The sequence below is a fragment of the Zingiber officinale genome, chromosome 7B (genome assembly GCF_018446385.1).
Source record: "Zingiber officinale cultivar Zhangliang chromosome 7B, Zo_v1.1, whole genome shotgun sequence".
Taxonomy (NCBI): Eukaryota; Viridiplantae; Streptophyta; class Magnoliopsida; order Zingiberales; family Zingiberaceae; genus Zingiber; species Zingiber officinale.
The window spans coordinates 40,341,122-40,413,210 of NC_055999.1; the positions used below are offsets into that span (position 1 = coordinate 40,341,122).

Here is a 72,089-nt window from a genome sequence, read left to right on the forward strand (position 1 = left end):
ATGTTATGTTTAGTCTAACTCAATTGATAATTCCTAATGTTATAGCGCAGTCCCCGGCAATGGCGCCAAAAACTTGTTACGCTCCGCAAGTGTACGGAAATGTCGCAAGTAATATAAAAGATTATCGTATCCACAGGGACTGGAATAAGCACTAGAAATGTCTCAATGCGAATTAGCTAAACAACTATCCAATCGTTTCAAAAGCAAAGTAAAGGTAAACAAATCTAATATTAGAGATCAACAAACAAGAGTTTAGTGTTTTGGGTTATGATAAAGGAAGATTCTAGGAGTTTCGGTTTCTTTGTAAGATTTCTTGAGTGTAAATGGTTCACCAATTCTTATTCCTCAATTGCCAAACATGTAGAAAGTTGTCGGTTCCCTCTTGCAATAGACAACCGGCTAAGGACTGAGAAATGTATCTAAATAGGATTAATGAGACATGAACCTACGTTGTCCTTACACAGAAGAGCACCTATTACTATGCCTTCCTCGGATATCAACATAGAAGCCCACAACTTATTAATCTATAAAGATACAAGAAGCTAATCATAGAATCCATCCTACTCTCTTGAATATTCCTATTTCCTCTTCAAGATTATCTCTCAAACGTCCTTACACGGGCTTGCACCTGTCACGTGGATCCCTCGGATGATCGAGTGAGAGTTTATCCTTACCAAGTCCATAAGAAATCCAAACAATCAATCAAGAATGAGAATTAAGCACAAACCACCATCAATCATTCAAGATCTAATTGATACAAGCAAGATAATGTCATTGAAACAAGAAAATGGCAAATCCATAAGAGATTACATCAATCCATCATACAAATACTCCCTTAATCCTAGAATACAAGATCTACTCCATGAATCGAGGAAGAAAATCTGAAGAAATAGAGATTACAAGCATTCCTTGAATCCCCAATCCAAGAAAACAAGAAGAGGGGGAAAGAGAAAACTTATCTACGAAGAAGCCTTGTCTTCGGATCCAATCCTCGCTCCGGAGTCGAAATCGTCGAGATCTCCCTTAGAATCGCCCAGAAATCCTCCCAAGAATGGGAGGAAACCACCAAATCTTGCTTTCTCCCAAAGGGGGAGAGATCTCCCTTAGAATCATGAAGGAGGGTTTAAATAGAGGAGGGATTCGGGCGCCACACGGCCCCGTGACACGGCCGTGTGAGATTCACACGGCCATGTCCAGTTCCCTCTCTGCCAAACCTGCACGGCCGTGTGACTCCACACGGCCAGAACCCTTCTGCTCTCTGGAAATGATACACGGCCGTGTGGTGCACACGGCCACAGCCTGCTTGGTCTCACACGGCCGTGTAGATCCACACGGCCATGTAAGGCTTCTGCTCTGGTTGGCTTCAAATCTTGGCACGGCCGTGTGAGGTTCACACGGCCATGTCATCTTCCTCTTCTGTTGGTGCCAAACTGCACACGGCCCGAGCTCCATCCCAGTGCATGGCCGTGTGAGGTACACGGCCCGGTGCTTTCTCCCTTCATTTCTTCCAATGCATGCCCAAAGATGTAGATTCTTCACCAAATCGACTCCTGTGTACAGAAAATGCACAAAAAGCAGATCTCCGAACCAAAAGAGTAAATATGTTAAAAGGAAAGCTGGAAGTATAAAAATGCATAGATCAAGCATGCTCAAAGTATGTAAATGTGCGTAAAAACATGCATAAAAGAGTATATAATCTACGCACATCAGGCCCATGGCTTGGTAACCAAGCCAAAGGGGCCGGCCAATCTCCTTCACAAAGGGGCCGGGCCTTTGCTTGGTGTCAAAGCAAAGAGGGGCCGGCCATAATATGTCAAATTAGGAGGGGTGTTTTCAATTTTTAAAATCTTCTCTTTGTAGAAAACTACAAGTTTTAAAAGAGAGTTTTTAAAATATAAAACTTTCCTTATTTCAATTAGGCCACATGGTTTAAAAGAAAATTCAAAAGTTTTAAAACTTTCCTTTTTTAACCGTCCTCATGGTTTTTAGAAAAAAGGAAGAGAAGTTTTAAAATTGAAATTTTCTAAATTTGTAACCATGTTAAAAAAGGAAATTTTAGAAGAGAAGTTTTAAATTTTAAAATTTGGTTTTAATTTTTAAAACTTTCCTTTTTTAACATTCACAGTAGGTAAGAGAGCTTGTAAAATTTTATGAGAGGATTTCTTATTTTATAAAATTTTATAAAAAATTATTTCCTTCCTTTTTAAGGGGCCGGCCAAATTAAATCATCATCCAATCTATGATTGATGATTGATTCAATCAAGAGGAAAGAAAAGGAAAAATAAAAGGAGAAAAGGAAAAACAAGAGGAAGATTTTAATTTTTTGTAAAATGTCTTTCCTTATTTGCCTTGGGTAAGTAATATTAAAGAAGGGGAGGAGAGACCTCATGACATATCAATTCTTATTCTCTTGTTGGTGATCCTCTTGTGGCCGGCCCTCTCTCCCTCTCTTTTCCTTTTGCTCTCTTTTGTTCCTTGGTGGTGGTGGTGGCAGAAACTTAGAGAAGGAGGAGAAGTTCTTTGGGTGGTGTTCATCTTGGAGGATCGTTGCCTACATAATGTCCAAGGCGAGGCGAGGAATACGACAGAAGATCTCGTGGTTATTAGCATACAAAGAGAAGGTATAACTAGTAATTTTCTTCCGCATCATGCTAGTTATTTTTCGTTGTATGAATTCCAATCACAAGAGGCATTAGATTCTAGTTTTTCGGATTTGTTTCGAAGTTGTGTTTTTTTGTTTTTCGAATTTGTGATCCGATTGTTCCTTTTGGTTAAACCAAGAGTTATATTAGGAAATTAAATATTAAAAGGCTTTGTCTATGCGGTGGTGGATGCTCCCATGCCCAAGAAGGTCATGTGCCTCGCCATGCAGTCCTGGAAGTCAATTTTGGAAATTAATATTTAATTGAATTTATAACATAGGTTGATTTGGATCAATAGTGTTAAGTTCTGCTTGCAATTCAAATCTAAACTATTAAGAATAGATAAGTTAAATTTGGAATCAATAATGTTAAGTTCCATTTACAATTCCTAATTTAACTTCTAAAGAACACAATAGGTTGTTTAGGAAAGGTTCGACACTTGTACAAAATTTTTGTACAGTGGAACCGGTACGATCTTCTTAGGACCAACCAACAATTGGTATTAGAGCTAGGGTTTGCCTCTGTGTGTTTTGGTTTTCAAATAGATTATGCACATGTCATACATAATTTAGGCAGGATAATAGTAGGATGTGCTAACTTTGTGGTTGCAGTCTCCAACTATTATGTCATATAGATATTGTCTGTGATTGGACCCTTGGACATGTCAAGGGCATTATTTTGTGTGTGCATGATTGTATGTATTAAATACAGCAGGAGTTGTATTAGTTTTAGAATTTTACTTTTTTGTTCGATCTAGAATACATGTACATTCCTTTGTGGAATATAGAATCGATATATATAAAATTCTATTTTTGTCGCGGATTGTATCCTTGTGAGGCGTGGTGCTATTAGAGAACCAGAGGCGCAGTGGAATAAGAAGCAAGATAGATGCAACGACTGAACCCGATGGCGGTGGCTAAAGAGGGCAGCAACTAGGGTTGGAGCACACGGAGGACAGTGATGGAAAAGGCAATAATAGTTGGAAAATTAATTTTCAAATTTATTACTTTTATTTACTGTGATGTCTGTGTGTGCATATGATGTATGCTTGCATAGGTTAAAATTCCTCACCTTAAATAACTAAGTGGGAGAGGGATTTTTTTAAATAAATTCCACAGTCTCCATTACTGGTTTGTAAGTGATGCAAACAAACTTGCGCGTTGGCTCTGAGTGCCTTCCTCCATATCAGATGAGTTTGTTTGCGGATCACTAGATCAAACTTCCATTTTGGATGACTATAGAAAATTAATTAAGAGCGTGTGATCTTCCCCATCGGAAGGGGCACAATCTTATTAATGGACTAAGTGTCAAGTAATGGTATACACTTAGGCACGTCTAATAGTATCCTCCCCATCGGAGTCACTGCTATTATTTGTGTGACCGAAGAAAAATCAACTATTAATTTTATTTGTCATAAAGTTAGGTTGACAAGAATAAAATTAATGGGTAAAACCTCCTCTTACAAATGTTTGATTTTGTATACGTCCACACTATCGTGGCATGCAAAATTCACGGTGATTTGAGGTGTTGATTAATTTAAAATAATATTGTTTGAGAAATCAATATTATTCTAAATTTAGAGTCTTGACCAAAGTTTATTTTGTGATTCTTAGGATGACTTTCAACCAACTAGCCATTATTCTGAAAGAGAATAGACTTACTGGTCCCAACTATATAGATTGGAAAAGAAACTTGGATATTGTCTTAACTGCTAAAAGTTATAAGTTTGTACTGTCAGAGGTATGTCCAGATACACCTAATGGTGATTCTACCCCAGAGGAGATTGAGTGTCATAAGAAATGGGTAAAAGCATATGAGATGGCGCGGTATTACATTTTGGCTTCAATGTCAAATGTATTGCAACATCAGTATCAAGATTTACCAACTGCTTATGATATAATGAACAATCTCAAAGAACTCTTTGGGCACCAGAGTCGGACTACTAGGCAAGAGGTAATGAGAAAGTTAATGACAGCCACCATGTCAGAGGGGACACCCGTAAGGGATCATATCCTCAAAATGATGGCTTATCTGAACGAAATATAAGTCCTTGGAGGTGAAATCGATGGGGAAACCTAGGTCAATATAATTCTCCAAACGCTACCTAGAAGTTTTGAGCAGTTTCGCCTGAACTATAACATGAATAAAAGGGAGTATACGTTGGCGAAACTTCTGACAGAACTATAGGCAGCAGAAGGTATATTTCATCACAGTTCTCAGATTCACTATGTTGAAAATAGTTCTACTTCTAAGTCGAAAGGAAAAAGAAGAAGAAACAGGTCTTTTCAGTAAAGAAGGTATATAAACCTCAGGGTACAGGACAAAAAGCTGGAATGAAGAAGCGGAAGGGCAAGTGCTTCATCTGTAAGCAGTCAGGACATTGGAAGGCGGGTTGTCCTCGTAGGAATCAGAACAATAAAGGTATATCTCATTCTCTAGTAGTTGAAACATGCTTAGCGGTGTTATCTACTAGCACCTGGTGTGTAGATACGGGAACCACTGATCATGTCTGCAACTCTTTGTAGGGGTTCCAGGAAACCCGACGACTATTTGAAGGAGAGATAACCGTCTACATAGGCAATGCTACTAAGGTGACAGCTGTTGTAGTGAGAGACGTCTACTTATCTTTTGATAGGAATAGAAGTTTGGTTTTAAGAAATTGTCTTTATGTACCCAATTTTAGAATGAATTTAATTTCAGTTTCTAAACTGTATTTGGATGTATATTCTATTTCTTTCAGTAACAATGTAGTTATAAAGAGAAATAGAGTTATTATCTATTCTGGTGCATTGGTTGGCAATTTATATACATTAAATCCAATTTCTCCCATAAAGCAACAAATGGAAATTAATAACACATCTTCTAACTCTAATAAGAGAAAAGAACTTTCGGAAATGAATCAAACATATCTTTGACATCTAAGGCTTGGTCATATTAACTTAAGTAGGATTCAAAGGCTTCTAGCCGATGGACTCTTGGGTACATTAGAATTGGAAAACTTTCCAACTTGTGAATCTTACTTGGAAGGAAAAATGACCAAGAGACCTTTTAAGGCCAAGGGGTATAGAGCCAAAGATGTGTTAGAACGGGTTCATTCTTATTTGTGTGGTCCTATGTCTATCCAGGTAAGAGGTGATTTTAAATACTTTGTCTGTTTTATAGACGATTATTCGAGATACGGATACATTTGCTTGATGCATCCCAAGTCTGAGTGCTTTGATAAGTTAAAAGAGTATAAGGTTGATGTGGAGAAATGTCTTGGTAAAAGTATCAAAACACTACGGTCTGATCGTGGTGGCAAATACCTCTTGGGAGAGTTTAGGAATTACTTATCAGAGGTAAGGATTCAATCCCAGTTGTCTGCACCTGGTACACTCCAACAGAATGGTGTGGCAGAATGAAGGAATAGGACTCTTATGGAGATGGTTAGATCAATGGTGAGTTATTCAGAATTACCAAGTTCATTTTGGGGATACGCTTTGGAAACAGCAACGCACATTCTGAACTTAGTACCTTCTAAATCAGTACCTTCTACTCCCACAGAATTGTGGAATGGGCAAAAGTACAGTCTAAGACATATTTGGATTGGGGTAGTCCAGCACATGTGCTGAAAGTAGATACTGATAAGTTAGAATCTCGTATAGAAGTTCGCGTGTTTGTGGGTTATCCTAAAGAAACGAAAGGTGGTTTATTTTATAGTCCTAAAGAACAGAAGGTCATTGTTAGCACCAATGCCCAGTTTTTAGAAGAAGACTATATAATGGACCACAAGCCAAAATGTAAAATTGTTCGAGAATAAATAAGAGAGCTGGACACATCTACTTCAGTACCAACAGTACAAGATGAAGTACCACAAGAGACTACAACACGTGTCACACATGATACACAACCACAGACAGTGTTTCGTCGTAGTGGGAGGGTTGTGAGGCAACCTGAGAGACTCATGTTTTTGGGAGAGTCTTCGGACTTGATCCCGGGTAAACATGAACCTGATCCCTGAACATATGACGAAGCACTCCAAGATATAGATGCAGTATCTTGGCAAAAGGTAATGAATTCGGAAATAAAGTCTATGTATTCTAATAAGGTCTGGGAGCTTGTAGAACCACTAGATGGTGTAAAAGTCATTTGATGCAAGTGGATCTACAAAAGGAAAAGATGGATAGATGGGAAGGTAGAAACCTTCAAGGCAAGGCTTGTTGCGAAAGGGTATACTCAGAAAGAGAGAATCGATTATGAGGAGACTTTTTCACTGGTAGCTATGCTAAAGTCTATCTGGATACTCTTATCCATTGCTCATATGGATTATGAGATTTGGCAAATGGATGTCTAGACAGCTTTCCTTAATGGAAGTATTGAAGAAAACATCCATATGAAGCAACCAGAGGGGTTCATTGAAAAAGGCAAAGAGCATCTAGTGTGCAAGCTGAATCGATCCATTTATGGACTGAAGCAAGCTTCAAGATCTTGGAACATCCGGTTTAACGAAGTAATCCAGTCATATGGATTTATTAAGTGTCCGGATGAGTCTTGTGTATACAAGAAGTGTAACGGAAATGTGGTGGTATTTCTTGTACTATACGTAGATGATATTTTATTAATTGGCAACAATGTCAAAGTGTTATCGGACATAAGGGTATGGTTATCCAAACAATTTGATATGATGGACTTAGGAGAATGTGCACACATTTTTAGGATCAAAGTCATATGGGATCGCAAGAAAAGGATGTTGTGCCTATCTTAAGCTTCATATATAGATACAATCCTTGCACATTTTAGCATGCAGAACTCCAAGAAATGTTTCTTACCTTTTAGGCATGGAGTAGCTTTATCTAAAGAGATGTCTCCAAAGACATCAAAAGAGATAGAGGACATGAAGGCAGTTCTTTATGCTTCGGTTGTGGGAAGCCTAATGTATGCAATGTTGTGTACGAGACCTGATATCTATTTTACCGTGGGCATGGTTAGCAGATATCAGAGTAACCCTGGACAAGGACATTGGACTACTGTAAAACATATATTGAAGTATCTAAGAAGGACTAGAGATTATATGCTAGTTTACCAAGCAGACGATTTGCTCCCTGTGGGTTACACGGATTCAGATTTCCAATCAGATAGGGACAATAGTAAGTCTACATTAGGCTATGTGTTTACTTTAGGAGGTTGAGCCATTGCATGGAGGAGTGTCAAGCAGAAATACGTTTCAGACTCAACTATGGAAGCTGAGTATATGGCAGCCTCTGAGGCAGCCAAAGAAGCTGTATGGCTCAGGAACTTCCTAATGGACTTGGATATGATTCCTGGTTTGCCCAAAATCATCATAATTTATTGTGATAATAGCAGTGCAGTTGCAAACTCGAAGGAACCACGAGCTCATAAGGCGAGTAAACATATAGAGCGCAAGTACCACCTGATACGAGACATCGTCAAGCGAGGAGAAGTTGTCGCCGCCAAGATTGCATAAGCAGATAACCTAGCAGATCCTTTCACTAAGGCCCTTCCGGCGAAAGCTTTTGATCGGCATGTGGAGGGGATGAGAATCAGATGTATGGCAGCAGATATGGTAGCTTAGTCTTTTAGTATAAGTGGGAGATTATTAGAGTGTATACTAAAAGCCTAGCTTTTGTAAATATTTATTTTTGAAATAAAAGAATCACATTGGTCAAATGTCTATATTTATTTGTTAAGTGTAGTTGTTCAATTAATTTATATTATAGATAACATGGTGTGTGGTGTCACACACAAAAGATCATGTTATCAGTTCTTTAAAAATTATAAACAGTTGCTCACGACTAAGGTGGAAAGGAACAAACCATTGGAATAGTTGTAGTGTAATTAGGTATTAGTTTATCTTGACTAATAAATTACACTAGTACACTCTAAGTGTATTGAGTAGGACCATTTTAGATAAGTTCTTTTTATACTGACTTAATAAAATAACTAGACCTTAGTTATTATGGAAGTGTGTACTCTTAATCCTAATATAATAACAAGCACATATATTTGGTATTTATTTCTTTAACTTATCAAAGGGTGAAATTTAGTTCGATAAATCAATAGGCCCGATAAGTTGGGAAACGATATTACTTATAGTGTGTGTTGTTGATTATAGAAGGAATCTGTGTCTTAGTTATCTAGGTTGAGAATGTCCCCAAGAGGAGCTCATAAGGATTGTCATGTTAAACTCTGCAGGTGGACTTAGTCCAACATGACAATGAAGTTGAGTGGTACTACCCTTGGAGCTAGATATTAATTAAGTGAGTTACCAGTAACTTACTTAATTAGTGGGCATTCGTTATCATAAACACATGGAGACTAACACACTCATATATGAAGGAGCCCATAATGTAATTTGGGATTGGTGCGGTAGTGCAATAATAACTCTCTAGTGGAATGAGTTATTATTGATGAACTTGAGTTGTGTGTTCAGGGCGAACACGGGATACTCAAGTTCATCGGAAGGACAAAACCAATTTCTCCTCTAGGTCCCTGTCGTAGCCTCATTAAAGCCTCAAGTCCACCCATATAAAGCCCTTCTTGGTGTCCAAGAAGAGGTCGGCCAATGGCTTGGTGACCAAGCCAAAGGGGTCGGCCAATCTCCTTCACAAAGGGGTCGGCCCTTTTCTTGGTGTCCAAGCAAAGAGGGGCCGACCATAATATGTCAAATTAGGAGAGGTGTTTTGAATTATTAAAATCTTCTCTTTGTAGAAAACTACAAGTTTTAAAAGAGAGTTCTTAAAATATAAAACTTTCCTTATTTGAATTAGGCCACATGGTTTAAAAGAAAATTTAAAAGTTTTAAAACTTTCTTTTTTTAACCGTCCTCATGGTTTTTAGAAAAAAGGAAGAAAAGTTTTAAAATTAAAATTTTCTAAATTTGTAACCATGTTAAAAAAAGGAAATTTTAGAAGAGAAGTTTTAAATTTTAAAACTTGGTTTTAATTTTTAAAACTTTCCTTTTTTAAGAGAGCTTGTAAAATTTTATGAGAGGATTTCTTCTTTTAAAAAATTTTATAAAAATTATTTCCTTCCTTTTTAAGGGGTCGGCCACCCTTGCTTGGTGCCCAAGCAAGGGGCCGACCAAATTAAATCATCATCCAATCTATGATTGATGATTGATTCAATCAAGAGGAAAGAAAAGGAAAAATAAAAGGGGAAAAGGAAAAACAAGAGGAAGATTTTAATTTTTTGTAAAAAGTCTTTCCTTATTTGCCTTGGGCAAGTAATATAAAAGAAGGGGAGGAGAGGCCTCATGACATATCAATTCTTATTCTCTTGTTAGTGATCCTCTTGTGGCCGGCCCTCTCTCCCTCTCTTTTCCCTTTGCTCTCTTTTGCTCCTTGGTGGTGGTGGTGGCCGAAACTTAGAGAAGGAGGAGAAGTTCTTTAGGTGGTGTTCATCTTGGAGGATTGTTGCCCACACAACGTCCAATGCGAGGCGAGGAATATGGCAGAAGATCTCGAGGTTATTAGTATACAAAGAGAAGGTACAACTAGTAATTTTCTTCCGCATCATGATAGTTATTTTTCTTTGTATAAATTCCAAACACAAGAGGCATTAGATTCTAGTTTTTTGGATTTGTTTCGAAGTTGTGTTTTTTTTATTTTTCGAATTTGTGATTTGATTGTTTCTTTTGGTTAAACCTAGAGTTATATAAGGAAATTAAATATTAGCTTTCCTTAAAAGGCTTTGTCTAGGCGGTGGTGGATGCTCTCATACCCAAGAAGGTCATGTGCCTCGCCATGCAGTCCTGGAAGCCAATTTTGGAAATTAATATTTAATTAAATTTATAACATAGGTTGATTTGGATCAATAGTGTTAAGTTCCGCTTGCGATCCAAATCTAAACCATTAAGAACAGATAAGTTAAATTTGGAATCAATAATGTTAAGTTCCATTTACGATTCCTAATTTAACTTCTAAAGAACACAATAGGTTGTTTAGGAAAGGTTCAATACTTATACAAAATTTTTATACAATGGAACCGGTACGATCTTCCTAGGACTAACCAACAGGAGGAGATTGGGTAGAAGAATTTTAAAGTATTCTCTGGACCTATCGTACAATGCCTCTGGAGAGCACAGGCCTCACTCCATTTCATCTAGTTTACGACAATGAAGTGGTGGTGCCTATAGAGATCGGGGTGCCTTCCACTAGAAGGATGTTGTACAAAGAAGAGAATGTCGAACGGAGACTTACAGAGCTAGATCTCATTAGTGAAATCCATGAGCGGACGGCGGCCAGGCTAGAAGCCTATCGACAATGGATGAAGCAGAGTTATGATAGGAGGGCGGTTCCTGGTTTCTTCGGAGAAGGGGACCTGGTCTGGAAGCGAGTGAAACCTGTGGGGGGCGTGGCCAAGTTGGCACCCCAATGGGATGAACCCTATAAAGTTATTAAAAAGTTGGCATCAGGTGCGTACTACCTACAGGACGACCGAGGTAGGAATCTAGACCGGCCCTGGAGCGCTAATTATCTTCGCCCTTACCGCACATAGATAACTTTATTTTCTGAAAAGCTTGGGCTCGATAAGTGTAGGTCTGTGGAAGGTAGGATAAGCCAGGTCGGGAGTACTTACCCGACCGGCCAGTAAGAATGTTTGCCTGGTCAAGATTGTTGCGTCCTTTGTAAATCATCAAACCCATTTTTGGACTCATACACAGAAAGCAAGAAGTAAGATAGAACATTAAGTAGGAAGTAGTTAGGTTTATACAGTGTACAAATACAAATTACTTAAAGGCAAAAAAGACTTCGTCGGGTATTTCATCCAAAATACGGTGATGATCTAGGAAGTCTTCAAGAGGAGCAGACCTAAAATATCCTTGTTCATATAGTTGTCGCATGGGCCCTACTGCACCATAAGCTATGGAGGTCACGAGGCGGTCCCCAACCTGGACCCCAAATTCCCGAGAATGGAGGTAGGCTTCCCAACTCAACCTGCAGCGTTCACTTTCGCCCCCCTATATATTTCCAAAGCTGTGGTGACTCCAGAAGCAGTAGAGCGGGCTTGATCTAGTTTAGTCTGTGCAGCACGCAATTCGGCTGCTTGAGATTCCAGAGTTTTGCCCTGCTCTTGTAATAGGGCCTCCTTGGATTGCAACTCCTTATTCAATTGATCCACGGTCTGTTTTTGGAGACTCACGGCCTGGCTTTTCTCCTCACGAAGGCCCTGGAGCTCTTGGTTAATTGCCCACATAGATTGTTGATGTTGAGCGTTGGCCCTCTTCAAGGCCACTATTTCAGCCCTTTGTGTGTGGTCAGCCACTGCAGGATCATTTAGTTGCAATTCCAGCTCAGCTACTTTATCTGATAACACCTTATTACGGTGGCAATAGAGATGAAGCGTTTGATTCATCACCATAGATTCAGCATGAGCCTGAGCCAAAAAAGTAAAGTGTTTGAGAATAGCGGAAGGGGTTTTGTTGCACGAATGGGTTAAGCTCACCTGGACATATAACTCAAAGAACCTATCCATCAGAGCAGGTACAGACAGACTCTCCATTTGCTGAATGCTTTCCTCCCAACAGGTAGCTAGCTGACCCCTTAGTATAAGGTGGCTAGTGGGAGCATCCTGTTGGTGCCTTAGCCCTTGCTCAGAAGGTTTGGTGGAACAATACTGGTGATAATAGGGGCCCTATGGCTCTGAATCTACTGCCGCCGATTCGGGAGGAGTAAGAGGGGTCGAGTGAGATGGCCCCGGATGTGATTCGTCAGGCAGGGGATTAGTTGATGGACCCGTCGCATCGCCTTGTACTCTTGAAGGAGCATTGACAGGCAAAGAGGAAGAAGCAGGTCGGGAGGAAGCTCTGAGAGGCACATCGGGAGTAGAAGACATCGGGGCGTTGGAGGAAAGGCTGTGAGGTTCTCCCTCTCAGAAGTTGGAGCTTGCCCCCAGGAATGTGTGGAAGGGGGATCCGCGGTGGTCTTAGGAGGACTGTTAGTAGGTACAGGGGTATCTTGGACGTGCAAGGCTGGAGGTGGAATGGAAGATCTGATGACTGGTTCGGCGGACGGACCGTCAACACTGGGTCCAGTATACCTTCAGCGAAATCTATGAACCAAGGGCTGGTCGTTCGAGTCCGAATCTTCAGGGGAAGGTCGAGATCGCCAAGACGAAGGTGATGTAGCAGTTCTACTGGTAGGATCGACAGCGAGACACGCCTGCAAGGCTGCCCAGGAAGCCGCTCGGAAAGAAGGGCTGGCAGGGGGAATGCCCATTGACCCTGAAGGAGGTCGGGGGGTCAGTCGGACAGAAGGTTCAGGAACTGTTGGGGGAGCAGATAGAGGAGTTCATTGAGGAGCTGACCGAGGAATAGTAGCAGTAGGTGCTCCAAACCGGGAAGGGGCAGAATGTGGGAGAGGTCTCCTTTCCAATATGATTCTGCTTCTCCGTATTATTTCTTGGTCGCTAAAGGGGAGAGGCTGGACGTCTGATGCACGGAGTAGGGTGTTGGCTGCAAGGGGAAAGTAAAATTATAACCACATTAAAAAATAGAGTGGAGTAATTCAAGGGCAGGCAAGACTCACCCAAGGAATGAGGCAGCTCGGAAGAGGAGATGCGGCTCAGCCTGAAGAAAGACAGCACCTCCTTAGATAGTAGTCTCATTAAGTTCAACCTCCAGCATTTCAACTTAGCCAGAGCTTCTGTGAAGAGGGGATCAGTGCTGAAGTCCCCCACGTAGGGTGTCACAAGGAGGATTCGCTGCCAGCGAGTAGGCCACTCCACAGCGGAAGGAAACTTAAGGAAAAAGTATTTATCCTTCCAAGTAGGTTCGGATGAGGGAATAGGACAAAAGAAGGTGGTCCGGGTACGGGCCTGGAAGCAAAATAAGCCCTCACCGTGCTGGCGAGGAGTGAAGAAATAATGGAATAGGCGGGCAGACCAGGAGAGTTCGCAAACTTTACACAGGACCACAAACCCACATAGGATTCTTACACTACAAGAAAAAAGCTAATAGACAACTCTTTTAAAGCGTTGTCTATGTGGCTGAAAAAGCTTTGTTAAAAGCACTGTTGTTAAAAGTCTGCTCAAAGACAACGCTTTAAAAGCGTTGTCGTTTGTAGCAAAGACAACGCTTTTGCAACGCTTTAAAAGCGTTGTCATTTTTTGCAAAGACAACGCATAAAAAGCGTTGTCTTTGTTAAAGACAACACTTAAAAAGCGTTGTCTTTTTTAAAGACATCACATAAAAAAGCGTTGTCTTTTTTAGCAAAGACAACAGTTTCACAATGCATAAAAAAGCGTTATTTTTTTAAGCAAAATACAAGAAGTTTTAAACTATTATCTTTTAATACCAAAGACAAATAAAAGATAAATGAAAACTAATCTACGTACTTCAATCAACAACATATTATTAAATAAACAACTGAGATAAATATATAAATTATCATCCTTACACTTCTATAACAAACATAATTACTCGCATACAAAGAAATTTTAATTAGAAGATACTCAAAACTAGTCCTATCAACTACATCTTATTACATAAACTTAAAGGATCTTGATAGATGCTACTTATCCTCTTAACTTGAATTCTCTTTACTCATTGGCTTTAACCATCTTCTCGCTTAAATACCAAAGCCTTCTTGATAGTTCTTCGTCGAAGTACTTTCCAGTCACACTCCTGAGGTTCGGATGCAGTGCCACATAGCATGTAGTTGCTGCTCCTGTAATCACAGAAATGTAGATAAATGAAATAAATCAAGTTCTCATAACATCAATGACTATCATATTCAATGAAAATAAGAACATAACATCACCTAGAATTTGGAAGAAAAAAACAAACGAGAAGAGAGAAGTTCCCTTGCCCTTTTTGTCTTCTCCAATCTCAAAGTGCTTGCATCTCTAAGAGAACAAAATAGATATTGGCTATAGGTGGAAAAATTACAAAGGATAGAGAGGTAGAATGTCAGTACAAACTTTTATTGGATGACGTGAATAATGCTTACAGCTCTGGCATTGAAGTGTCAACACAATCTTCTTTGTTGTTTTGGCCTAAAAAAAGAATTAGTTCTATTGCTTACAATTTTATATAGTTGAGCATTAAATACAACTATGAATTTGTTTCAAGAAACTAAGCTCAAAACAAAAAACTTCATTGTCTCTAACCACTAAAACTGGCCTATTATTTCGACCGCACCACACGATTATGAACTGATTATAAATTGGAAAGACAATAACAACAACATGGATACATCAGTAAGAACTCAGAAACTAGAGAGATGTATAGGAAGCTTATGTCTTCTTCATTAAAGCCTTCTCGACTTAGCGCTTCTTAGCAAACATCTTCCTCTTAATTCCCAGAACCTGTAAATAAATCGTAAACCTTTAAGACAGTTCCACACACATGGAAAATCCTTGAGTTAGAAGTAAGTACCAGAGTTAAAAAAAAATCCCATCCTTTTGGCAAACGCAAACTCTCATGGACCACATAAAAAAATCCAAATAAACTATTCTCTTAGCTTCTCTGGACAACTTTGATCATTGTTCCTTATTCTGTAACTTCTTGACATTGTTAATCCTCATCATTTGCAATGACTTAACAAACCTCGCACTTCTCATATCATCTTCTGACAATTGTGGAACTTGATCCTTTTTTCCTTTTTCATATGTTGACTTCCTTTGTCTCATTTCATCTTCTAGCAGAATTTTATGCCCAAACTATCTAAATTGTACTCGGCCATGTTCACAGTGATGAGGAGTTGTTAGGTCAAGGCCTTGAATTGAATGATGACTTGCAAATTGTACTTGCAAAGAACGATGCTATTGCTTCTGGTTCACCTCTGCAAGCTAGTGCATCTGAGTTGATCGAAAGGGACCCTATGGCACCTCAACCTACAAAACCTGAAGTCTCTGAATCCCTTCCAAGAACTCTAATTGTGCCTCAATCTGCTAGTCAGTATGATGAGGAAGAGGAAGATGAAGACGATGATTATGCTCAGTCAGCTCACAGGTTAGTTTTAGGTAGCTAATCTACCATATTTAGAAAGAAAGAAAAAAGACTGGTTAAAAACTTGTCTGTGCTTGTGCAGGAACTCCAAAGTCAATCCACCAAATTCTAGAAGCAGCTCCGTTGCAACCAGTGATCATTTGGGCTCTCGAAATGGAACTGATGTTACAGCTTCCTCCATAGCAGGAAGCATGGAGGCATCATCACCTCCTTCAGCCAGTAATGCTCCAGCACTTCCTGATCCTCCAACTTCAGTTAACACTTTCACCAAAGAACAAGACAAAATCAGCCTTTTGAGCATTACCTTGTCAAACCCATCATCACCCACACTCCATTAACTCCTACAACGTCTGATCAAAATGTATCAATTATGCTGCTGTCGATAGCAATGCCAATGCTAATCCATTTGAACCAACTCAACTCTTAGCTTTCAATGTTTTGAAGCTAAGAGAAGGGACTGCTTACTTGGATCTGAACTTCATTCGATCTAGTTCCCTTGAAGCTAATCAGAGAAAGGGGAGGAAAGGTACCTGAAACGAAGGTGAGCAGCGCGACCATGCCGCGGTAAAGCATAGTGAGGCCCTCCCGAGCGACGATTCTACGAAGGAGGTCGATGCCCGAGATGGATCATCGGACAAGGGCGAAGGAATTTGAGGAAGCGAGAGTCGGCGGTGGCTGTTGCAGTCGAATACGGAGCGTGTCGAGTGGATAACTGAAGGTGACCCTGACCATGCCGTTGATGCCCCCCAACTATTCACCTAGAACTCCGACCAGAACTCCATGATCTTCTACTCTCATGTACACCTCCCTCTTGCCCTAAAAAAAAACTTGCACAGCCAAAGGGGGAGCCGATCCTGAAACCTACCAAGGAGGCAGCTTTGCACTCAATCACTTACTTGTACCCAAAGATGGGCAAGGATGGAGACGAATGAGGAAGGGGGCGGAAACATTGGTTCTCCTCCTCCTGCGCTTGTGCTGGGATCAAGAAGTTGACGAAGACGGAGACGGAGCTTAGGGTCAGTGGTTTCGGCGAAGGGAGTTTGCATGAAAGGAGATCGCGAGTTAGGAGGCCAGATTGCTAATTTAGGTTTCGGCGAGTGAGGGTTTTTTGTTTTCGGCGTGAGGCTTTGTTGCGTGTGGGGGGATGTGTTGCGGAAAAATAATTGGGTAAGTTAAAAGTTTTAATCAAATATCAATTGGTGGTTTAAAGACTAATAAAATTGTTAATAGACCATGCTTTTTTAAAAATGTTATCTTTGACCCACAAAAATCACTAATAGACAACGGTTTTTAAAAAAGTGTTGTCTATTAGTTAGAAAATAAATAGATAGACAACGCTTTTCACTAAAAGCGTTGTTAAAAAAAAAAGATAACGCTTTTTAAAAAAAAACGTTGTCTTTTAAGTGTTGTAAAATCTATTTTTTCTTGTAGTGTTATGGAATTGGGGGTTAGTTGGCCAAGTGAGATTCGAAAATATCAACTTACGCCCGAGAATAAAGGGTGAATGGGAAAGCGTAGCCCAGCGACAAACTGCTCCTTGTAAAAGGTGATGTATCCCGCTGGAGGAGAGTAAGCCTGGTAGAGAATGATAGGAATTATGATGTGAAAGTCATCTAAGATTTTATAAGTGAAACGAAGATCATCTAGATCTACACCCACGAAGGAAGAAACTCCAGGAGAGTAAACGATGTTAGGAAAAACCATAGGAAGGAGTCAGGGGCAAGGCAGAAGACAAGAAGGTGAAGTAGGAGGCAAGAGGAAGCGAAAGGCCGAAAGGAACACGGAGCGAGCAGAAAGCGAGAGCAAAAGGAAAAAACAGGCGAAAAAGTTCCATGGGGTAGAGGAGGAGGCCTATTTATAGCTGACATTCATAAAGGTATTAAGGTCAAACCATCATCCAACGGCTCACAATAAAAGCGGTTTAAGATATCCAAGCAAAGGGGATCGTCGGATCATCACAGAAAATAGAGCCACTGTAGATTGCTCGATGTACGAGGGTTATCATGGGGTTGCCTCGGGAAAGCGCGTTACTGTAGTACGAAGCATTTGAGGTCTTCGCACATTTTCTCTCTCTCTTTCCTTCGCCCTGGTTTGCCAAAGTTTGGGGGGCGAACCTCGTTAGGGAGCTAACTCGGGACACTAAGCAACCAGAAGCCCAGGTCAGAGGCACCAGTCGGAATGCCATCATGGGCAAAATAGATCTGGGGTCCGGGAACAAAGAAAATAGAGAATTCTCAAGATATAGATAATCGCCGAGGAATTTCCTAAGTTTAAGCAATGTCAGATAAAAACAGACTGATGGATTTTCTAAGTTTAAACAACTTCGAACAAAAGCAGATCTGGAATATCTACACATTAAACGTTTTACATCATGGCTGAGGATCTGTAGGAGGTATATCACTTGGGGGGGGTATAGGAAGAGTCAGGAATTCGTCATCAGCGATAAAGGACGGGAAGGCTTCAACAGGAAGTTCTTGCATCAGGCGATCCCTGTACAGGAAGTCATTCGAGGGGGCAGAGCGAAGAAGTCCTTGTTCAAACAACTGGCGCACAGCACCCACTTACCCGTAGCAGAGCATTAGATCGATTAGATCGCCTATCTTCTTCCTGAAGGATGAAGACTTAACGTAGGAAATTCTATAGGCTCTGAGGCGATCGTTTTCGCCTGACCTGTACTCCACCAGCTCTACCCTTACTTTGTTTGCAGCTGTCAGACACAGTGCATTCTCCTGCTTAAGAGTAGAATCCTTCGACTAGACTTTGAGAAGATCCGCCTGGAGGGACTTGATGGTGGCCTGGTCAATGTCCCACTTAGCCTTTAAAGCCTTTTCCCGATCAGCGCTAGCAGCCAGGTCTACTCGGATGACTCCCAGGTCTTTCTGAAAGGCTTTATTAGACTCCCGGAGCGCCTTTAGGTCTGTAGAAACAATGGCCAGCTCCGATTCTTTCTCCTCCAGTTCGGTAGCCAGCTAACGACGGTGCTGCCCCTCTGAGTTCAATTTTGAATCACTGGTCTTCAGGGCTGCTTGTAGTTCCTTTATCTTTTCGAACGACACCTGAGCCAGGTTCCTAGCGGATCAAATGGACTCCCCTACCGTGTGAAGATAAGAATTCAGAGGATCATCCGCAGTCAGAGGATCGAGTGGATCGCGGGGAGTTAGGGGCAACTCCAATTCTTGGACCCGAGCCCTTAGTGACTCGTTCTCTTTCAGCAGCTCGGCGGTGAACTGGGTCAATTTAAGGCTCGCGAAGCAGGCCTGGTCAGCAAGAAGTGGGAAGTCAGAAATAATGTCTGATAATCAGGCCAGGAAAAGGAAGACTCACCGCTATAATATGTTGTGAAGCCAGATCCAGCCCTCCCCACTGGGAGCCTCCCCAGAACTGTTCATTAGCCGACCTCTAGGAGGTGGCTAAGGCTCCATGAAGTTGAACTTGACTGCGAAGAGGAGAAGTGCCCCCTACATTTGCTGAACTCCCTGCCGAATCCTGCCTGAGCACAGAGGGCAGGCTCCAGGAGGCCGTGAAATCATATTTTCTCTTGCTAGGTTATGCCCTGGTACGAGCAAATGAAGGGGAGGAGGCGACAGGAGCTGTGGAAGGGGTCGTAGAACTCCCGGGCTGGTCTCGGGTAGAGGGGCTAACCCGATCAGGAGCTACAACCCGGATAGGTGTGGGTGCGGGGACTTCGGCCTCCAGAGGAGATTCCTAGACGGGGGCTCTTGCTAGTTGCGCTCGGACTTTGGGGACCTTGGAGGACGCTTGCCCGAGTGGAGAAAGTGCAGGAGAATACTGAATGGAAGGCGTGACTCTTTTGCACTTACGCTGGAGGTGTAAGCGCTTATCTGGGGGTGGAGAAGGACCCTACTCTTCCTCGATTGGTTCCAGAGCTATGGGGCTAGTCTCAGGAGGGGCAGCGGCCAGAAGGAGTTGAGTGGAGAACTCTGAAGGATCCTCCGCTGTGTCATGTGAGGAAGTAGTCGAGGGAATGGTGAAGCCTCTTGTGATTTCCTCGCCCATGGCCTTTAAAACATTGTTGGACAGTTTGCTTGATTCACGCGAATAAGCCCTGAACATAGTAGCCTCTGCAAAGCAAGAAGAAAATACCTCAGTTAGCGAACACTAGCGAGAGGAAAAGCAATATCTTACCAAACGGCGCTCCTATAGCTGCAGGGATTGGGCTGAGTCCAAAAAATTAAGTGCAAAAAGCCTTCTCACAATATTATAGACAGGAGAAGGCAGACTCCCTTTATTTTCTCTGAAGATGTATGGCAGACAGGTTGATGCCTGTTCTCCGGTAATTCAAAAGGTGAGGGAAGGCTAGAACGTCAATTGGTCGGCCAGGATACCAACTTAGGCAGTCTGATGAAGAAGAAGCGGGACTTCCAACCCAATTTGGAAGATGGCATATTAGGGAAGAATTTACACCCGACCCTGGATTGCACCATGAACACGCTAGACTCGGATCGTTTGAGAGAATAGAAGTGGTGGAAGAGTTGTGCGGTTAAAGGAACTTGGTATACCCTACAGAGGATGACCATGCCAGAGATAGCACAAATAACATTGGGAGCTAACTGTGAAAGTGGAATACTAAAATATTGACTCAAGGAAGAGAAAATTGGATGAAGAGGAAAGAGGAGACCTCCCAAAAGTTGGTCATTAAAGAAAGTTACAAAGCCTTGGGGAGGGGAAGAAGGATGTTCATCCGGTTGGGGAGGTCGCGGTTGATAATCATCAGTAAGGTGCAGGCTGGCGCGAATCTGGGACATGTCGCTGTTATCCAAGTCTGAAATATAATATGAATACCAGAGTACCTCATTACTTTCAGCCATGAGGGAACTGAGGGAAATGAAGAGGAGAAGAAGTGTTCACAAGAAACAAACACGGAAGGAAGACTTAGCAGGAAGAGGAAAAAGAAGTGGAAGAGTCGAAAGCAACACGAATGATGAGAAGAAGACGGCAGACAACCTTTAGGGTTTATAAAGCCAACCCCTAGGAAGCATCGAAAGGAGGGAAGGTATAATAATTTGAGTCGTCAGATCTAGGGTTATGTGCCAAAAGGCGCTGATCAACCACAGTAGCGAGAAAAGTTCGTGGAGCACGCGTCACTCCCCTATGAAAGGTATTAAAAAGGTATTAATGATGGATGTGACAAGCAAATCATGAAAAGAGATTTTTGTACGGCATCATTCCGACGCAGGAAGGCATACGTCTGAAGGAAAGTTGGTCATGCAGTTACCTCGGGAAAAACAAAGAAAAGCCATACGTCAGGGTTATGAGACCACCTCGGGAAAGAGGAGGGAAAATAAAGAGAAGCAGGAATTTGAATTTGGCGCTCATTAAGATTTTAGTAAACAAATAACTTATCCGATTAATGTTTGTGTGAACTATTTGCAAGAAATGTCCCGAGTAGTGCACAATTGGTCGGACACCTAAAATGCGACACCAGAGCGAGAAGTTTGGGGATAATCCCCAGGCCAGTCCTCGAATATCAAAGTCGATTCCTGGATTAGCCCCTAAAGAACTTTTCAACGACCTTCTAGGTCGGGTCCCAGACTCTTGCCCTAGTGCGAGTTATAAGTGAGCATGCTCTCACGTCTAACGACCTTCCAGGTCAGTGTTCTAGACTCTCGCCTCAATGCAAGTTATAAGTGAGCATGCTCTCACGCTCAACGACCTTCCAGGTCAGTGTCCCAGACTCTCGCCCCAGTGCGAGTTATAAGTGAGCATGCTCTCACACCCAATGACCTTCCAAGTCAGTGTCCCAGACTCTCACCTCAGTGTGAGTTATAAGTGAGCATGCTCTCATGTCCAACGGCTTTCCAGGTCGGGTCCCAGACTCTCGCCTCAGTGCGAGTTATAAGTGAGCATGCTTTCACGCCCAACGACCTTCCAGGTTGGGTCCTAGACTCTCGCCCCAGTGCGATTTATAAGTGAGCATGCTCTCACGTCCAACAACCTTCCAGGTTGGGTCCCAGACTCTCGCCTCAGTACAAGTTATAAGTGACCATTCTCTCACGCCCAACAACCTTCCAAGTCGGGTCCTAGACTCTCGCCTCAGTGCGAGTTTTAAGTGATCATGCTCTCACGCCCAACGACCTTTCCAAGTCGGTGTCCCAAACTCTCGCCTCAGTACGAGTTATAAGTGTTAGTTATTCGAGCCGCAAAAACCGCTTTTTTCGTTGCGGAAACCCCGAAGCTAGCCACGGATCCGTGTGAAGATAAATAAAAAATTGTACATGTACATGTTTGTCTACACTAGATCTACCTTAGATCTACATGAAAAAAAAGTATACCCTTGTAACGATGTCCTTCGCTTATCTCGCTCGTCCAAACGGTTGTCGTGTAACGCCCGCCCTTCCCCTTACTGATGGTCAGGGCGGCGCTATGCGAAGTGCGAACATACATACATGCATATGAAATCATTGCAGCGGAAGAATATATTTTCTTAATAATTCAATCATATAAATAAAACATGTGAACATGCTAGCATTCAGGCATATACACTACAAGAATTTTTGCATTCAACAACACCCAATAGACAACGCTTTTTAATAAAAACGTTGTCGTTCTTTGTTTTACAACGCTTTTAGTGAAAAGCGTTGTCTATGGTATTTACTTTTTACTAAAGACAACGGTTTTTAATGAAGTGTTGTCTTTAGTGTTGTTGTTTATGGTCAAAGACAACATTTTTTTAAAAAACGTTTTTTAAAGTGTTGTGTATGTTTCCCCTAAACTCACTTAAAATAAATTCGCAGCCCTCGCTTTGCTAAACTCTAAACCCTCAACGCGCGCGCGCCTTCTCCTCACCACTCCTCTCCACGAGTTCTCCTCTCCACTCCTCTCCACGAGTGCCTTCTCCTCTCCTTCTCCTCTCCACGAGTGCCTTCTCCTCTCCACGAGCACCTTCTCCTCTCCTTGCCGCGTGATCTCCTCTGAACCCTAATCTCGACCCAAACTCCTCACGCAAAACTCCTCACGCCGGCCCAACTCCTCCAAGTCGACCCAAACCCTCAGTCTCTTCCGCTTCCTCCTCTTTCTCCCTCTCCTCCGCCTCCCCCTTCTCCTTCGCTCCCACCGCCGCTGGCGCCGCCTCATCTTCCGCCACTGGTTTCTCCCTAGGCGCTTCTTCCTCCGCCGGTTCCTCCCCATCTCTCTTCGGCCTCTCAACCTTTGGCTCCTCATCGGCCGCATCCTCAGCCTTTTCTACCTCCAGTCTTTTCTCGACGTCTGCTCCATCTTCCGCCGCTTCTACCTTCAGTCTTTTCCCGCCATCTGCTCCATCCTCCGCCTCTACTACCTCTAGTCTTTTCTCGCCATCTGCTCCATCCTCCGCCTCTACTACCCCCGGTCTCTTTTCCTCGCAGGCGGTCTCTTCTCCCAAACCCATCCCTTTTCCCTCAGCATCCGCCGCACCTTCCGCTTCCTCAAGCCCTAATTTTGGTTTTGGATTGGGGGCTTCGACTCCCAACTTCGGCTTCGGTTCGTCTTCCACTGCTGCCTCTCCGTTGTTTGGTACTTCCGCTTCCCCTCCGGCGCCGGCGCCGGCCTTGTCCTCGGCTCAGACACTGTTTGCTTCGTCAGCTAGTGCCGCACCTTCGGTGCCTTCGTTTGCTACGTCCTCATCTCCCCCCGCCTTTTCTGTGCCGACGACGTCTGCTCCAGCTCCATCCTTCGTATCCCCGTTTCCTGCCTCCTCCTCTGCGTCCCCTCTATTCTCTTCTTCTGCTACCGCTACCTCCTCTCCTGCCATCACCAGCATTTCGACCTCTCCTTTCTCCTTTGGAAGTGGCAGTTCCTTTGCTCCGAGTTCGTTCGATGCCGTGTCGTCTGGTAGTACTACTTCGTCCTCACCTGTTACTACCATGTCCACCTTGGCAACTGGCTTTTCTTTTGCGACTCCGACATCTTCTATGTCCCAACCTTCCTTTGGGTTTACCAATGCTGCTACATCAACTCCCTCCAGTGCATCTATGTTCTCCGCTCCTACTGCTGTAAAGCCTTCAACTCTATCATTTGGATTTGGGGTGCATGGGACAATTCAATTGATGACAAAGGCAGTTGCTCGGTGAAGTTTCATCAGAAGAATATTGAAGAAGATGACGTACAGATTGTGGGTAAAGACGAAGTTTTACAGATAAAATACAAGTTATAGTGATATCCATTATTATTATAGCATTATAAACTAAATATAATCAACATGTTTTTTTTTTTATATTTTAGGGTCAATCAGTTGCATTGACATTGGAATCTTGCTCAAATATTGCTGCATATGGTACAATTGTTTGTTTCAATGGCATGGAAAAAATGCTTCATGGTATTCCATTTCCCAAGAATTGCATTCGAGTCTCCATTGATCAAGCAGTGGACAAATCCGCTCCTTTGCCATATCCAATTCCAAGTGAATGTGAAGTAATTGGTGATGCCATAGGAACTGTTGTGGCTTGGCCTGAACAGCAGATTGTGAAGCAAGATGAGGTATATGAGATATTATATTTCTAATTATATTGTCACTTTATTATTATATTTCTAATTATATTGCCACTTTATTATTATTCAACCTAGCTATATCTAACTTGTTTATATTTGAAATTATTAGAAGCCTAGAAGGAAGAAGTTTGAACGAAAAAAATCAAAACCTACTTTGTCAACAAGTGTCCCAAGAGCATTACATATGTTATATTGTTACAGTAAGCATGCTCTAGATGGAGGAAAATGTATATCAATGTGCTTAGATAATGAAGTGTTTGATGAAGATTGTGAACTTTTTCTTGACCTTGAGGACATCAATTCTTTGTATCATTTGGAGTCAATTTCAGGAAATTTGATCGTTGCCTACATATGGTAAGTAAGTTTATTTAAGCAATTTCAGCAACTTTTTCATCACATGTTTGCTTCCCAATTTTAGCAACTTATTATGGTTTATTGTTACAATTTCACCAACTTATTATGAGTGATCATTATTTTTTAATCCACATGATTGTTTTGTATCTAAATTTTATTATTTAGTATCTAAATATTATTTTCTCGGTTGCAACTGCATTGCTTTACTTATGCTGGGAAATTACTGCATTGCTTTATGTTTCTTGGGAAATTCTAATATCTAGCAAGACAGAAAATCCCTGATTTGAACTGCAAGAAGTTTACTAATATTGTTGTGTGAACAAGTTTACTCTTGAAAAATTCAACTTCTAGTAATTTTCTCATACCATGTTATTCTCATTAAGTTAATAGTTCATCATTTCTATTGAGAGGTTTACTAATATCAATTGATGTGGTACACTTTACATAAATATAGCTCATTCATTTTCAACCGGCCCTTAATGTTTGCCTTCTGCCATTTGTTCTTCTAGACAGGAAGTACTTTGCTCATATCTTTTTTCTTGTATATTTTTAAGTATCTTAAATGTGCTTGTCCTCAAGAAATAAAAGAATTTGCATGTATACATTTCTGGTATGTTTAATATGCAAGACTGTTCATAGTAAGTTCTCATGTATGGATGTTACTATCATCAGCCATAACTTAGTGTTATGAGTGATCATTATTTTTTCCAACTTATTATGAGTGTTTTGTATCTAAATTTTATTATTTAGTATCTAAATATTTTTTTCTTTGCAATGATAGGTGTCTGTATAAAAAGATGGTGAAAGATACCAAGACAAAGAAATTCAGATTTATGAATCCTCACAAACTCCCATATCTGGCAAAAACGGCACAAGACAAATCAGTTAAGCTTGAAACCCTGAATCAAAGGGCAACTCTTTTAGCAGATAAGCTGACAAGTGCATCAACAGATCAACTAGTGTTAGTGCCATGTAATGTCGGGTAAGCAAGAAGTAAAACATCACTTTCAATTGCTTCCTTTCGATAATTTATTCAATTTTATGATCTAATCCTATGTATTTGCCTAGTTTCCATTGGAATCTTAGTGTTATTGAACCTTACAAGGATGCTATTTACTTGCTGGATTCCCTAAGTTGCCGCATTCGCGATGATGATTCAAAATACGTAATGGAAATGTGAGTTCAGATTTCTTTTAGTAAATATTTATTATAATAAAAATCTTATTTAACAAATATTCTTAACGTATGAAGGGCCTTAAAATTGTTTAATTCAACCAAGGGAAGGAAAGGTAGGAAAAATGTTAAGTGGGAAGTAGTTAAGGTATGTGTACTTTTGTTTAACATATATTGTAATGTGTATAATTTTCATTAACAATTTGACTCTAATTACTATATATAGGCTCCTCAACAACCGGATGCGAAACAATGTGGTTTTTTTGTGATGCGATTTATGAGAGAAATTATTGAAGAAGTTGAGACTATTGAGAGAGATTCGCTGCAATCAATAGTAACATTATTTAGCTTATCTCAAATTATTTGACATAAACTATTTAAAATTGCAAAGTGATCAGTGTTGATTATTTTTTCCATTAACATAAATTGTGTATGCTCACAGTTCACAAAAATAGGGTACTCTCGTGAACAAATTGATGAGGTTCGGTCCGAGTTGGCGGAGTGCATACAAGATCATATTTATGAATAGGTATGGAATGATAGTTGCCATAATTCTATTTAGATTTAAGTTCATGGAATGGTGGTTTTTTTTGGTGGAATCATAGTTAATGCCAATTTTTTTGATGCAGTGCATAGTTACCAGATCGACCTTGAGCAGTTGACCCCAAAGAAAAGTTGTCACTGAAGTTTAAAAACTTGTGAAAATTTTTAGTGAATGATGATGTTTTGTGAATGATGATGTTTTGGAAAAATTGTCACTTAGGTGAAAGGATGTTTTCTGGATTAATATGCAAGTACAAAGCACTGTATTATATGTTATTCTGTAAAGTTCTGTCAGTGTAAATTATCTAGTTTCTTTATCTAGCTTTTGTTCCACTATTGGGTTTGTTTTTCTAATAATTACTCGTGCAGCAAAATACTGAGCAAGAAGCTGTAGATCTTATAATCAGGTAAAGTAGAAAAAGTTAACTACTTCATTATGCTTTCATCTTAGTATTTGTATATTTGATTTGTCTTCTTTGAACCAGCTTCAAGTCAAAAGCCAGATCCTCTAGATAGCTGTTAAAAATAAGGTATTATTTGGTTTGTCAGTGATCTTAATATTTGGTCTTTGATACTCACGACAGAGTTCCAACGCTGCATGATTACCTTGTTCAAGCAGATTGCTCGCTACCTCAGTAGCTCGCATTTTCAGAGTTCCACAGCTCTTCTTTCTTATGATGATCTTGTTCTTGCAGATTTGTGTTTCCTCTGTGGACCCTTTGGCATTTCCTTCTGCAGTGGAAGCAGGTGCCCAAATGGTTAGGATGCGATGAACTTGACTGGTTTCGATCGGATTGTCTGTCATACCAAACATTAAAATCCTTGTGCTAAATGCAGGTGGAAATTGGAAATTATGATTCTTTCTACGAGATGGGAATTCAGTTTTCCCCTGAACAGGTATATGAATCATGATCGTACTTTTCCTTGCAGTTCTTCGAGTATTTTCAGCTATTTCTATCTCGTCACTATTCTGTGGTGCCATTGTCAGATTCTAAAGCTCACTAGAGAAACTAGAAGGATTCTTCCATCCATTACACTGTCTGTAACCGTGCCACACATGCTTAGTCTCCCTGATCAGGTAGCTCATTTATTTCCTCGTAAACTGAGATTTGTCACTAACACAATCTCTCGTTGTTTTTTGTTCAATTTAAAAAGGTGAAGCTAGCAGAGTTGCTGGAACAGGAAGGTGCTGATATAATCCAAACTGAAGGAGGGAAATACTCAAGTCCATCAAAACCTGGTGTCCTTGGTTTGATCGAGAAGGTAACAACAGTACGAATAAGAAATCTTAGCACACTTGTGATGAAAAATGTGATATTTTTCCTCTTTAAAATGTAGGCCACACCAACGCTAGCAGCTGCATACTCCATTTCCCGAGCAGTTCAGATTCCAGTTATGTGCTCATCTGGATTAAGCGCTGTCACTGCACCTATGGCTTTAACAGCAGGAGCAGCTGGTGTGGTATGCGTTCTTTTGCTTTCTAATCTAATCATTATCTGCTACTAGTGAAAGAAATATAGACTCTTTCAGATTCTCTTGTGTTCTTGATTATCTGCTACTACTTCATTGTCAGAAGTAGTTGAACACTAACACTTGGACGCCAACATTTTTGAGTTGGCGCCTAGATTTGACCATCTAACAGACACGGCTAAAGGATCAACTTCTATGAACACCCTTAATAACTTATACAGATATTTGTGAACAATTAGGTTGGTGGCTATCATTTATCCTCCCTTTTTGTTGTTTTTTCCATGTACCCAATGCAGCTTTCATTTCAAAGGTTCCAAGCTGATGAACAAGGATGGGTGGACACAATCAAGTCAGTGCGATTTGGAGGAGCTGTCAGGATTAGTACCATGGATTGGCTTGGGCAATCTCAATATTTGCGTCAAACTGTCTTCTGGCCTTCCCTATCATCTGCAGTATCTGAGGTATACTATGCACATTTACCGTGAATTTTCCTTATTGAGCTTGGGCTAGTGACGGTTACGAATGTATTTTATTTCAAGAACCGTATAAGCAAGTGTTCGTGCATCTAGTTTTATAACAATGCACTTCGTATCTTTGATCTAAAAAGCTTCTGAAACAAGTCATCTTCTCCAAGCATGCCCTGGTCAACATGCTAGTCACCTACTGGAGTCATTTCCTCGATGGCACGGATGAATACCTGAAATCCATCCTCTACTCCACCATTCTTTGCCACTCCTCAAGCCGAAACAACTGCAAAGGTAGAGTCAACATCAAGTATTACATTGTGCCTGGCTACAAGAAGACCGGGGCCGCAAAATCCAATAAAGACAGGTCAAACATCAAGTAGCATTTTGTAACTTATTCCTCTTAGGTTATATGCTTGGTTAATATATATGCTTAGAACTTGTAAAGACAGGTCAAACATTAATATGCTTGGTTAATATATCCATCTACAACACTCCCGCTTTTTCCTCTAAATATGATTTTCATTTAGCACAGAACTAATGCCAATTTTTTTATTTTGATGCAGTGTTTAAAGAGCTTGAGTAGAAGTTGGCCCTAAAGAAAACTTGTCAGTTATGATATAAACACACTTACGGTATGAATTACATGTATATATAACATTGACATATTATTTAGTACGAGATTTACATGTATGAAAGTTTTCATACAAAATTTCTTGATTGCCTACAACCCCAGGTGTGCTGATGACAAGTTGAAGAAGATGGCTCTAAGAGTGATAGCTGAAAGCCTTTCAGAAGAAGAGATTGCTGGACTTAAAGAAGCAATTCCATGCGATGGACACCAACAACAGCGGTTAGTCAATGATGAGGTTTTGTAAAACTTGTGTGTTTGAAAAATTATTGTCATGAAGTTAAGGATAACTTGTATGATACAAATTTAATTTGTGGATCAATATGTATACATTTTGTTTGTATAATATAAAGTTTTATTTATTTGTTAAATAGTCTTATTATAAAAATGATTGTGGTTGTGGATATTCAATTATATGTAAATTTTGAGTATTTTTTATAATTTTTGCTATTTAATTAAGAAAAACACTATTTTTTATAAATTTAAAAAGACAACGTTTTTAAGTAATAAAAGACAACGCTTAAAAAACAATGTCTTTGAGACCAACCACAACGCTTTTAAAGCGTTGTCTTTGATATGTGCATTTTTACAACAGCATCTTTAACAACGCTTTTTAAGAACGAATAGACAACGCTTAAAAAGCGTTGTCTTTGTGACCAACCACAACGCTTTTAAAGCGTTGTCTTTGATATGTGCATTTTTACAACAGCATCTATAACAACGCTTTTTAAGAACGAAAAGACAACGCTTAAAAAGCGTTGTCTTTGTGACCAACCACAACGCTTTTAAAGCGTTGTCTTTGATATGACTTTCTACAACACCATCTACAACATCACTTTTTAAGTACATACGACAACGCCAAAAAAGCGTTGTTGTTTAGCTTTTTTCTTGTAGTGATAGAATTTGATTTCTTACTATATATTACTTGGAACATGATACATGCTTGTTAACTAGATCATAAAGCATACTAAACTAAGAAGGAACTAAACCTGTATTCTGTTCTCTAGAGTTCATGATAACTACAATCCTCTAATTAAACAAGTACTTAACATTTCAAGGTTTCATGGAACATAAGAGGATTTAAGTTCACATTAGGCATTCAACTATCCAACAAGTTCAAGATAATATCTAGTAGCAACCATCAAAAAGTATCTAATAGGAGAAATAAGTTAACATGCAAAACTTAGAATATGCATAAGTCCTGAAACACCAAAACAGATCTCTTCCACCATGCCACTTCCACACACATCTTTGCCCTTCCTGCTGCTCCCTTTAGTTTAACCATGCTTTATCCTTTTCTGCAGTACAAGGGAAGTAAAACTATAAGCACATAAGCTTAGTAAGATCCTTTCTTACTCACAAAAGCCATAAATCATGAATTAATATAGAATAGTGATATATTCATTTAACCAACATCTAGATTTAACATTTCATGTTAGCATGAGGTAGTGTCATATTCATTAGGCAAATCATAACATAGTATAAGAAAGCATAAGCATAATGTAGTAGCATGTTCTTCTAGGTATCATAGCCATATCTCAAGAGAGCACCTTCCTTAAAGCATAACATTCACATAACATGAAATCACATATATATGCAAGATGTTCTTTTGAAAACATGTATCAAAATCATATAGCATGAAACAAGTGTATGCAAGATGTTCTTTTGAAAACATATATAGTATAGGTACTTAAACATAAATCTCAATATGAGGGTCCGACATTGTACCACATACATGAATTGCGCGCATCCTAAATAAATCTGAGGTAGCTAATCTCGAACCTACTAGGAACTAGGCCCGTTTCCTTGACCATCGACCTAGGGGCAACTTAGGAGTCCATCCCATGGACCATTCTTAGGGTCCGGTACAAGCCCATACAAAAGTAAAATAGTATATCATGTTCTTGTCATATCATGAAACATAGCATGTTCTTGTCATATCATGAAGCATATCATGTTCTTGTCATATCATGAAGCATATCATGTTCTTGTTATATCATGAAGAGTGCTCTTAGTCTCAACTTAAAGGGAAGCATCTCTTAGGCATTTCATCATACATAATCTTTTCATAAGCATAACATGGTGACATAAAGTTCACATATCACATAGCATAACATAGAGAGTCATTATCATGCATAGTTAGGGTTTTGAACTTTCCACAAATCCTAATTCACATCTTGGTCGAAACTTGCATGGACATGTTCTTAAATTTCAAGCAACTTTAAAACATGAAAACCTTAACTAGCATCATATAGTGGATCACATACCATAAGGAATCATAAGCAAGCATAGTTTATGTTTTAAAACTTTCTCAAGTCTCTTTTAATTCATCTTGGCCGAAACCTATAGAGCATGGTTCTAGGGTTCTTTTAAACAAATTTAAGCATGAAACATTAATTTAACAAGTGAGACTCTTAGCAAACATACATGAAGTCTCCAACCCTAATTTCCAAGTCATGGTCGAAACATACAAGCATGAATCTAGAGTTTTCTTTTAAGCAACCATAAGCATGAAACATTAAATTAAGATCACATGATACATGACATAACAAGAGAGACCCTTAGCAAGCATACATGAAGTCTCCAACCGTAATTTCCAAGTCATGGCCGAAACATATAAGCATGAATCTAGGGTTTTCTTCTAAGCAACCTTAAGCATGAAACATTAAATTAAGATCATATGATACATGGCATAACAAGTGAGACCCTTGCAAGCATACATGAAGTCTCCAACCCTAATTTCCAAGTCATGGCCGAAACATATAAGCATGAATCTAGGGCTTTTTTTTAAGCAACCTTAAGCATGAAACATTAAATTAATATCACATGATACATGGCATAACAAGTGAGGCTCTTAGCAAGCATACATGAAGTCTCCAACCCTAATTTCCAAGTCATGGCCGAAACATATAAGCATGAATCTAGGGTTTTCTTTTAAGCAACTTTAAGCATGAACCTTAAACTAATATCATATGATACATAGCATGACATAGAAGAAAACCTAAGCAAATCTAGTTGGAGTTCAACTTCCCTAAACCTTTTTCATTTTCTTCTTAGCCGAACTCACAAGGCTTGTTTCTAGGGTTTTTAAGCTACATAAATCATGAATAACCTTTTGATAACATCACATCACATATTAGATAACATGAGAAAAAACATAAGCTAGACAATTTGAGTTTAGACTTCTCTAGTCGTTAATTCATCTTGGCCAAAACCTTTAAGCATGATTTCTAGGTTTTCAGGCAACATATATCATGAATAACATCTTAATAACATCATCTAACTTATTAGGCATCATAGGAAAATACATGAGCAAACCTAAATGGAATTTAAACTTTCCTAAGCCCTAAATCTCTTCTTGGCCGAAACCTATAAGCATGATTTCTAGGTTTTCAAGCAACATATATCATGAATAACATCTTAATAACATCATCTAACTTATTAGGAATCATAGGAAAATACATGAGCAAACCTAAATAGAATTTAAACTTTCCTAAGCCCTAAATATCTTCTTGGTCAAACCTATAAGCATGATTTCTAGGTTTCTAAGCACATCGAACATGGAAAACACTCGTAACTGCTTGTACCGCAGGTGAGGGGGATACTTACATCCTCTTGCTTGGTTTACTAAGAGAATACCCTTGGTGGAGAAGAAGAAGAAGAAGAAGAAGACCCTTTTTTCTTCTAGAATTTCCTTTCCCTTTCTTTTTTTTTCTTGTAATGAGAAGTATGCTTCAAGAACTTCCCTTGGTGAAGTTTCCTTAGGGAGAAAACTCTTAGCTTGAATTCGGCAATAGTGGAGGAAGCTTGGAGTTTTCGGTGGAGGAAGAAGAAGGAGGAAGAAAGGAGAAACCAAATTCCCTTTCCCTTTTCTTCCTTCTTATTCTACATGAAAAAGGAAGAAGAAAGAATGAACTTTTCTTTCTCTTACCTCTTTATTTCCATTCATTTCTAAAAAGAAAGAAGTAAAAATGAATCATTCTAAGTGGAGGGAGAAAGAAAAGATAAACTTTTCTTCTAAGTGGAAGGTGTCCCTTCACCCTCCCTACCCTTAACTACAACTTCCCTTTCCTTCCTAACAATACTTTCTCTTGAGCTATTGGTTATCCCATTCTACTTAAAGCTTGTCACCTACTAAAGGTTCAAGGTTCAAACCTTGGCCATGCTTCTTTTTGGTTCTATTTTCTCTTTTTTTTTCTTAAAATAAATTCATATGAAATTGCTGGGTGTTACATGTCAAATCTCGTAGAGTGTCAAGTGTACACTCCTCTACACGTATCCACACGGACAAAAGGTGGGAAGAACAACTTAGAGTGTGCTAGCACCCTTGAGAAGTCTCGGCAATGGAGGAGAGGGAGAATAGAGAAGAGAGGAGGAAGAAGAAGAAGAAGCCTTGAATGAGAATTCACTCACCACTACTAATGTGGTCGGCCACTTAATGGAGGTTTTAAACCTCCATGTAATACCAAGAGTCATGGCTCTTGGTCTTCCTCATGAGGTGGCACACAATGATGTAGCCTTGATGATGTGGAACACCATCATTGGCCGGGCCATGCCAAGTCACAATGAAGTGGCATTTGGTCAAGTTAAACTTGACCCTTCATCTTCCCTCTCAAGTCAAGTCAAACTTGACCTCTTATCTCCCATGGTTGATCAAATCTAACCTTTGACTCAAATCAATTTAATTTAATGAATCTCTATTCATTGGTTTAAATTGACTCAATGAATCATAGTCTAAACTAGACTCATTCGACACATGAATCCAATTGAGTCCAACTCAATTAGTCTAATTTGGATTACTCTTAATCCAATTTGGTTCATCACATGAACCTAATCCTCTTGGTCCATCATATGAACCTAATCTCCATCTAACTGCCCTTTGTGTATGACCCTATAGGTTCTTGTAAAGTTGGCAATGCTTCTAAATCCATTTAGAAACATAAGTAATGAGCGGTATCTAGCAACACATCATTACTACCCAAGTTACAAGAATGTTGAGATCCAACATCACCATTGTGACTACTAATTGTGACTCTCACAATATGTGACAATGTCCATCTATCCTAGACATCTTGATTGATCAATTGAGGCATAGACCATGTCATCCTCTAATCAATCTATATCTTGAACTCCAAGTAGACTCACTCTAATCAAATGAGCTGAATATCTCATATTGACTCATTTGGGCATGACCATGCACTTAGTGGTCTCACTCTATCAAGAATCATGATGTCACTCCTGTCATATAGGAGGGATAGATCCCATCTACATCACTCACATCCCTCCGCGTAATTTGTTACATACCCAGTAATCGCCTTTATAGTCCACCCATTTACGGGTGACGTTTGACGAAGCCAAAGTATGCAACTCCTTATGTAGGGAACCATGGTGACTTCAGGTCCAAGGACTGATAGTCATACTAATAGTCACATAAGAAAGTATATGACACTCATATAACGATCCATGATACTTTCTCATAGCTGGTCATTCAGTATACATTCTCCAATGCATACCCATGTGTCAACTTGATATCTAATATCCATGACTTGTGAGATCAAGTCATCGAGTTAACCTACATGCTAGTCTTATCGTATTAACATTGTCCCTGAATGTTAATACTTGACTAGAAATGATTAAGAGTAGTGTTCTCTATATTATCTCACTATCAATTCAACCAATCGATTGATATAGAAAAGAACCTTCTACTTAAGGACACTATTATACTTAGTTATTTGGCACCAATACAAGTAAGTATAATAACCATAAAGAAATGCCTTTATATATATAGGAATATGATACATCGAGTCCATACAGCAATCATCACATGATTGGCTCTAGGGCTCTCACTAATAATCTCCCACTAGTACTAGTGTCAATCAGTGTAGGCTCTAAGGCCCAATGACCTAGTGTAACCATCATGCTTTCTCTGTGCCAAAGCCTTGGTCAAGGGATCAGCGACGTTAGCCTCTATGGGTACTCATAGCACCACCATTCAAGAAAAACACGAACCCAGACTGTGATCTATAATCATCCTAGTCAGTTTGGAAGTTGGCATCACTGTAACCCTTTACAGCTAGCTCACCATCACCTCCAAATATCAAGAAATATTCTTTAGTCCTTCTCAAGTACTTAAGAATATTCTTGATCACTATCCAGTGACGCTCACCTGGATCTGACTGGTATCTTCTCGTCATACTCAAAGCATACGAAACATCAGGACGAGTACATAGCATGGCGTACATGATAGATCCTATGGCTGAAGCATAAGGGATCTTATCCATGCGGTCTCTCTCCTCTCTAGAAGAGGGACTTTGAGTCTTCAAAAGACTCACACCATGTGGCATCGGCAGAAATCCTTTCTTGGAATTCTGCATGGCAAACCGTAGTAATACCGTGTCAATATATGTACTTTGACTTAGGCCAAGCAATCTCTTAGATCTATCTCTATAGATCTTCATGCCTAGAATACAGGCTGCTTCCCCTAAGTCCTTCATTGAGAAACAATTCCACAGCCAAGTCTTTACAGACTACAGCAAAGGGATGTCATTTCCAATGAGTAGTATGTCATCCACATACAATACAAGGAAGACTACTGTGTTCCCAATAACCTTCTTATAGACACAGGGTTCATCCTCATTTTTGATGAAACCAAACTATTTGATCGCATCATCGAATCGAAGATTCCAGCTTCGAGAAGCTTGCTTTAGTCTATAAATGGACTTATGCAGCTTGCATACTCTGCCAGTATGCAGTGGATCTATAAAACCCTCAGGTTGTGTCATGTACACATCCTCGAGCAAGTTTCCATTCAGAAACGTGATTTTGACAACCATTTGCCAGATCTCATTGTTGGGATTTTCGGGCCGCAAAAACCGCTTTTTGCGTTATGGAAACCCCAAATCCCATGCCACCGGATCCGTGCGAAGTTATAAAACAAAAATTTTCTACGTGTACGAGTTTCTATAACCTCGATCTACACTAGATCTACAAAGAAAAGAGTTTACCCTTGATGCGATGCCCTTCGCAAATCCCGCTCGTCCAAGGTTCGCCGGATCTCAAGGTTGTCAAGTGTACAACCCTCTATGTGTATCCACACGAAAAAATCGATGGAGAGAACCTCTAAAGATGTGCTAGCAACCTTAGAGGATCAGCAATGGTGGAGGAGAGGGAGATAAGAAAGGTAGAGAGGAAGAAGAAGGAGGTTACCAAAACCAAATGAAACTCACACTTGTGAAATTAAGTGGGCGGCCACCTTTTGAGGCTTATAAACCTCCATAGGATTTCAAGAGTCACAACTCTTGATCTCCCTCATGAGGTGGCACACACATGTGCTAGCCTTGATGATGTGACACATCATCATTAGTCCACTTAATGCCAACTCACAAATGAGGTGGCAATGGTCAAGTCAAACTTGACCTTTCATCTTCCTCTCAAGTCAAGTCAAACTTGACCACTTCTCTCTCATTGTTGATCAAATCTAACCATTGGTTCAAGTCAATTTTAATTTAATGAATCTCTATTCATTGAATTAAATTAGCTCAATGAGTCTAAGTCCAAATTAGACTCATTTAACACATGAACCAAATGAGTCCAACTCAATTAGTTTACTTTGGATTACTCTTAATCCAATTTGGTTCATCACATGAACCTAATCCTCTTGGTTCATCAAATGAACATAATCTCCATCTAATTGCCCTTTGTGTGTGACCCTATAGGTTCTTGTAACGTTGGCAATGCTCCTAAACCCATTTAGAAGCATAAGTAATGAGCGGTATCTAGCAACACATCATTACTACCCAAGTTACAAGAATGTTGAGATCCAACATCACCTTGTGACTACTAATTGTGACTCTTCATAATATGTGACAAGTGTTCTTCTATCCTTGACATCTAGGTTGATCAATATGAGGTATAGACCGTGTCATTCTCTAATCAATCTAAATCTTGAACCCCAAGTAGACTCACTCAATCAAATGAGCTCAACATCTCATATTGACTCATTTGAGCATGGCCATGCACTTAGTGGTCTCACTCTATCAAGAATAATGATGTCACTCCCGTCATATAGGAGGGATAGATCCCATCTTCATCACTCACATCCCTCCACATAATTTGTTACATACCAGTAATCGCCTTTATAGTCCACCCAGTTACGGGTGATGTTTGACGAAGCCAAAGTATGTAACTCATTATGTAGGGAACCATGGTGACTTCCAGTCCAAAGACTAATAGTCATACTAATAGCCACATGAGAAAGTATATGACACTCATATAACGATCCATGATACTTTCTCATGGCGGGTCATTCAGTATACATTCTCCATTGCATACCCATGTGTCAACTTGATATCTCTATATCCATGACTTGTGAGATCAAGTCATCGAGTTGACCTACATGCTAGTCTCGTCGCATTAACATTGTCCCTGAATGTTAATACTTGATTAGGAATGATTAAGAGTAGTGTTCCCTATATCATCTCACTATCGATTCAACTAATCGATTGATATATGTAAGAACGTTCTACTCAAGGATGCTATTATACTTAGTTATTTGGCACCAATACAAGTAAGTATAATAACCATAAACAAACGCCTTTATATACATAAGAAATATGATACAATGAGTTCATATAAAAATCATCAAATGATTGGCTCTAGGGCTATAACTAACACTCATAATCGTGGTATGCTGCAATAGCAAGCATGATCCGAATGGACTTAAACATTGCTACTGGAGAAAAAGTTTCATCATACTCAATACCATGAATTTGCTTGAAACCTTTTGCTACCAAACGACCCTTATAGGTAATAAGTCCATCCATGTCAGTCTTTCTCTTAAAGACCCACTTACACCCAATGGGTTTGACGCCTTTAGGTGGATCAACCAAAGTCCATACTTGGTTGGTGTACATGGATTCCATCTCGGATCTCATGGCCTCTAGTCATTTCTTAGAATTTGGTCTCATCATAGTTTCTTGATAGGAGGTAGGCTCATTCTCAACGAGCATAACGTCGTCATGGTCAGACAAGATAAATGAATTTCTCTCAGACTGACGACTTACCTTGTCAGACCTGCGAAGAGAAAGTTCTACTTGAACTGGTTGTTGTTGCTCAACTCCTTGTGCAACAATCTCATCGTCCATAACATTTTGCGGTTCTAGTTCAACTTCCATCAAGGCTTCAGTGCTATGGTCCATATCTTGAACTTCTTCAAGATCGAACGTACTCCCACTAGTTTTTTTAGAAACAAAGTCCTTTTCTAGAAATACCCCAGTCTTAGCCACAAACACTTTGTGTTGACTGGGAATGTAGAAGTAATATCCCTTCATTTCCTTGGGATATCCTATAAAATAGCACTTATCGGATTTGGGTCCTAATTTGTCCGAGACTTGACGTCGAACGTAAGCCTCACAACCCCAAATCCTCATAAAAGATATCAGGGTATCTCTCCCAGTCCATATCCTATATGGTGTCTTTATCACAGCTTTGGATGGAATACGATTAAGTGTGAAGGCTGCTATGTCTAGAGCATATCCCCAAAAGGATATAGGAAGATCTGTGTGATTCATCATAGATCGCACCATATCTAATAGGGTACGATTCCTCCTTTCGGATACACCATTCCACTATGGTGTTCCAAGAGGAGTGAGTTGGGATAGAATCTCACACTCAGCTAGATAGTCACGAAACTCATGGCTAAGGTATTCACCACCTCGATCTGATCGAAGTACCTTAATACTCTTGCCAAGCTGGTTTTGTACTTCATTCTTGAATTCTTTGAACTTTTCAAAGGATTGTGACTTATGTGTCATCAGATACACATAACCATATCTACTGAAGTCATCAGTAAATGTAATGAAGTACCTATAACCACCACTGGCAGTGACATTGAAAGGGTCACATACTTCACTATGTATAAGTCCTAACAAGTCAGTTGCTCTTTCGTTGTGTCCACCAAAGGGAGTCTTGGTTATCTTGCCCAGTAGGCATGACTCGCATGTCTCATATGATTCAAAATCAAATAAGTCCAGTAAACCATCTTTATAGAGCTGAGATAAGCGATTCTCATTTATATGACCTAAGCGACAATGCCAGAGATATGTTCGGTGCATTTCATTCGACTTGAACCTTTTGGTACTTATGTTATAGATGGGGTTCTCTAAGTCTAGAATGTAGAGTCCGTTCATCAGAGGTGCACTATAATAGAACATATCATTTAAATAAATGGAACAACATTTGTTCTTTATTATAAACGAAAAGCCTTTCTTGTCTAAACAAGAAACTGAAATGATGTTATTTGTGAGAGCAGGCACATAACAATATTCATCTAATTCTAGTACAAGCCTAGAGGGCAGAGATAGAAAGTAAGTTCCTACAGCAACAGCAGTAATCCGTGCTCCATTGCCTACTCGTAGGTCCACCTCGCCCTTCGTCAATGTCTTGCTATTTCTCAGTGCCTGCACATTAGTACAAATGTGAGATGCACAGTCGGTATCTAATACCCACGATGAAGAAATAGAGAGATTGACTTCTATAGCATATATACCTGAAGTAGAAATCTCATTTCTCTTCTTCTTAAAATCTTCCAGGTATCCTTTGCAGTTCCTCTTCCAGTGTCCGGTCTGACCGCAGTGGAAGCAGGTAGCATCCTTGGCAACCCCTCCTTTATGTTTCATTACCTTGCCTTTGCCCTTGGCTTGGGACTTTCCCTTACCTTTAGGCTTGCCCTTGCCTATATGTTTTTGCTCCATCAAAATGGAGTTGGGCTTTACCTTCTTAAGGTTGAGCTCAGCAGTTCTCAACATGCTTAGTAGCTCAGGCAATGGCTTATCAATTTCGTTCATGTTGTAATTCATGACAAATTGACTGTAGCTCTCTGGTAAGGATTGCAAGATCAAGTCAGTGGACAGTTCTTGGCCAAGTGGGAATCCCAACCTCTGTAGGTTCTCTATGTACCCAATCATCTTGAGTACATATGGACCTATGGGAGTCCCATCTTACATCTTGCATCTTGCACTGAAACAGTGCCTTAGAGATCTCGAATCTCTCGTGCCTTGCTTGTCCTTGATATAGTTGACGAAAATGTTCAACCATATCATAAGCAGTCATCAACTCATGTTGCTTTTGAAGCTCAGAGTTCATGGTTGCGAGCATGAGGCATGACACATATAATGCATCATCTTGATGCTTCTTATATAAGCATCTCGGTAAGCTCGCGTGGCAGTGACAGGAGGTGCCTTGGGAATGGGCTGCTCCAGGACGTACAGTTTTTCTTTCTTGTGTGAGAACGATTCTCAGATTCCTGTACCAGTCCAGGAAATTAGCTCCATTGAGCTTATCCTTGTCAAGGATAGAACGCAGGGAGAAAGTGTTTGTGTTTGTCAACATGGCAATCTACAACATAAATAAAGCAGAGAGTAAATATCATATTCCATTTATCATTTAATTAGGCATTTAATTAAATGATGCTTCCACTGAATTATAGAACTTTTATAGAATCAAGTCATGGATGTGGTCAAACCACACTACTAGATTCATACTAATGGGCTATAATTCATGCGGGACAAGATCCATATCATACTACACCTTGAGTTAGCTTTGGCTAAATCGCCCAAGACTTAGTATGATCGGTAGATAACTAATTATCAATTACATCTCTATGCAACTCTTGTTTATAGGATCAAGATCCTCATTTATATTAAAACTTGAGTTAGCTTTAGCTAAATCGCCTAAGATTTAGTATAAATGTGATTTTTATCCTATCTTCCAACCGTTGGAAAAATGCCTATAGTTATACCCGATCAAATTGAGTTAACTAGTTATACTCAATCTAATTGAGTTTGTACTCACCCAAGCTTTGATAGGCGGGATCAAGATTGTCCCTCCTCACCCTACCAAGATAATATGTGTTGCTCTGCTTTGGCAGATTCAATAACAACAAATGATTGAGGAAGTGATGGGTATCAAAACTTGGTAGGCATTTTGAGTTGTCTTGATTAAGATCTAATCTAATCATGAATGTGTATCATATACCCATTAAGGCACTAATTACTCTATATTAGCATGCATCACATACACACAAGAAATCATATATACTGATTAATTAAATTGTGATGAGGTCATGGCCTACTACGATCTTCTCAAGCCAATGAAAAGATCGGACGGTCAACATAGGGTCAACAGCTTCTTCAAGCGCCTCCCTTTGACCGCCATGTGTTGAAAGCACCCTCCTCGTAACTCCTTCTTGAGTAGACCTTCCAATGCTTCATTTTGTACATTAGAAATATGAAACTTGAGTTACATTCGAGTCTAAAATCTATTTACAACAGGAATATAAGAAAAGAGGCACGACGCACAGGTCGCATATCATATACAGTACGCACTGTTGGATCGAAAGAGTTAGAGGGGGGGTGAATAGCACTCGTGGCTATTTCACACATTTCCGAATCTTAAAAACGTATCGAGTTAAAGCAGCGGAAAGATAAAAGGAATAACTGTTGGGTTTTTCGGGTCGTAAAAATCACTTTTTGCGTTGTGGAAACCCCGAAACCCCAGCCACCGGATCCATGCGAAGATTAAAATTTCGAAAACATTACGAGTACGAGTTTCTTACACTAGTTCTAAACTAGATCTACAAGGAGAAAGAATTTACCCTTGATGCGAAGCCCTTCGCAATCCTGCTCGTCCTCGATTCGCCGGATCTTGAAAGTGTCAAAGTAGACACTTCTCTATGTGTATCCACACAAGAAAGAGATGGAGAAGAACCTCTAAGGATGTGCTAGCAACCTTAGAGATCAGTAATGGAGGAGAGGGAGAGCAAGAAGAAAAACTAGAGAGGAAGAAGATGATGGAGTTACTCACACAAGCACATAAAATGCACTAACTCACCATCAAAAGTGGCCGGCCACTTTAAGTGGAATTGTAACCTCCATGGGATGCCAAGAGTCACAACTCTTGGTAACTCCCATGAGGTGGCATTACACTTAAGCAACCATGATGATGTGGAGCATCATCATTGAACCACTTAATGCCAACTCATCAATGAGGTGGCAAATGGTCAAGTCAAAATTGACTCTTCATCTTCCTCTCAAGTCAAGTCAAACTTGACCACTTCTGTCCCATGGTTGATCAAACCTAACCATTGATTCAAGTCAATTTTAATTTAATAAATCTCTATTCATTGAATTAAATTGATTAAATGAGTCTAAGTCTAAATTAGACTCACTTAACACATGAACCAAATTGAGTCCAACTCAATTAGTCTACTTTGGATTACTCTTAATCCAATCTGGTTCATCATATGAACCTAATCATTTAGGTTCATCAAATGAACCTAATCTCCATCTAATTGCCCTTTGTGTGTGACCCTATAGGTTCTTGTAACGTTGGCAAAGCTCCTAAACCCATTTAGAAGCATAAGTAATGAGCGGTATCTAGCAACACATCATTACTACCCAAGTTACAAGAATATTGAGATCCAACATCACCTTGTGACTACTAATTGTGACTCCTCACAATATATGACAAGTGTCCTTCTATCCTAGACATCTAGATTGATCAATGTGAGGCATAGACCGTGTCATCCTCTAATCAATCTAAATCTTGAACTCTAAGTAGACTCACTCGATCAAATGAGCTCAATATCTTATATTGACTCATTTGGCATGGCCATGCACTTAGTGGTCTCACTCTATCAAGAATAACGATGTCACCCCCATCATATAGGAAGGATAGATCCCATCTACATCACTCACATCCCTCTACATAATTTGTTACATACCCAGTAATCGCCTTTATAGTCCACCCAGTTACGCGCGACGTTTGACGAAGCCAAAGTACGTAACTCCTTATGTAGGGAACCCTAGTGACTTCAGGTCCAAGGATTAGTAATCATACTAATAGCCACACGAGAAAGTATATGACACTCATATAACGATCCATGATACTTTCTCATGGCGGGTCATTCAGTATACATTATCCAATGCATACCCATGTGTCAACTTGATATCTCCATATCCATGACTTGTGAGATCAAGTCATCGAGTTGACCTACATGCTAGTCTCGTCGCATTAACATTGTCCCTGAATGTTAATACTTGACTAAGAATGGTTAAGAGTAGTGTTCCCTATATCATCTCACTATCGATTCAACCAATCGATTGATATAGGTAAGAACCTTCTACTCAAGGACTCTATTATACTTAGTTATTTGGCATCAATACAAGTAAGTATAATAACCAAAACAAATGTCTTTATTTATATACAAGAATATGATACAATGAGTCCATACAATAATCATCAAATGATTGGCTCTATGGCTCTAACTAATAATCTCCCACTAGCACTAGTGCCAATCAGTGTAGGCTCTAAGGCCTAATGACCTAGTGTGACCTTCATGCTTTCTCTGTGCCAAAGCCTTGGTCAAGGGATCTGCGATGTTAGCCTCTGTGGGTACTCTGCAAATCTTCACATCTCCTCTCTCGATAATCTCTCGAATGAGATGGAAGCACCGTAGTATGTATTTGGTCCGCTGGTGTGAGCGAGGTTCCTTTGCCTGTGCTATTGTTCCATTGTTGTCACAATAGAGCTCTATGGGGTCAGCGATGCTAGAAACCACCCCAAGTTCAGTGATGAACTTGCGGATTCAAACTGCCTCCTTTGCTGCTTCTGATGCAGCAATATACTCGGCCTCTGTCGTAGAATTAGCTACTGTGTCCTGCTGCGAATTCTTCCAATTCACAGCACCACCATTTATGCAAAACACGAACCCTGACTGCGATCGATAATCATCCTGGTCGGTCTGGAAGCTGGCATCACTGTAACCCTTTACAGCTAGCTCATCATCGCCTCCATATATCAAGAAATATTCTTTAGTCCTTCTCAAGTACTTAAGAATATTCTTGACCGCTATCCAGTGACTTTCACCTGGATCTGACTGGTATCTGCTCGTCATGCTCAAAGCATACGAGACATCATAATGAGTACATAGCATGGCGTACATGATAGATCCTATGGCTGAGGCATAAGGGATCTGATCCATGCGGTCTCTCTCCTCTCTAGAAGAGGGACCTTGAGTCTTCGAAAGACTCACGCCATGTGACATTGGCAGAAATCCCTTCTTGGAGTTCTGCATGGCAAACCGTAGGAGTTCCTTGTCAATATATGTACTCTGAGTTAGGCCAAGCAACCTCTTAGATCTATCTCTATAGATCTGTATGCCTAGAATGCGGGATGCTTCACCTAAGTTCTTCATTGAGAAACAAGTCCCTAGCCAAGTTTTGACAAACTATAGCAAAGGGATGCCTTTCCCAATGAGTAGTATGTCATCCACATACAATATGAGGAAGACAACTGTGTTTCCTACAACCTTCTTGTAGACACAAGGTTCATCTTCATTCTTGATGAAACCAAACTGTTTGATTGCATCATCGAATCAAAGATTCCAGCTCTGAGAAGCTTGCTTTAGTCCATAAATGGACCTATGCAGCTTGCATACTCTACCAGTATACTGTGGATCTACAAAACCCTCAGGTTGTATCATGTACACATCCTCGAGCAGGTTTCCATTCAGAAACATGGTTTTGATATCCATCTGTCATATCTCATAGTCATCGTATGCTGCAATAGCAAGCATTATCCGAATGGATTTAAACATCGCTATTGGAGAAAAGGTTTCATCATAGTCAATACCATGAATTTACTTGAAACCTTTAGCTACCAAGCGACCCTTATAAATAAGTCCATCCATGTCAGTCTTTCTCTTAAAGACCCACTTACACCCTATGGGTTTTACCCCTTCAGGTGGATCAACCAAAGTCCATACTTGGTTAGTGTACATGGATTCCATCTCAAATCTCATGGCTTCTAGCCATTTCTCGGAATCTGGTCTCATTACAGCTTCTTGATAGGAGGTGGGCTCATCCTCTATGAGCACAATGTCATCATGGTCAGACAAGAGAAATGAGTATCTCTCAGGCTGACGAGGTACCCTATCAGACCTGCGAAGAGGTATGTCTACTTGAACTGGTTGTTGTTCCTCAACTCCTTGTGGAACAACGTCATCCACAACACTTTGTGGTTCCATTTCAACTTCCATCAAGGCTTCAGTGCTATTGTTCGCATCTTGAACTTCTTCAAGATCGAACGTACTCCCACTAGTCTTTCTAAAAACAAAATCTCTTTCTAGAAAAACCCGAGTCTTAGCCACAACTATCTTGTGTTGACTGGAAATGTAGAAGTAATACCCCTTAGTTTCCTTGAGATATCTGATAAAATAGCACTTGTCGGATTTGGGTCCCAATTTGTCCGAGACTTGACGTCTAATGTAAGCCTCACAACTCCAAATCCTCATAAAAGACACCTGGGCATCTCTCCCAGTCCATATTCTATATGGTGTCTTTATTACAGCCTTGGATGGAACTCGGTTGAGTATAAAGGTTGTCGTGTCCAGAGCATAGCCCCAAAGGAATGTAGGAAGATTTGTGTGACTCATCATAGACCGTACCATATCTAATAGGGTACGATTCCTCCTTTCAGATACACCATTCCACTGTGGTGTTGCAGGAGGAGTGAGTTGGGATAAAATCCCACACTCAGCTAGATAGTCACTAAACTCATGGTTAAGGTATTCCCCACCTCGATCTGATCGAAGTATCTTAATACTCTTGCCAAGCTGGTTTTGTACTTCATTCTTGAATTCTTTGAACTTTTCAAAGGATTCAGACTTATGCGTCATCAAGTACACATAGCCATATCTACTGAAATCATTAGTAAATGTAATGAAGTACCTATAACCACCTCTAGCAGCGACATTGAAAGGGCCACATACATCACTATGTATAAGACCTAACAAGTCAGTCACTCTCTCACTGTATCCACTAAATGGAGTCTTGGTCATCTTGCCTAGTAGGAATGACTCGCATGTCTCATATGATTCAAAATCAAATGAGTCCAGCAAACCATCTTTATGGAGCTGGGATAAGCGCTTGTCATTTATATGACCTAAGCGACAGTGCCAGAGATAGGTTTGGTTCATGTCATTTGACTTGAACCTCTTGGTACTTATATTATAGATAGGGCTCTCAAGGTCTAGAATATAGAGTCCGTTCAACAGAGGTGCACTACAATAGAACATATCATTTAAATAGACTGAACAACATTTGTTCTTTATTATAAATGAAAACCCTTTCTTGTCCAAATAAGAAACTGATATAATGTTCTTAGTCAAAGCAGACACATAATAACAATCATCCAACTCTAATACAAGCCCAGAGGGTAGAGATAGAAAATAAGTCCCTACAGCAATAGCAGCAACCCGTGCTCCATTGCCTACGCGTAGGTCCACCTCGCCCTTCGTCAATGTCCTGCTATTTCTCAATGCCTGCACATTATTACAAATGTGAGATGCACAGCCGGTATCTAATACCCACGATGAAGAAATAGAGAGATTGACTTCTATAACATATATACCTGAAGTAGAAATCTCATTTCTCTTCTTCTTAAGATCTTCCAGGTATCCTTTGCAGTTCCTCTTCCAGTGCCCGGTCTTACGGCAGTGGAAGCAGGTAGCATCCTTGGCGACCCCTCCTTTAGGCTTCAGTGCTTTGCCTTTGCCCTTGGCTTGGGACTTTCCCTTGCCTTTAGGATTGCCCTTGCCCTTCTGTTTCTGAACCATCAGAATAGAGTTGGGATTAACCTTCTTAAGGTTGAGCTCAGCAGTTTGTAACATACTAAGCAGCTCGAGCAGTGGCTTGTCAATTTCGTTCATGTTGTAGTTCATGACAAACTGACTGTAGCTCTCTGGCAAAGACTGCAGATCAGTTCAGTGGCCAGCTCTTGGCCAAGTGGGAATCCCAACCTCTGTAGATTCTCTATGTACCTAATCATCTTGAGTACATATGGACCTACGGGAGCCCCATCTGACATCTTGCACTGAAATAGTGCCCTTGAGATCTCAAATCTCTCGTGTCGCGCTTTTCCTTGATATAGTTGACGAAGATGTTCAACCATATCATAAGCACCCATTAACTCATGTTGCTTCTGAAGCTCAGAGTTCATGGTCGCGAGCATTAGACATGATACATCTGATGCGTCATCTTGATGCTTCTTGAAAGCATCTTTGTCTGCTCGTGTGGCATTAGCAGGAGGAGTCTCCAGAATGGGCTGCTCTAGAACGTACAGTTTACGTTCTTGGGTGAGAACTATTCTCATATTCCTGTACCAGTCCAGGAAATTTACTCCGTTGAGCTTGGCCTTGTCAAGGACAGAACGTAGAGAGAAGGTGTTCGTGTTTGACGTCATGGCAATCTACAACAGAAATTAAAGCAGAAAGTAAATATCTTATTCTTTTATCATTTTATTAGGCCTTTAATTAAATGATGCTCCCACTGAATTCTATAATTCATGTGGGACAAGATCCACATCATACTACGCCTTGAATTAGCTTTGGCTAAATCACCCAAGACTTAGTATGATCGGTAGGTAACTAATTACCAATTACATCTCCATGCAACTCTTGTTTATAGGATCAAAATCCGCATTTATATTAAAACTCGAGTTAGCTTTGGCTAATACGCCCAAGAGTTAATATAAACGTGATTTTGTCCTATCTACCAACAATTGGAAAATGCTTATAGTTAAACTCGATCCAATTGAGTTAACTAGTTACTCAATCTAATTGAGTTGTACTCACCCATGCGTTGATAGGCGGGACCAAAATTGTCCCTCCGTACCCTACCAAGATAGTATGGGTTGCTCTACTTTGGCAGATTCAACAACAACATGCGATCGAGGTAGTGATAGGTATCACGACATGGTAGGAATTACGAGTTGACACGATTGAGATCTAATCTAATCGTCGAGGTGTATCATATACGCGATTTAGATCTAATCTAATCGTTAGGGCGCATCATGTACGCGATTTAGATCTAATCTAATCGTCAAGGCACTAATTAACTACTTTACTAGCATGCATCAAATACACACACACAAGCAATTAATTATACTATTTGTGATTAGTCATGGCCCTACTATGATCTTTTCAAGCCAATGAGAAGATCGGATGGTCAACCTAGGGTCAACAGCTTCTTCAAGCTCCTCCCTTTGACCACCTTGTGTTGCTCGCACCCTCCTCGTAGCTCCGTCTCGAGTGGACCATCCACCAACTCATTTTGTACATTACAAAAGGGTGAAACTTGAGTTACATTCGAGTCTAAACTATTTACAACAAGAATATAAATGAAGGAAGGCACGACGTGCAGGCCGCAAATCAAATACAACACGCACAATCACATGACGGCACGCAGGCCGTATTATGAATTACAACACAAATATTCCAATCAAATTGAATCTTTTTGGGCCATGACCATCACAAATTATACATAATTCTAAATTATGTAATTTCCATAATTTTCTGTAATTTTAATACTATTTTACAATTTTTATGAGTAAAGAATTCTCGGCGGTCCCGATTAGCGGTTTTCGGGCGCAATCGCGGAACGAATCCCCTTGTGGGGTTAGGGGAAGTACCCCAACCCATGATATAATCATCGCGAGTATTCCTTAGCGATCCTACAATGCCTTAGCCCGCTGTCCCAAAACGTTTTGGGGCGAAACCTTGCCGTTTCGGAAAAATCTTCTCGGTAGTCGAAGCCTACAAGTGTCTAAACACTTGTGCTTCACTTCTACGAGAAAATTACCCATAAAAACTATAAAATTAGAAAATTCACAGAAACTTACAGATCTGCTATTTTTCATAAAAATACAAATTAAACTCGTACAAGACTTCACACGTGGCTCTGATACCACTGTTGGGTTTTTCGAACCGCAAAAACCTCTTTTTGCGTTGCGGAAACCCCGAAACCCCAGCCACCAGATCCGTGCGAAGATTAAAATTTCAAAAACATTACGAGTACGAGTTTCTTACACTAGTTCTAAACTAGATCTACAAGGAGAAAGAATTTACCCTTGATGCGAAGCCCTTCACAATCCCGCTCGTCCTCGGTTCGCCGGATCTCGAAAGTGTCAAAGTAGACACTTCTCTATGTGTATCCACACAAGAAAGAGATGGAAAAGAACCTCTAAGGATGTGCTAGCAACCTTAGAGATCAACAATGGAGGAGAGGGAGAGCAAGAAGAAAAACTAGAGAGGAAGAAGATGATGGAGTTACTCACACAAGCACACAAAATGCACTAACTCACCATCAAAAGTGGCCGACCACTTTAAGGGGAATTGTAACCTCCATGGGATGCCAAGAGTCACAACTCTTGGTAACTCCCATGAGGTGGCATTCCACTTAAGCAACCATGATGATGTGGAGCATCATCATTGGACCACTTAATGCCAACTCATCAATGAGGTGGCAAATGGTCAAGTCAAAATTGACCCTTCATCTTCCTCTCAAGTCAAGTCAAACTTGACCACTTCTGTCCCATGGTTGATCAAATCTAACCATTGGTTCAAGTCAATTTTAATTTAATGAATCTCTATTCATTGAATTAAATTGATTAAATGAGTCTAAGTTCAAATTAGACTCACTTAACACATGAACCAAATTGAGTCCAACTCAATTAGCCTACTTTGGATTACTCTTAATCCAATTTGGTTCATCATATGAACCTAATCATTTAGGTTCATCAAATGAACCTAATCTCCATCTAATTGCCCTTTGTGTGTGACCCTATAGGTTCTTGTAACGTTGGTAATGCTCCTAAACTCATTTAGAAGCATAAGTAATGAGCGGTATCTAGCAACACATCATTACTACCCAAGTTACAAGAATGTTGAGATCCAACATCACCTTGTGACTACTAATTGTGACTTCTCACAATATATGAAAAGTGCCCTTCTATCCTAGACATCTAGATTGATCAATGTGAGGCATAGACCGTGTCATCCTCTAATCAATCTAAATCTTGAACTCTAAGTAGACTCACTCGATCAAATGAGCTCAATATCTTATATTGACTCATTTGGCATGGCCATGCACTCAGTGGTCTCACTCTATCAAGAATAACGATGTCACCCCCATCATATAGGAAGGATAGATCCCATCTACATCACTCACATCCCTCTACATAATTTGTTACATACCCAGTAATCGCCTTTATTGTCCACCCAGTTACGCGCGACGTTTGACGAAGCCAAAGTACGTAACTCCTTATGTAGGGAACCATGGTGACTTCAGGTCCAAGGTTTAGTAGTCATACTAATAGCCACACGAGAAAGTATATGACACTCATATAACGATCCATGATACTTTCTCATGGCGGGTCATTTAGTATACATTATCCAATGCATACCCATGTGTCAACTTGATATCTCCATATCCATGACTTGTGAGATCAAGTCATCGAGTTGACCTACATGCTAGTCTCATCGCATTAACATTGTCCCTGAATGTTAATACTTGACTAGGAATGGTTAAGAGTAGTGTTCCCTATATCATCTCACTATCGATTCAACCAATCGATTGATATAGGTAAGAACCTTCTACTCAAGGACGCTATTATACTTAGTTATTTGGCACCAATACAAGTAAGTATAATAACCAAAACAAATGTCTTTATTTATATACAAGAATATGATACAATGAGTCCATACAACAATCATCAAATGATTGGCTCTAGGGCTCTAACTAACAATAAGCACAAACACACAGAAGACAGAGGACACCAAGAATTTACTTGGTTCGGAGCCTAGGGCGACTCCTACTCCAAGGCCCGCGATCGTTGATCGCTTTCGGTGGGCAACAACTATAGTATCGAAAAAGATGATTACAATTTGAATTACAGTTAAGTACAATAAAAAAAACTATACTAATGAGACGAGAACAACGAACTTTGGAGTTTTAATTGGTTGGAGTAGCAGAGTATTGTTGGAGCATTTGTAGCAGCACACGGAAGAGCACAGGTTGTTCTGTTCGAGATGTCTTTTCGGCTGCTTCTGAGGCTCCTTTTTATAGCTTCTGTGAAGCTGATCCAGATCCCCAAGTTTCGGGATCAGGCTTGACCCGAGGCGGATAGGTCGATCGATCCCTGCGTTCATTCGACTGATCAGACAGTCTTCTCCCATCCGATCTGCTCGCTCCGCTTCGATCTGGTCAAGTCTCATCCTTGGTTCTATCGATCGATCCCCTCGTTCGGTCGATCGATCAGTTCCTCTGACCCGATCAACCTGGCCTGATCCAGTCGACGCTGATCCTTGGTTCGGTCGACCGATCCCAAGGTTCGGTCGATTGATCCTCTGGTCGATCCTGGTCCAATCTCTAGAAGTTTGATCTGCTGGCTTGGGGGTTCGGTCGACCGATCCCAATGTTCGGTCGACCGATCCCGGTCAGACCTAACCTTACATAAAATAGTAGTTTCCTACAAAACAGAGTTAGAACACAAATGATAATATATAGAAATAAATTTGACAGTCTCCAGACTGTCCGGGTCTGACTTCGGATTTTCGACCGGAAAGCCCTAGGTCGACCCGACGCCTACTGTTCCCTCTGCGGGGAATGCGTCCTCACCTACTCCTCTCAGGAGAGTTACCTAATGCCAGCTCGATTCTCCAAATCTGCTGGACTTTTGCTTGGCACTCAATGCTTCCAGACTTTCTGCTGGACTCCCGCTTCCCGGCTCATCCAGTCTTCCACTTAGTTCATGACACCAGGACTTTTCACCTAGGGTTACCACCCCCTAGGATCAAATAAATTACCTCGATAGACCATATCGAGGCTATGATCCAGGGGGAGCCAAAAGAAAAATTGTACAAACAAATTAAATTAAAAATTATAAAATATTAAAATAAAATTAAGATTTAAAATTCAAAATTAAAATAAAATTAAAATTTAAGATTCAAAATTAAAATAAAAATTAAATCAAAATTTAAAATTTAAAATTCAAAATTATAAATTATAAATTATAAATTAACAGTCAAACAAAATCTTAAAAATCCAAAGGAAGGCTCCAGAGTAGCTGGCACCTCCAAACTTAATCCACCCGACAAGGGTAACCAAGAGTAGACTACCCGGCAGGATAATTAAGGTTAGATTAAACTGGGCTAGGTTTAACTTGAATCACGGTACTGGTGAAGTTTGGATGATAGTACGTTGGGGAAGCTTAGTCATCGCATGTCTAGAAAGATATGGCTTCGACCTGGTGCATTTGGCTAAGTGGAACTGACCGAAGCTACCCTTTATGGATCCTAACTAGTTAGACCAAAGCTTTGTACTAAGTTCAATGGGTAGGACTATTTGGAAAACCTCGAAGGCATGATTACTTTAATGATGTCCTTGTGACTCACTATAGCCCAGAAGTTTATCCAAAGAACGCCTACTTGTTGAACCCAAAGCTAAACCTGAATCTAACACAAAGTTAAACCAAACCCTAAAATTGATCCTAATTCATCTCACAAAAATTGTAGGATTACCTGATTGAACATTTAGATCGGGTGAGATGACTAAGGAATAGAAATTAAAAGAAACTCAAGATTCAAATTCGAAACTCAAATTAAAAATTCGAAATTCGAAATTAAAATCCGAAATTAAAATTCATAATTAAATTCAAAATTAAAATTCATAATTAATTCTAACTCAAGATTCAAATTCGAAACTCAAATTAAAATTCGAAATTCGAATTCAAAACTTAATTACTTAAAATATTTTTTTAAAATTAAATTAACTTAAAATATTTTTCAAAAATTAATTAAATTAAAATTATTTTGCAAATTTAATTAATTTAAAATATTTTTCAAAATTAATTAACTTAAAATATTTTTTGAAAACTTAATTAATTCAAAATATATTTTTTAAAATTTAATTAACTTAAAATATTTTTCAAAATTAATTAACTTAAAAATATTTTTTTTCAAAATTTAATTAACTTAAAATATTTTTCAAAAATTTAATTAACTTAAAATTATTTTTCAAAAATTTAATTAACTTTTAATTGATTTCCAAAATTTAATTAACTTAAAATTATTTTTCAAAAATTTAATTAACTTTTAATTAATTTCCAAAATTTAATTAACTTAAAATTATTTTTCAAAAATTTAATTATGTAACACCCCACCCTCCTCACTACTAGTCCGTGAGGGCGGAGCGCTACTAGACTACTAATTTTACTTAACTATCTTTGTTCACATATTGATAGTAATTCCTAAAACTCTCGGAGAACTCAAAACATACAATTAACTAGCAACGGAAGACTAAATGACTCATCTAATACATTCTTAATAAATTCTTATGCTAGGTCCCAAGGCTTCTATAGTCCAGGCATCACACATCCATCCGCACCTCCTTGTCGCATTCCTTTGCTATAACTTTTCCTTTCCTTTATCTGCAGTAAGAGGAAATGGAACTATAAGCAAAATTGCTTAGTAAGCGCTATCTAACTCACAAAACTCGAATATGCATGTAACTGGAAGAAATCTAAAACTGAATGCTCAAAAAGAAATACTACTCATACTCATCTAACAGCAAAGGAAACAAAGCATACTAGAATGTTAAACATGTAAAGCAAATCTAAACAAACACGCTAGCATAAAAGAAAACTAAACTTGCAGGATTTTAAACTTATGTGAAGCTTCTTTTACTTGTTTAAAAACTTATACTTTAATACTTCAAAATAATAATCAACTTTCTTCTTGGGCCCGGCAACTGTACTTGCTATGCGCGCATCCCTAACTAGATCTGAGATAGCTTGTCCTAATCTAGTAGGGTTTACTAAGTTATCTAAACCTAGGGACGACTATAGGAGCCCAACCCAAGGACAACTGAGAGTCCAGCACAATTCCACTGATAAAAGTAAAAATACTTGTTATCTTTTAATACTTCTAATATATAATGCCTCGGCATTTTCTTTAAGCACCTTGTGTGCCAAAATCCCTAAAGTCTTGACTTTGGGATCTACTTAAGGCCTTGGCCTTTTTCTTTCTTTTCTTTATCTTGCTTATACTTGTTAATACCTCTATTAAAAAGGTGTCTCATACAAAACTGCACTAAAATGCTTATTAACTCTGGACTGAAATGCTTAACAGAATTGCATGGAAATACTTAATAGAACTGTACTGAAATGCTTATTGAAACTGCACTAAAACTAAATCTGCATACAAGCGTAATCAAATCTGCCTACAAACTTAATCAAAATTCTGTACTATAAGCTTAATCAAAATTCTGCACTATAAGCTTAATCAAATCTGCCTACAAACTTAATCAAAATTCTGCACTGTAAGCTTAATCAAATCTGCCTACAAACTTAATCAAAATTCTGCACTATAAGCTTAATCAAAATTCTGCACTATAAGCTTAATCAAAATTCTGCACTATAAGCTTAATCAAATCTGCCTACAAACTTAATCAAAATTCTGCACTATAAGCTTAATCAAAATTCTGCACTATAATCTTACATAAAAATCTGCACTATAAGCTTAATTAAAATATGCAAATCTAATTAAGCTACTAGAGATCTAATTGGATCTTCCAATGCTAAACCATCAAAAATCTGAAAGTAAAGTTTCCATCCTTAATTTACGTCATCAACATTTGATCATCATATTTTCTGAATCTAATATTCCCTTAAATTTATGCATTTTCTTCCCATAAATTAATCAATATGATATCTGTCTCATGCTCACTGCATAACAAAACAATTTACTCCTTTCCAAATCTAAATGAACTAAGTTTAGTTTCATGACAGCAGCACCAATCAAACAATAAGGAATAAACTAAACCACATATTCTAATTAATTAAAACCTCTTCTAATCTTCTTTATGAAACTCACGGCAGGAAATCTTCAAAATCATTAATCTTTGCGGCATGCGTTGGAAATCAAGAACACATGAATCCGAAACTACTCTACTGCAGGTGAGGAAGCACTTACTTTGCTTCTTGGACTCACAACCAAACAAAAAGGGCTTCTAGGACCTTGGCCGGCCGCCGGAGACGATGCCCTAACTCTCTTTTGTTTTCTGCCCGAGCTCCGCCATCGTATACAGAAGAGAAGGAGAGAATGGTTTAAGCCCCGGGAAAACAGAGCATCAACTTATCCCTTTTTATAACTTAATATTTTTGTTAACTCCTTAAATAAATTTTTCTAACTTTTCTAAACAAATTTGTATGTTTGCATTCTTGGTCCGCCGGATTTGCTCCCGTTCAGAGGTTGTGGGTTCGATTCCTCAGCCGATCCTTTTTATTTCCTATTTATTAATTACTACTTAAATAAATTTTGTTACTTCTTTTAATCAGCATCGCTCGCTGGAACACTTAGTCAGCCGCGCTTTGCTAAAATCAGGGGTCGTGGGTTTGATTCCTCAGCCGAACCCTTTTTATTCCAATTTATCTCTTATTCTTTAACTACTGCTAAATAGATTTTTCTCCTTCTTTAATCTATAATGCCCGCTAGAATAGTTGGTCAGCTGCACTTCCCTAAAATCAGGGGTGGCGGGTTCGATTCCTCCCCTTTTTATTCCAATTTATTTCTTATTCTTTAACTACTTCTTAAATAGATTTTTCTACTTTTTTAATCTGTAATGCCCGCTGGAACAGTTGGTCAGCTACAACCTTTTTCTTCCTATTTTTTCCTGTTATGAACTTCTACTACTTAAATATATTTCATGCTTCTTTTAATCAGGAATGATTGCTTGCACACTTGGTCAGCCGGACTTGCATAAAGCTTGGTTCGGCCGGATGTCTCGTGTTCGAATCTTGGTTTGGACATTTTTTGTCGAAACTTCTTTCGTTTAGTAAAAATATTTTCAAAATTAACTTAAAAATATTTTTTCAAAATTTAATTAACTTAAAATATTTTTCAAAATTAATTAATTTAAAAATATTTTTTTCAAAATTTAATTAACTTTTAATTAATTTTCAAAATTTAATTAACTTAAAATATTTTTCAAAATTAATTCATTTAAAAATATTTTTTTCAAAATTTAATTAACTTAAAATATTTTTCAAAAATTTAATTAACTTAAAATTATTTTTCAAAAATTTAATTAAATTTTAATTAATTTTCAAAATTTAATTAACTTAAAATATTTTTCAAAATTAATTAACTTAAAAATATTTTTTTCAAAATTTAATTAACTTTTAATTAATTTTCAAAATTTAATTAACTTAAAATTATTTTTCAAAAATTTAATTAACTTTTAATTAATTTTCAAAATTTAATTAACTTAAAAAAAATTCCAAATTTAATTAACTTAAAATATTTTTCAAAAAATTTAATTAACTTAAGAATATTTTTTCAAAATTTAATTAACCAAAAATATTTTTCAAAATTTAATTAACTCAAAATATTTTTCAAAATTAATTAACTTAAAATATTTTTCGAAAACTTAATTAACCAAAATATTCTTTCAAAAATTAATTAACTTAAAAATATTTTTCAAAATTTAATTAACTTAAAATATTTTTCAAAAATTAATTAACTTAAAATTATTTTTCAAAAATTAATTAACTTAAAATTATTTTTCAAATCTAATTAACTCAAAAATATTTTTTTAAAAAAATTAATTAACTTAAAATATTTTTGAAAATTTTAATTAACTTAAAATTATTTTTTCAAAATTTGATTAACTTAAAATTATTTTTTAAATTTTTAATTACCTTAAAATTAATTAATTTTTTTTTACATAACTGTTAAAACAAGTGGGACACGTAGGCGCCTCTGCTCACAAGGGAGGCGCCCTTAACAACGGCGGGAAATTTCCCGCCGCCTTAACCAAAGGTGCCTCGGATGGTCTCCGTGGCGCCTCTGGAGGCGCCATAAGAACCACATAAGGCGCCTCCAATCCGAGATTTCATAAATGAACAGAAGCTTTTCAGTTCGTTCACGGTTCGTTTCTCTCCCGTGATTCCCTCTCCAAATCGTGCGATTCCTTCCCCTAAGGCGCCTTCAACCCTTTCCAACTTTCTCATCCCCCCTACAATGCCTCCTAGGTATATCTTACACCTCCCTATTATTCTTATTTGTAGTTATTCTGCATTTTTTTCATATACTGTCAAAAATAGGAAACGTCACATTGTTGATCCTACACCGGCTAGGGCCCCTTCTACGGACCCTAGATTTCCCTCGGAACAGCATAGGATAGATTTTGCTAGGTTTACCTTTGAGTCCATTAAACCTAGGTATATAGGTTGGGCATATTTTTCCCAATTTTGTCTCCCTACAGTCCAGATGATAGACTACAATCATTTAAGAAAACTGGTTGACTGCAACACCATAGTAAATCAAGACTTGTGTGCCCATTTCTATAACAATCTTGAAAAGGTTGATGATAGCACCTATTCCACCAGAGTTGGTGGAACTGACATTCAGTTTACCCCCTCCATGCTTCGCACTAGCTTAGAGCTTAGCGAGTCTCCGTGTACATTCTTATGTTACCCGAGTAGGGAGCTACCATTCGGTGATCCCTATTCCCATATTACCCTAGATGACATCTATATGCACTATTTTGGGGAGGAGAGACCACTTGGACTGACAGAGTTCAGGTTGACCCTTCTTAGAGTTCAGGACTATGTTATGTACAGAGTCCTGACAGCTTGCATTCTGCCCATCACATCTCGAGATGTCTCGAAGATGCGACCATCCCACTCATTCTTTTTGTACTCTCTTAGCCAGCGCCTAGATATAGACATTGCACTGCATATGTTTCATAACATCATTCATGCATCTAGTACAGTCAAGTCTGGAGTGATCCATATGCCCTACTGCCATATCCTGACCCAGATTTTCTCCACCTCTAGGATAGACACTACCAGAGGGACACTCATCCCACTTACCGTATATGATGAGTTAGGTCAGCGTAGTCTTAGATTAGCGGGTGTAGAGGTCACTGCCGAGGGGATTCTGGCCTGGAAGGGCCGGCCACCGCCAGTCACTGCTCCTGGTGCTCCAGAGGCTGAGGACGTACCAGGCAAGGGTGAGGAGTGGCCAGACTTCTTAGCCGAAGAGTTTTTCACAGATCCTTCCACCTCTGCAGGGCCCTCCACATCAGCCAAGCCTTCAACTTCAGCACCTCCTTCCGTCGAGGATAGACTCGCTCGGCTCGAGATCCAGTCCATTCAGACGCGACGGGCTGTGCTAGATAGCCATCGCTTCCTCCGATCTCTCCGATCCGAGATAGCTGCAGGGTTTGCGTCTCTTCGAGGCGAGATACAACGCCAGGGACAGCCTCAGCCTGCACCCGAGCAGCCTCTTGCACCACCTCCAGCTGACGACCCTCCAGCTGATGATCCTGCCTTTTGACACTATCACTTGATGTATCTTAGACAGACACTTATTTGTCTTCTGTGATTGTACTAGTATGTGGTTGACCTCTACTTATGTTTACTAGTTTTAGTTGTTTATGATTCAAGATTAACCCTAACCCATTTTTTATCTGTCCAAATGAGAATGTGTTGGGTAGAATAGTTATTGATTTTCAAATCAGTTTCCTACATTCTCTTACTTGTTTTTCAAAATCTGCTTAATTATATTTCTAAATTCTAGGAAAATATTATTTTCAAAATTCCATTTTACTTTATTTTCAAAATATGGAATTAGCCTAGGCTTTACCTTAGAAATCATGCTCCCCTAGAATTCAGCCAGAGCATCTCACAAACACCTAGGCTTACCTTGCTTGTATTTGAAAAACATAGAATGACGTGAGATGCATAGGGTACAGCCTGGACTCAAGAATGCTTATATCTGTGCATCAATATGAGTCTGGGCGTTAAACACCTAATTAACAGTAATCAAGTCAAGTCATCCAGCCCTAGTCAAATCTAACTGGATCTATTGACTTAACTTGACTAACTAAGTGAAAGTTGTTGCCCTCTAGGTAATCAGCTAGTAGCTAGATGGTTAGACATGTGGCAAGAAACCTAATTGATTGACTTTTAAATTTTTTTCTTAAGCATGAACATTAGGGCTCTGATACCTTTCTTAAAAAGAAATCAGCTAATTTATAATCAATCTAATTCAACTCATGCTTGAAAATTAAGGATTTAAGCTCCTCCCTTGCCCTCAAAAGCTTTAAATTGATTATTTGTCTAAAAGAAAAATCCTTTCAAATTTAGCTAAGTTTTCAAAACTTTAATTTTCAAAAGTCATTTTTTTTTAGACTCAGCTTTCAAAATTCTTTTTGAAATAACTATTAACAAAGCTTTTCAAATTTATCTAAGTCTTTGAAATCTCTTTAAAACATACTTTCCCTTAACTAAGTATTTTGAAAATTTAGCTAAATATTTTCTAACAGATTCAAAAAATTTAGCTACAACTTTCAAAAACATGTCTTTCAAAGAATTCAACTAGGTTTCAAAACTGGCTAAAAGCTACATTTCAAGTCAACTTTTTATTAGCCTTTCAAACTCAGTTGAAAAGAAAAAATTGCTCTTTAGACCTTGATTTCACTTAGCTAAAGATATTAATCATAAAAAGCTAAGTGTTACCAAAATTTCTTTTCCTCCTTAAAAGCCTAAGGTTTCAAAATTTTAACTAAGATGTTTAAAACTAAAACTGCTTTTGCTATGCTACAAAAGAAAAATCTTTCTCTAGCAAAATTAAATGATAAAGTTTTACTTACAGATTTTTTACAGGAAAGTTAAGATTTTTTACTTAGAGAATTTGATTTACAGGAAAGTTAAAATTTTTTCTCTTACCTTTTTCCTAAAATCGTCATAAAAAGTTAAGATTTTTTTCAACCGTGCTTATTTTTTGATGAATGGCAAAGGGGGAGAGTAGGAAAATTCAAAAGAAAGGTTAATTTTATAAAGAAAGCCTTTATTAAGGGGGGGCCTGACAAAGTTTATGTTTTAGCTTAACCATGCCGACATTCAAAATTTATTAAGCTTGCTTACTTAAACTTTATGCATCGATTTTACTTAGCTTTGAATTTCAGTTGCCATAATCAAAAAGGGGGAGATTGTTGTTGCGGGAAGCATCCGACGATCGACTGTTGTTTTGATAATGGCAAAGGAATTCAAAGTTATGTTGTTTTGTGATCTAACGTACTTAATTGAGTGTTTCAGGAAAGTCCTAGCTGCGGTTAGGTAGGTAGAAAACCCTAGGGGGTGGAAACCCTAGGTCATAGGGGGTGGTAACCCTATGCAGAAAGTCTTGGCGGGTTGAGAGCTTCAGGCAAAAGTCCTAAGGGGGGTAACCCTAGGTGGAAAGTCCTGGTGTCGCGAACCAGGTGAAAAACTGGACCAGCCGGGAAGCGGAAGTCCAGCAGAAAGTTCGGAAACTTCGAACGCTGAGCAAAAGTCCAGTCGATCTGGAGGATCGCACTGGCAACAGGTAAATCTCCTGAGTGGAGTAGGTGACGCGTTCCCCATAGAGGGAATAGTAGGCGTCGGGTCGACCTAGGGTTTTTGGTTGAAAATCCGATGTCACGCCCCAGAGGAGTCCCTGTCCGAGAAAATTTCGGCAGCATCTCCCCTGTACGGTGGACAATCTGAAACTTTTCTACATCTCACAAATACCTCAGCCACAGGCGGCTGGAATAATAACAGTAAATAAAATCAATCACCACGCAGTTTATATATGTATTCAGCCTCTGGCTGTCACAACCACGCAGTTAATAAAATAAACAACATAGTAATACTCTGATTCGAAATCAACCCTACTCAACTACACTCGTAAATCCCAAAATCCGATTTTTCTTACCTCTTCTGCCGTCCAGGCAGGCATGTAGTAGAGTAAATCCAAATCATACTAAAAGTCCATCCAACGGAAAGATTCCATACAATATCCATATGTAAGTCCAAAACAAAACTAAAACAAAGTCTGATAACGAAAAACTAAAATAAAACAACTACTCAAAAACCAGCAGAGGAGTAGCACTACGTGCAGTGGGGACTAGCGACTGAAACTCCCTCCTGACAGCATCAACCTGAAAATAACAACAATGGAGGCGGGGTGAGTCCAACACTCAGCAGGTACAATTGATATGCAAAGTAAAGAAATATCACCTAGCACTAATCATGCGTACAGTCTCCTGATAAGAAAGATAAAATGCATCTGAAGTAAACAAGAGAATACTGTACTAACCAGGTCCTGAGTATAAGGTCAAACAGTCCAAGTGGTATTGGGATCCTGTATGCATGTCAAACATAGGTATCCAAACAATATGCAGCATATAAATGCAGCAACCACAAACACAAGCAATAAATGCATTATGCATATGATGCCAATGATGCGTCCTGGTCACCCCTGACGCCAGTCGATCATCTCATACAAAAGTGAGGCCGAGTGGGTAGGTGACAACCGTGCACTCTGTCGTCACTACTCCCGATGAGTGACCGAGTGGACGGGATCTTTGTCGAGTACACCTATCCTCCTACCCCAAATCATAGATGGGGGCGCAATGCTCTCAACTCCCGGTACGGGAGGGAGGAATCCCTGCCGGATAACTCGTTGTGTCACACTACCCATGAGCGGACCAACGGTGCCTAACAGAGTCCTGCCAACACACTGCCTGAATCGACCACTAACCCATAAGTGGTGGTGTGTGCAGATCCATGTAGGCGATGTGCTCAACAATAATGGAGCGGACTATAGCATGCAATCATGCAAATGATGCATGGTAATAACCATATAAATATCCTGACCTAATCCATATATATAGAAAAGTGCACCCTAGGTCAACGAATCATATCAAATCAAAGGTACACAGAAAGTATAAAAACCTAGGTCCTGAACATGGTGAAGCATGATATATCACTACCCGTATAAGCATGTATAGACAGGTAAAGTATACATGGGATGCAAAACAAATCAATCAATCAAACATATATCAAGATTTGGTAGTGATTAACCGAAACAGATAAGAAACACAATTGATGCAATATGTTAATTTCATTACTAAGCATATCAAAGACAAAAAGTCAAAAGTACCCGCCTCCGAAAATAGAAAGGTCCAATCTGACTCCGAGATACTCGTCTCGCGTCAAGGTCCTGTAATATTTATAGTTTCCAGGTTTAGCTAATTTCATATAGATAAAATAGCTAAATCAAATCCACGAGAAGCTAACATAAATCCAACAATTAACTAGGGTTAATTTACCTTAACCCTAATCATATCATTAGATTAAAAATCTAAAGCTATTCCAATCTACATAATCCTACTAATCATGTAATCCATATTTATACTAATAACAATGTATTTATCTCAATCCAAAACTCACCTAGATATAGTGATTTCTCCGCTGGTCGTTGTGGGAAGAAGTAGCTGCTGGAAACTCACGTAACAACCCCACAACAAATCCTACTTCACCTCACAGCTTTAATTAAATATTCACAGCACAACCTTGCTGAAATCTTTCCCTACAGATCAGATCAAATTGATATCGTTAAGTGGGGATCACAAATCAAGCAATAACCTACCTAACAACCTCTAATCAACATAATTCCAAAACTCATCTTACCCCAATCCAGAGACACCCTTGTTGACACTCAATCGAAGAAGGTACTGCTAGAAGTTACAGCCGGAGTTGTGCGAAGCTGCTGCCCTCTTCGATGAGGCTGTTGAAATCGGCCTAGGGTTCGCTGTGGAGGCTCTGTGCCGGCACAAAAACAATCCTCCGGATCGGAAGAAGACCGAGAGAAGACAGCCGATGTTTGGGCAGGAGGTCAATTCGGGAGAAGAAGAGGGTTGCGGCGGCTTTGGTGTTGGCACGCAGAGATCAGAAGAGGGTGACACCTAGGGCAGAAGCAAAGGGCACGCTGGGTCAGATCTGGTGGCCGGCACTGCTCTGGGCGACGGCAGAGGAGACTTTGGCTCCGTGCTCCTTGCTCAGGAAACACCAGGGCTCGGTCGAATCGGCGGTGGTTCGGCAAACCTGTGGCCGGCGCTCGAAGAAGAGGATCGGCTAGGGCAAAGAGAAGGGGCTCGGCTGGCGACGTCGCTACCAGCGGTGGCGACCCGAGGAGATGGGTGTCGCGGGCTGAGGCCAGGGCACGCGGTGGCCGGCGCTCGGGCTGTGGAGTCGCAGGAGGGAAGAAGTTGCCGAGGGGGAGGAGTAAAACCGCCATGGGCGGTTAGGGTAGGCGTCGGCGCGAGAGAAGGGCTCGGGGAAGAGGGAAACGGCGAGGGAAGGAAAGCAAATAAGAAAAAGGAAAAAGAATTAATTAAATAAATCTTTTCCTCACTTAAATGGGTAGCCTAAACAGGCTTTTCCGGACCCTGTTTTTATCCCCGTCAACTCGTCCATGCGGGCTCCGAAAAATTCCCGAAAAATTTCCAAAAATTCCGAAAAATTCCCTTATTAATATTTGTCTATTTCCGGTATTTTACATTCTCCCCCACTAATAAAAATTTGGTCCTCAAATTTCGTTATCTACCATCAGCAAGTACTAACAACAGATATAAAGTATAAATGCTGAACGGTAAATTAAATCACATACCTCAAATGAAAAGATGGGGATATCGAGCTCGGATCGTATCCTTGAGCTCCCAAGTAACTTCCTCGTCCAAATGATATTGTCATCCGACTTTAACCAGCCGGATAGTCTTGTTCCGCAACTGACGCTCTTTCCGGTCCTAAAATCCGTACCGGAATCTCCTCATAAGTGACATCAGGCTGAACTGGAACTGAGATATCAGTCAGCGCATGTGTCGAGTCGAGTATATACCTCCTCAGTATAGATACGTGGAATACGTCGTACACGCCTACCAAGGACAGTGGTAGTGCTAGCCAGTAAGCTACCGCTCCAATCCTCTCCAGGATCTGGAAAGGTCCAATGTATCGCGGAACTGGCTTACCTCTAAGGCCAATCTCTTCACCCCTTTCGTGGATGAAACTCGCAGAAATACCTGGTCGCAAATGGAGATCTCTAAGAGTCTCCGACTCCAGTCAACATAATACTTCCAATAAAGTCTAATTGACACAAGTGTATCCACAAATCAAATATAATCAACAAGATACCTCGAACATTACATCCAACACATCTGCATCTAACATAACACCGATTTAATCAACATGATACCTTCCATAATACAATCAGCATAAGCTCAATGATGCAATCGGTCAGTCTACCACAGGACTCCTACAACACATAATAATCATATCTACACACCACATAAATATGCATAATCAACATATTTAAAATCCAATCTACCACACAAATCCTACGCCACCTTCTAAGTTATCCTACAAGGTACTTACAGTCTAAATTTAAAGTACCCACGGAATAGGATAAATCAATCCTCTAAAGACTGACCAAACCAACAACGATATACGGCTAATTCAGTCTTTTCCCACGTCAGTAACAGTCATGTACTCCAATGTGCTCATAATATCCAACTAAGCACGAAAAAATCAAAAGATTCGAACCTCTAAAAATAGAGTATAATTGTCCTCTCTTGATCAAACCAACAAAACTAAATCAATCATCTTCTAACTAATCAAGAATACCTTAATCCTCCACAAGCAACTAAGGTATATCAATACACGACTACCCAAATCAACAAGTGTAAATCAGACTTCTACTGACCAATCTAACAAGAGTAAACCAATATTTACTGATGAAATTAACTGAGGTGATATGGTATTCTACTAGCTAAGTCAGCATGAATATATAGATACTATTCACTATCCAGCTAATAATAGCAGAGGCTGGTATGTGCCTCGATCTTCTAATCAACTAATAATAATAGAAGCTAAAAACTACTGGTGTATGATATAATAAATCACCAGAAACTGTAACCCTTAACCTCTATCAAGGTCGATCATCATCAGTGGTTTACCTAATGCATAAAACGTATGATATATCAACTAGACAGGTACTAGTAAAGAGTGCTAATACATGTCATAAACTATAATACTCAACAGTGTATATACTAACAGAAAGGTAGGATAACAGTATATACTAACATACCTCCTATAGCTTGGAGATGTCCTGCTGCTGCCAGGTCCCAAAACCCAAAAAGTCACATCGAGAAGACCAAAACAGAAAATCCGAAACACCGGAAAAATAAGACTCGTAAGCCAATCTCTGATACCAAATAAATTGATATCAGATAAATCTCGAAAATCCAAAACACATAGCAAGTATCGTATACCTGCTCTGATACCACTAAATTGTCACGCCCCAGAGGAGTCCCTGTCCGAGAAAATTTCGGCAGCATCTCCCCTGTACGGTGGACAATCTGAAACTTTTCTACATCTCACAAATACCTCAGCCACAGGCGGCTGGAATAATAACAGTAAATAAAATCAATCACCACGCAGTTTATATATGTATTCAGCCTCTGGCTGTCACAACCACGCAGTTAATAAAATAAACAACATAGTAATACTCTGATTCGAAATCAACCCTACTCAACTACACTCGTAAATCCCAAAATCCGATTTTTCTTACCTCTTCTGCCGTCCAGGCAGGCATGTAGTAGAGTAAATCCAAATCATACTAAAAGTCCATCCAACGGAAAGATTCCATACAATATCCATATGTAAGTCCAAAACAAAACTAAAACAAAGTCTGATAACGAAAAACTAAAATAAAACAACTACTCAAAAACCAGCAGAGGAGTAGCACTACGTGCAGTGGGGACTAGCGACTGAAACTCCCTCCTGACAGCATCAACCTGAAAATAACAACAATGGAGGCGGGGTGAGTCCAACACTCAGCAGGTACAATTGATATGCAAAGTAAAGAAACAACACCTAGCACAAATCATGCGTACAGTCTCCTGATAAGAAAGATAAAAATGCATCTGAAGTAAACAGGAGAATACTGTACTAACCAGGTCCTGAGTATAAGGTCAAACAGTCCAAGTGGTATTGGGATCCTGTATGCATGTCAAACATAGGTATCCAAACAATATGCAGCATATAAATGCAGCAACCACAAACACAAGCAATAAATGCATCATGCATATGATGCCAATGATGCGTCCTGGTCACCCCTGACGCCAGTCGATCATCTCATACAAAAGTGAGGCCGAGTGGGTAGGGCTGTGACAACCGTGCACTCTGTCGTCACTACTCACGATGAGTGACCGAGTGGACGGGATCTTGTCGAGTACACCTATCCTCCTACCCCAAATCATAGATGGGGGCGCAATGCTCTCAACTCCCGTACGCGGAATCCCTGCCGGATAACTCGTTGTGTCACACTACCCATGAGCGGACCAACGGTGCCTAACAGAGTCCCTGCTGCAACACACTCTGCCTGAATCGACCACTAACCCATAAGTGGTGGTGTGTGCAGATCCATGTAACTGGCGATGTGCTCAACAATAATGGAGCGGACTATCGCACAGCATGCAATCATGCAAATGATGCATGGTAATAACCATATAAATATCCTGACCTAATCCATATATATAGAAAAGTGCACCCTAGGTCAACGAATCATATCAAATCAAAGGTACACAGAAAGTATAAAAACCTAGGTCCTGAACATGGTGAAGCATGATATATCACTACCCGTATAAGCATGTATAGACAGGTAAAGTATACATGGGATGCAAAATAAATCAATCAATCAAACATATATCAAGATTTGGTAGTGATTAACCGAAACAGATAAGAAACACAATTGATGCAATATGTTAATTTCATTACTAAGCATATCAAAGACAAAAAGTCAAAAGTACCCGCCTCCGAAAATAGAAAGGTCCAATCTGACTCCGAGATACTCGTCTCGCGTCAAGGTCCTGTAATATTTATAGTTTCCAGGTTTAGCTAATTTCATATAGATAAAATAGCTAAATCAAATCCACGAGAAGCTAACATAAATCCAACAATTAACTAGGGTTAATTTACCTTAACCCTAATCATATCATTAGATTAAAAATCTAAAGCTATTCCAATCTACATAATCCTACTAATCATGTAATCCATATTTATACTAATAACAATGTATTTATCTCAATCCAAAACTCACCTAGATATAGTGATTTCTCCGCTGGTCGTTGTGGGAAGAAGTAGCTGCTGGAAACTCACGTAACAACCCCACAACAAATCCTACTTCACCTCACAGCTTTAATTAAATATTCACAGCACAACCTTGCTGAAATCTTTCCCTACAGATCAGATCAAATTGATATCGTTAAGTGGGGATCACAAATCAAGCAATAACCTACCTAACAACCTCTAATCAACATAATTCCAAAACACATCTTACCCCAATCCAGAGACACCCTTGTTGACACTCAATCGAAGAAGGTACTGCTAGAAGTTACAGCCGGAGTTGTGCGAAGCTGCTGCCCTCTTCGATGAGGCTGTTGAAATCGGCCTAGGGTTCGCTGTGGAGGCTCTGTGCCGGCACAAAAACAATCCTCCGGATCGGAAGAAGACCGAGAGAAGACAGCCGATGTTTGGGCAGGAGGTCAATTCGGGAGAAGAAGAGGGTTGCGGCGGCTTTGGTGTTGGCACGCAGAGATCAGAAGAGGGTGACACCTAGGGCAGAAGCAAAGGGCACGCTGGGTCAGATCTGGTGGCCGGCACTGCTCTGGGCGACGGCAGAGGAGACTTCGGCTCCGTGCTCCTTGCTCAGGAAACACCAGGGCTCGGTCGAATCGGCGGTGGTTCGGCAAACCTGTGGCCGGCGCTCGAAGAAGAGGATCGGCTAGGGCAAAGAGAAGGGGCTCGGCTGGCGACGTCGCTACCAGCGGTGGCGACCCGAGGAGATGGGTGTCGCGGGCTGAGGCCAGGGCACGCGGTGGCCGGCGCTCGGGCTGTGGAGTCGCAGGAGGGAAGAAGTTGCCGAGGGGGAGGAGTAAAACCGCCATGGGCGGTTAGGGTAGGCGTCGGCGCGAGAGAAGGGCTCGGGGAAGAGGGAAACAGCGAGGGAAGGAAAGCAAATAAGAAAAAGGAAAAAGAATTAATTAAATAAATCTTTTCCTCACTTAAATGGGTAGCCTAAACAGGCTTTTCCGGACCCTGTTTTTATCCCCGTCAACTCGTCCGTGCGGGCTCCGAAAAATTCCCGAAAAATTTCCAAAAATTCCGAAAAATTCCCTTATTAATATTTGTCTATTTCCGGTATTTTACATCCGAAGTCAGACCCGGACAGTCCGATGACTGTCAATTATATCTATCATATTGTTTCTGTGCTAATTTTGTTTTGCAGGGTTTGTGTTTGGGACTAACACATGTTGCAGGAACAAAGAAGCACACTTAGCCTCGGATGAACAGTGTCCGAGGCGCCTCCATGGGGCTTGGAGGCGCCTCGGGTGCTAGCAGAAGCCAGCTGGCCAAAGAAGATGGAGGCGCCTCGGAGGTCACTGGAGGCGCCTTGGACCAGGCATTAGAGGCGCCTTGGAACAGCTTGGAGGCACCTTCAGTGGGATAAGGTGCGACCAGATCAGAGCTGATCCACACGTGCGACTCGGCGGCCTGGTGGCGCCTCGGATAGGCTTGGAGGCGCCTCCAGCACTGTTTAAAAGGGGACTTCGAGCAACAGCTTTGAACAATGATACACAAGCGATCCTTCTGCATTCAACTGCTATCGAGTTCATCCCGAAGTGCTGTAACGACATACTGACGACTCGGTACTCCAGATTTTGATATTCTTACTGTTGGTATTATTTTTTGTTATAATTCTAATTGTAATAATCTTGTAACAATCTTTCGAGCTTCTAGTTGTTGTCCACTGAAAGCGGTCAACGACCCCGGGCCTTGGAGTAGGAGTCGCCACAGGCTCCGAACCAAGTAACTCTTCGTGTCCTTGTGTGTTTGTGTTGTTCCCTTTTCTTTATTCCGCTGCTTAAACTCGTGCGATTTACGAATTCGAAAATAGTGAAAGTCACGAGCGCTATTCACCCCCCCCCCCTCTAGCGCTTTCGATCCAACACTTCATAGGCCAGAAACATCCTAATGGATTCAAGTCTTGCTACAGGGGCATAGGTCTCATCATAGTCTAACCCTTCTACTTGATTGAACCCTTTAGCTACTAACCTAGCTTTGTTTCAAACTATTTCACCTTGATCATTTAATTTGTTTCTAAAAACCCATTTAGTGTCAATTATGGTCTTGTTAACGGGTTTAGGCACTAATTCCCAGACCTGATTTCTTTCAAATTGGGTCAATTCTTCTTGCATTGCTAGGGTCCAATCTGGATCTAGTAGGGCTTCTTCTATAGTTTTGGGTTCAATTTTTGAAAATAGGGCTATTTGGCTCCAGTTCCTATAAGATGACCTAGTTCTGACTCCTAAAGTGATCACCTAAAATTTGGTCAGATGGGTGATTTGTGCTTGTTCTTGTTGGTCCTATACCATTTGAGTTAGTGATTTGTTCTTCAGATTTAATAGGTTCAGGTTAAATTTCGTCATCTTCTCTGTTTATTGAGTTAGCAATTTTAGTATTTTCATTTTCATTTATTGTGTTGGGTAATTTATTTTCTTCATCAAATATTATATATGTTGTTTCTTCTACTTTTAGGGTATTTTTATTATACACTCTATATGCCCTACTGGTTGTTGAATATCCTAAAAATATTCTTGGGGTTGTTTTCGATGTAAATTTCCCTAAGTAGTCTTTAGTGTTCAAAATGAAGACTTTACACCCAAATACCTTTAAATAGTTTAAGTTGGGAATTTTATTATAATAAATTTCATAGGGTGTTTTATTTTGAAATTTGTTAATTAAAATCCTATTTTTAATGTAACAGGCTATATTAACTGCTTCAGCCGAGAATTTATTAGATAGTTTATATTCGTTTAACATAGTCCTAGCAGCTTCTTGTAGGGTTCTGTTTTTACGTTCTACTAGACCATTTTGTTGAGGGGTCCTAGGGTAGGAGTATTCATGTTTGTACCCATTTATTTCACAAAATTCAGTAAAGTTGTGATTCTCAAATTCTCCCCCATGACCGCTTCTGATTCTTTTTATTTGAGTGTCTTTTTCATTTTCTATTAATTTGCAAAAGATTTTAAATGTTTCAAAGGTTCCATCTTTAGTTTTTAAAAATTTTACCCAAGTATATCTTGAGTAGTCATCGATTATTACTAAGCAGTATTGGTTTTTGCTTAGTGACTTGGCTCCATGCGAATCAAACAAGTCTAGGTGAAGGAGCTCAAGTATTGAAGTTGTTCTATTTAAGTTGGTTAATTTATGGGTTGATTTGGTTTGTTTACCCTATTGACAAGCATTGTAAATTGAATTTTCAACAAATTTTAATTTGGGTAGACTTTTAACTAGACCATTTTGACTTATTTTTGAAATAAGTCTGGTGTGAGTGTGACACAGTCTCCTGTGCCACAGCTCAATCTCCTCTTGTTGTGTCAAGAGACATTTTGTTGAGAATGTTGGTAGGTTAATTGTGTATACATTATTTCTTCTAATGCCCTTAAGTATAATTTCAGGGTTATAAGCATTTTTAATTGTACACCGAGATTTGGTAAAGTTAAGTAAGTACCCACTATCACATAATTGGCTAATGCTGAGTAAATTAAAGTTAAAGTTTTTAACTAATAAGACTTTTCGAATAATAAAGTCTGAGTTGAGTTCGATGTTACCTCTTCCGATTACCTTAAGTTTACTGTCGTTGTCGAATGCAACTGAGCCTAGATTCTTTAACTTGAGCTTTGTGAACTTCAATCTGTCTCCAGTCATGTGTCTGGAGCATCCACTATCCAACATCCATTGATCCAATTCCTACACATAAAGTATCTGAATTGGTATCATTTTGATGAAAAGATAGTTTGATTGAAGTTAGCTCCATTAAAGTGAGATGATTGGTTTAATATAATTGGATTTAAGTAGGTGTTGGTTAAGTTAATTAAATTAGTTAAGGTAAATTTAAATAATTAAGATGATGTTTAAATACGTTTTTAAAAGATTTCAAATAAGTTTTTAAAAGAGAAAAAAAATTTAAATAAGTTTTTTAAAAGATTTTTAAATAAGTTTTCAAAACATTTTTAAATTATTTTTTAAAAGAATTTTTAAATAAGTTTTTAAAAGATTTTTAAATAAGTTTTTAACAAATTTTTAAATAATTTTTTAAAAGAATTTTTAAATAAGTTTTTAAAAGATTTTAAATAAGAATTTAAAAGATTTTAAATAAGTTTTTAAAAGATTTTAAATAATTTTTTAAAAGAATATTTAAATAAGTTTTAAAAAATTTTAAATAAGTTTTTAAAAGATTTTATATAAGTTTTAAAATAATTTTTTAAAAGAATTTTTAAATATTTTTTTCAAAGAATTTTTAAATATTTTTTTAAAATAATTTTTAAATAATATTTAAATAAGTTTTTAAAAGATTTTAAATAAGTTTTTAAAAGATTTTTAAATAAGTGTTTAAAACATTTTTAAATAATTTTTTAAAAGAATTTTTAAATAATTTTTTTTAAAAGAATTTTTAAATAATTTTTTTTAAAAGAATTTTTAAATAATTTTAATTCAAGTAATTTAATTTTAATTTAATTTTAATTAGACTAATTTAATTTGATTTAATTTTCCTTTAATTTGATTAATTTAATTTTAATTTAATTTTATTTTAATTTGATTTATTTTATTTTATTTTAATTTGATTAATTTAATTTAATTTTATTATAATTTGATTAATTTGATTTAATTTGCCTTTAATTTGATTCATTTAATTTTAATTTGATTTAATTTTATTTTAATTTGATTAACTTAATTTTAATTTTATTTAATTTGCCTTTAATTTGATTTAATTTTATTTTATTTTGATTAATTTAATTTTAATTTAATTTAATTTGATTTAATTTGCCTTTAATTTGATTAATTTAATTTTAATTTAATTTGATTATTTTATTTTATTTTAATTTGATTAATTTAATATTAATTTTATTTTATTTTTATTTTAATTTGATTAATTTAATTTAATTTGATTTAATTTTCCTTTAATTTGATTAGTTTAATTTTAATTTGATTTAATTTGCCTTTAATTTGATTAATTTAATTTTAATTTGATTAATTTATTTTTAATTTAATTTAATTTTATTTTATTTTAATTTGATTAATTTAATTTTAATTTAATTTTATTTTAATTTGATTAATTTAATTTTAATTTAATTTGATTTTTATTTGATTAATTTGATTTTAGTTTGAGTTTTGTCTTTAGTCATCTCACCCGATCTAGATTTTTCAATCAGGGGATCTTACAATTTTGTGAGATGAATTAGGTTCAATTATAGTATTTGATTTAACTTTGTGTTAAATTCAGGTTTAGCTTTAGGCTCAGCAAACAGACATTCTTTGGATAAACCTCTAGGCTATGGTGAGTCACTTGGACATCATTAAAGTAATCATGCCTTCAAAGTTTTCTAAATAGTCATATCCACTGAACTTAGTATAAAACTTTGGTCTAACTGGTTATGATCCATAAAGGGTAGCTTTGGTCAGTTCCACTTAGCCAAATGCACCAAGTCGAAGTCATATCTTCCTAGACATGCATAGACTAAGCTTCCCTAACGTACTATCATCCAATACTT

At 39.0% G+C, this 72,089-nt stretch overlaps 3 protein-coding genes across 3 annotated transcripts; 1 reads left to right on the forward strand and 2 right to left on the reverse strand.

Annotated features, from left to right (window-relative positions):
• Nucleotides 1-13,992: 13,992 nt before the first annotated feature.
• Nucleotides 13,993-16,683, reverse strand: LOC122003708. Its single transcript, XM_042558769.1, has 4 exons — nt 16,488-16,683; nt 14,562-14,636; nt 14,402-14,486; nt 13,993-14,308 (listed from the first exon to the last, which is right to left on the reverse strand). Exons 1-4 carry the CDS (start codon nt 16,635-16,637, stop codon nt 14,181-14,183), a joined length of 438 nt encoding a protein of 145 aa, XP_042414703.1. The 5' UTR covers nt 16,638-16,683; the 3' UTR covers nt 13,993-14,180.
• A 2,769-nt stretch (nt 16,684-19,452) lies between these two features.
• On the reverse strand, nt 19,453-22,978 carry LOC122004309 (brain acid soluble protein 1-like). The gene is made up of 2 exons (XM_042559218.1): nt 22,600-22,978; nt 19,453-19,673 (listed from the first exon to the last, which is right to left on the reverse strand). The coding sequence occupies exons 1-2, from the start codon at nt 22,976-22,978 to the stop codon at nt 19,453-19,455; spliced, it is 600 nt and encodes a 199-aa protein (XP_042415152.1).
• Nucleotides 22,979-26,822: 3,844 nt separating this feature from the next.
• On the forward strand, nt 26,823-27,654 carry LOC122004311 (uncharacterized protein ycf23-like). Its single transcript, XM_042559219.1, has 5 exons — nt 26,823-26,906; nt 26,986-27,045; nt 27,137-27,226; nt 27,304-27,411; nt 27,487-27,654. Exons 1-5 carry the CDS (start codon nt 26,823-26,825, stop codon nt 27,652-27,654), a joined length of 510 nt encoding a protein of 169 aa, XP_042415153.1.
• The last annotated feature ends 44,435 nt before the right edge of the window (nt 27,655-72,089 follow it).

What these genes read in the sequence shown, in the direction of transcription:
- LOC122003708 (XM_042558769.1), bottom strand. Translation starts at nt 16,637, where the DNA reads ATGCAAACTCCCTTCGCCGAAACCACTGACCCTAAGCTCCGTCTCCGT. An exon ending in ATTCACGTCATCCAATAAAA is followed by an intron (nt 14,487 to 14,561) that starts GTTTGTACTGAC and finishes TTGTTCTCTTAG; the next exon opens with AGATGCAAGCACTTTGAGAT. An exon ending in TTTTTTCTTCCAAATTCTAG is followed by an intron (nt 14,309 to 14,401) that starts GTGATGTTATGT and finishes CTGTGATTACAG; the next exon opens with GAGCAGCAACTACATGCTAT.
- LOC122004309 (XM_042559218.1), bottom strand. Translation starts at nt 22,978, where the DNA reads ATGGGTTTGGGAGAAGAGACCGCCTGCGAGGAAAAGAGACCGGGGGTA. An exon ending in GGAAGCGGAAGAGACTGAGG is followed by an intron (nt 19,674 to 22,599) that starts GTTTGGGTCGAC and finishes CTTGCTTTGCAG; the next exon opens with AGGCTACTATGTTCAGGGCT.
- LOC122004311 (XM_042559219.1), top strand. Translation starts at nt 26,823, where the DNA reads ATGATGATCTTGTTCTTGCAGATTTGTGTTTCCTCTGTGGACCCTTTG. An exon ending in TTCAGTTTTCCCCTGAACAG is followed by an intron (nt 27,046 to 27,136) that starts GTATATGAATCA and finishes TGCCATTGTCAG; the next exon opens with ATTCTAAAGCTCACTAGAGA. An exon ending in TGCTTAGTCTCCCTGATCAG is followed by an intron (nt 27,227 to 27,303) that starts GTAGCTCATTTA and finishes CAATTTAAAAAG; the next exon opens with GTGAAGCTAGCAGAGTTGCT.